This window comes from Ursus americanus, chromosome 21 (assembly GCF_024610735.1).
Source record: "Ursus americanus isolate L20-20 chromosome 21, mUrsAme1.1.p, whole genome shotgun sequence".
NCBI classification, from domain to species: domain Eukaryota; kingdom Metazoa; phylum Chordata; class Mammalia; order Carnivora; family Ursidae; genus Ursus; species Ursus americanus.
The window spans coordinates 18,886,677-18,958,765 of record NC_142147.1 but is presented as its reverse complement, the minus strand read 5'-3'; positions in this window follow the sequence as shown (position 1 = coordinate 18,958,765).

The window sequence follows — 72,089 nt, the reverse complement described above, 5'->3', positions numbered from 1 at the left end:
GGTGAAATACACATTTATATTGTTGGGCATAATTTTTGAGTTACCTTTACCGATGTTCCTTGTTTCTGTGTGTGTGTGTGTGTGTGTGTGAGAGAGAGAGAGAGAGAGAGAGAGAGGGAGAAAGAGAGAGAGTATTTGTTTTATTGTTTGGAGACACTTTCCAGCCTGAAAAATATTTTTAACGCAGATTTGTTAGAAAAGAAATCACTTTTCATGTTTATTTGGGAAAGTTTTTGTTTTGCCTTCAGCTTTGAAAGATAGTTTTGCTGGATATAAAATTTTGGTTGACAGCTTTTAACCTTTCAATGTTTTGAATATATCAACCTACTGTCTTCTGGCCTCCATTCTTTTTATTGAGATGTCAGCTGTTAAGTTTATTGGCATCCCTTTATATTAGCGAAACATTTTTCTCTTTCTCCTTTCAAATTTTTCTCATTGTCTTTGTATTTCAGCAGTTTTACCACGATCCTTTTGTGTGTGAAGCTCTTTGCATTTATCTACTTCAGAGCTTTCTGACTTTCTGAGGTGTGTAGATTAATGTTTTTCATCAATTTAAAAACTTTTAGCTATTATTTCTTCAAATATTTCCTCTACTTCTTTCTCTTCTCTCCTTCTTGTACTCCCATTATGTGTATGTTGGTATTCTTAATTGTATCTCACATATCTCTTTAGCTCTTTAATTTTTTGTCATTCATTTCCCTCTATTTTTCAGGTTCCATAAACTACATCAATCTAAGTTTTCCTATTCTTAACCAGTTAAAAACTAATCTTGAGCTCTTCTAGTGTATTTTTCTTTTCAGTTATTCTACTTTTCAACTCCATAATTTCCATTTATAGAAATCTTAAAAAAAAACGTTCTGTTATTCTCGAAGAAATATTGTTATTTTGTGTTTCTTTAGTTCTTTAAGCTTAAGTAATGGTTTCCTTAAGTAATTTGAACATATTTATAATGGCTGCTTTGATGTTTTCATTAAATTCAACAGCTGCATTCTCCCACAGGATAGTTTTTCCTTGTGTTTATAGGTCACGTTTTCCTGTTGTTTTGCATGTTGTAACACATCATGTTGAAAACTAAACATTTTAGGTAATTTGTCCAGCAAATCTGGATGATTTGAATCCCTCCTCCTCTAAGCCTTGTTGTTGCTTTTGCTTTTTGTTTTATTTAGTGAGTAGCTAGACCATTTTATATTTCCCTTGTGATGAGAAACTTCTGATGTTGCTCCTCTGATGGTGCTTCTTTGGGTATATGCATAATTGCTGGGATGATAGTGGTTTCAGCAAGCCTCTTTTTTACTAACTGTTTTCCTGATCCAACTTCCTGGCAGACCCCACTAATTACTGCTCATTACTTTTTAGTACTGAAGACTATTCCATTTTCTGGATGTACCACCTTTTATTTATTCTTTCACCTACTGAAGGACAATTTGGTTGTCTCCAAGGTTAGGCAATTATGAGTAAAGCTACTATAACATCAGTGAGCAGGGTTTTTGTTTTATTTTGTTTTGTTTAGTTTTGGGGGGGTGGGGCTGTTTTCAATACCTTTGGATAAATACTAAGGAGCATGATTTCTAGATCATATGGTATGGGTACATTTACTTTTGTAAGAAATCACCAAACTGTCTTGGAAACTGTCTGTACCATTTTACATTCCCACTAGCAATGTATGAGAGTTTCTGCTGTTTCCCACTGTGTCCAGTACGTAGTGTTATCATTGTTCTGGATTTAGGTCATTCTAGTAGGTATGTGGAGGTATTTCCTTGTTTTTATTTATTTGTTTGTTTGTTTATTTGTATTTCCCCACTGACATAGGATGTGAAGCTCTTCCCGTAAGCTTATTTGTCATCTGTGTATCTCCTCTGATAAGGTGTCAAAGTCTTTAGACCATTTTTTAATTGGATTTTTTGTTTTCTTGTTGTTTTAAGAGTTATTTGCATTTTTTACATAACAGTTTTTTTATCACAGGTGTCTTTGCAGATTTTTTTTCCCCAGTTTATGGCATGTATTCTAATTCTCTCTCCCTTTTTTTTAAAAATATTTTATTTATTTGAGAGAGAATAAGTGAGAGAGAGAGCAGAAGCTGGAGCAGGGGCTGAGGGAGAAGCAGACTCTCTGCTGAGCAGGGCGTCTGATGCAGGCCTCAATCCCAGGACCCTGGGATCATGACCTGAGCTGAAGGCAGCATTTTAACCCACTGAGCCACCTAAGTGCCCCACTAACTCTCTTGACATTGTTTTTTTGCAGAACGGAATTTTTTACTTTTAATGAAGTCTACCTTAACTATTATTTTATGCATCATGTCTTTGACATTTTATCCCAAAAGGCATTGCCATATGCAAGGTCAGGTAGGTTTTCCCCTTTTGTCTTCTAGGAGTTCTAAAGCTTTACATTTTGTTAGGTCTGTGATTCATTTTGAGCTATGTTTTGTTAAGGGACTAAGGTCTTTTCCTCAAGCTTTGTTTTATTTTGTTTTTTGCTTGTGGATATCGTTTGTTCCACCACCATCTGTTGAAGAGATGACCTTTGTTCCATTCTAGTGTCTTTGCTCCTCTATCAAAAATCAGTTGACTGTATTTATGAGGGTCTATTTGTGGGCTCTTTATTATGTCCCATTGATCTGTCTGTCTATTATTTGGCCAATACCACCCAGCCTTAGTTACTGTAGCTTTATAATGAGTTTTGAAGTCAGATAACATCAGACCTCCAACTTTGTTCTTCACATTCAATATTGTGTTGACTATTGTGGGTCTTTTGTCTCTACATATAAACTTTATAATTAGTTTGTCAATACCCATAAAACAAGTTTCTGGGATTCTGATTGGGATTTCATTCAATATTGATCAATGATGTTGGTTTCTCATTGATGTATTTTGGTAGGATGAAGAAGAACTGCTGTAGTTTCTAGTTTGCAGAGAAGTTTAATTATGAACGAGTGTTTTCATTGATCAGTATCCCTCCCCAAATTCTAATCTCTGCATTTTCTACTCATTAAGCTCATCAGACTCTGTTTGCACCCTCCCTTTCTCTGTGGCCTGAAAATTTCTTCCAGGCCATTAACGGAGGCAAACATAAGGCTTACCTAAGTTTTATTCCTTTTTTTAGGCTTGCAGTATTTCTGTGACCTTTGTCCAGTGTCTAAATATTTGCCTTCAATATATTTTGTTGACTTATCTAGTTACTCATGGCAGGAAGCAAACCTACAGCAAAATTTTTCTTGGATATAAGCAGATATGTCTTTCCTGTCTAAATCTACATTAGTAAAGAAAATTTTCATACTTGAAAATTATATATCTGTAAGTAAAAATTATACAGTGTAGCCACTTACTTAATTTCTTTGAGTTCAGTTTGCATTCTCTTTTGCCAAAAACTGTCTGTCCTTTATTTAAATTTTCATCTGTGCAAGCCTTAAAAAGTGCTTTGCAGTATATTCTCAATAAACATTTAGTGAGTGAAAACTAAATAATGATTATACCATCTTTCCTAGAGAATGGGGAAATCAGTTGTATATATTGCTTTTGATAATAGAAGTATCAGAACACTCTCCTGATGGAGAGATATTTTTTTTAATTTCCCTGAAATCTAAAATTTACTAGCTTCTTGAGATGGAGATGAGTGCTAAGTTGTGAACAAGTAAGACTCCTGCTTAGTGTGCTTCCCTCCCTTTTTTTTTTTTCTAATGATTTTTTATTATATTATGTTAGTCACCATACAGTACATCCCCGGTTTCCAATGTAAAGCTCGATGATTCATTAGTTGTGTATAACACCCAGTGCACCATGTAATACGTGCTCTCCTTACTACCCATCACCGGTCTATCCCATTCCCCCACGCCCCTCCCCTCTGAGGCCCTCAGTTTGTTTCTCATAGTCCATAGTCTCTCATGTTTCATTCCCCCTTCTGATTACCCCCCCCTTTCTTTATCCCTTTCTTCCCCTACTGATCATCCTAGTTCTTATGTTCCATAGATGAGAGAAATCATATGATAGTTGTCTTTCTCTGCTTGACTTATTTCACTTAGCATTATCTCCTCCAGTGCTGTCCATGTTGTAGCAAATGTTGAGAGTTCGTTCTTTCTGATAGCTGAGTAATATTCCATTGTATATATGGACCACAACTTCTTAATCCAGTCATCTGTTGAAGGGCATCTCAGTTCCTTCCACGATTTAGCTATTGTGGACATTGCTGCTATGAACATTGGGGTGCATATGGCCCTTCTCTTCACTACGTCTGTATCTTTGGGGTAAATACCCAGTAGTGCAGTGGCTGGATCATAGGGTAGCTCAATTTTTAACTTTTTAAGGGACCTCCACACTGTTTTCCAGAGTGGCTGTACCAACTTGCATTCCCACCAACAATGTAGGAGGGATCCCCTTTCTCCACATCCTCTCCAACAATTGTTGTTTCTTGCCTTGTCTATTTTTGCCATTCTAACTGGCGTAAGGTGGTATCTCAGTGTGGTTTTGATTTGAATTTCCCTGATGGCTAATGATGTTGAACATTTTTTCATGTGTCTGTTAGCCATTTGTATGTCTTCATTGGAAAAGTGTCTGTTCATATCTTCTGCCCATTTTTTGATTTGTTTATTTGTTTCTCGTGTATTGAGTTTGAGAAGTTCTTTGTAGATCTTGGATACCAGTCCTTTATCTGTAGTGTCATTTGCAAATATATTCTCCCATTCCGTGGGCTGCCTCTTAGTTTTTCTGACTGTTTCCTTGGCTGTGCAGAAGCTTTTTATCTTGATGAAGTCCCATAAGTTCATTTTATCTTTTGTTTCTCTAGCCTTTGGGGATGTTTCATGAAAAACATTGCTTTGGCCGATGTCGTAGAGGTTGCTGCCTATGTTCTCCTCTAGAAATTTGATGGATTCCTGTCTCACATCGAGGTCTTTCATCCATTTGGAGTTTATTTTTGTGTATGGTGTGAGAGAGCGGTCAAGTTTCATTCTTTTGCATGTAGCTGTCCAATTTTCCCAGCACCATTTATTGAAGAGACTGTCTTTTCCCCACCAGATGTTTTTTCCTGCTTTATCAAATATTAGTTGCCCAAAGAGCCGAAGGTCCATTTCTGGGTTCTCTATTCTGTTCCATTGGTCTATGTGTCTGTTTTTGTGCCAGTACCATGCTGTCTTTGTGATCACAGCTTTGTAGTACAGCTCAAAATCCGGCATTGTGATGCCCCCAGCTTTGTTTTTCCTTTTCAACAGCTCCTTGGAGATTCGGGGCCTTTTCTGTTTCCATACAAATTTAAGGACTATTTGTTCCAGTTCTTTGAAAAATGTCCTCGGTATTTTGATCGGGATAGCATTGAAAGTGTAGATTGCTCTGGGTAGCATGGACATTTTAACTATGTTAATTCTTCCGATCCATGAGCATGGAATATCTTTCCATCTTTTTATGTCATCCTCAATGTCTTTCAAGAGTGATTTATAGTTTCTAGAATATAGGTCCTTTACGTCTCTGGTTAAGTTAATTGCAAGGTAACGTATGGTTTTTGGTGCTATTGTAAATGGGATGGATTCCCTAATTTCTCTTTCTTCAGTCTTGTTATTCGTGTATAGAAATGCAACTGATTTCTGAGCATTGATTTTGTATCGCGCCACATTACTGAATTGCTCTATAACTTCTAATCGTTTGGGAGTGGATTCTTTTGGGTTTTCCATATAGAGTATCATGTCATCTGCGAAGAGAGACATTTTGACTTCTTCTCTGCCGATTTGGATACCTTTGATCCCTTTTTGTTGTCTGATTGCTGTTGCAAGGACTTCTAGTACTATGTTGAATAATAGTGGCGAGAGTGGGCATCCTTGCCGTGTTCCTGATCTTAAGGGAAAGGCTTCCAGCTTTTCCCCATTGAGAATAATATTTGCTGTAGGCTTTTCATAGATGGCTTTTATGAGATTGAGAAATGTACCCTCTATTCCTACACTCTGAAGGGTTTTAATCAGGAAAGGGGGCTGTATTTTGTCAAATGCTTTTTCTGCATCAATTGAGAGGATCATATGGTTCCTGAGTCTTTTCTTGTTGATATGATGTATCACGCTGATTGATTTGCGAATGTTGAACCACGCTTGCATCCCAGGTATGAATCCCACTTGGTCATGATGGATAATCCTAATGTACTGTTGGATTCTATTAGCAAGGATCTTGTTGAGGATTTTGGCGTCCATATTCATTAGGGAAATCGGTCTGTAATTCTCCTTTTTGATGGGGTCTTTGCCTGGTTTGGGGATCAAGGTAATATTTGCCTCATAGAATGAGTTTGGTAGCTTTCCTTCTGTTTCTATTTTTTGAAATAGCTTTAGGAGAATAGGTATTATTTCTTCTTTGAATGTTTGGTAGAATTCCCTAGGAAAACCATCCGGGCCTGGAGTTTTGTTATTTGGAAGGTTGTTTATCACTGACTCAATCTCTTCATAATTAATTGGCCTGTTTAAGAAATCAATTTCTTCCTGTTTCAGTCTTGGTATTTTATAGGTTTCCAGGAAGGCCTCCATCTCTTCCAGATTGCTTAGTTTTTTGGCATATAGCTATTGATAATAGTTTCTAATAATCCTTCCAATTTCGTTGGTGTTGGCTGTGACCTCTCCTTTTTCATTCATAATTTTAATAATTTGGGTCCTTTCTCTTTTCTCTTGGATAAATCTTGCCAGTGGTCTATCAATTTTATTGATTCTCTCAAAGAACCAGCTTCTAGTCCTGTTGATCTGCTCTACTGTACTTCTGGTTTCTAATTCATTGATTTCTGCTCTCATCTTTGTCAACTGCTTCCTTGTGAGTGGATTAGGCCTGTCCCTCTGTTGCTGTTCCAGTTTCTTGAGGTGAGAATATAAGAACTGCATTTTAGATTTTTCTATTCTTTTGAGTGAGGCTTGGATGGCTATGTATTTCCCCCTTAGGACTGCCTTTGTGGTATCCCATAAGTTTTGGACCGTTGTGTTTTCATTCTCGTTAGTCTCCGTAAATTGTTTAAATTGATTTTTGATTTCCTGGTTTATCGAGTCATTCCTGAGCAGGATGGTTCTTAGTCTCCAAGTGTTTGAGTTTCTTCCAAATTTTTCCTTGTGGTTGAGTTCCAATTTCAGAGCGTTGTGGTCTGAGAATATGCAGGGGATAATTTCAGTTTTTTGGTATCAGTTGAGACCTGTTTTGTGTCCCAGAACATGGTCTATTCTTGAGAATGTTCCATGGGCATTAGAATAGAATGAGTATTCTTTGGTTCTGGGGTGTAGTGTTCTATATATATCTATGAGGTCCAACTCGTCGAGTATGGCATTCAATGCCTTTGACTCTTTGCTTAGTTTTTGCCAGGGTGTTCTATTTCTGGTAGTGGAGTGTTGAGGTCCCCTACTATTAATGTATTTTTATCTATATGTCTCTTTATTGTGGTTAAGAGTTGGCTTGTGTATCTTGCTGCTCCCCTGTTGGAGGCATATATGTTTATAATTGTCATATCCACTTGTTGAATACTTCCTTTAAGAATAATATAGTGCCCTTCTGCATCTCTAACTATAGTCTCTAGTTTAAAATCCAATCTATCTGATATGAGAATTGCTACCCCAGCTTTCTTTTGAGGTCCATTTGCATGAAAGATGGTACTCCATCCCCTTACTCTCAGTCTGAATGCATCTTTGAGTTCGAAATGAGTCTCTTGTAGACAGCAAATGGATGGGTCATTTCTTTTTATCCAATCTGCAACCCTGTGGCGTTTATGGGAGCATTTAAACCATTTACACTGACACTAAGAACTGAGAGATAGAATTTTAATGATGCCATGTTGCCAGTAAAGTCTTTGTTTGTATCAGTTGTGACTTTCTGTTCTGTATCACTCTTGGGGCCTTTTTACCTTTATAGAACCCCCCCTTAATATCTCCTGCAGGGCTGGTTTCGTGGTTATGAAATTGGTTAATGACTGGCGATTCTGGAAGGTCTTTATTTCTCCATCAATTCTGAATGACAGCCGCTGGATAAAGGATCCTTGGCTGCATGTTTTTCTCTGAAAGAGCTTTAAAAATGCCCACCCCCCCAACCCTTTCTCTCATTCCAGGTCTGTGTAGACAGGTCTGATGTAATTCTGATGCCTTTGCCTTGGTACATGAGAAATTTCTTTGCCCTGCCCGCTTTCCATACTGTATCCTTGGATCTAATATTTGCGAAATGCACTATGACGTGACGTGGCGTAGGTTTTCGTGGTTGAGCTTGGGAGGGGTCCTCTCTGCCTCTTGGACATGAATGTTTGTTTCCCTCGCTAGATTAGGGAAGTTTTCAGCTACAATTTGTTCAAATATCTCTTCTAGACCTCTGTTTTTCTCCACCCCCTCAGGGATGCCGGTGATTCTGACATTGGATTGTTTCATTGAGTCAGTAATCTCCTGTAACCTACATTCGTGGGCGTGGATTTTTTTAAGACCAGCTTCTATTTTCGTTTTTTCCTCTATTAACCTATCCTCCACTTCACTAATACGTTCCTCTGCTTTGGTGACCCTGGCCGTCAGAGCCTCTAGTTTTGCCTGCATTTGGCTCATAGAATTTTTAATTTCTGTCAGATTCGCTCTCATTTCTGTCCTTAGGGATTCTATATTCTCAGTGACCTTTTCGTTAATACTTTTTTCAATTCTACTCATCATTTTGACCATTGTTACTCTGAATTCCATTTCTGATAATTTGGTTACATCCATATCCATTATTTCTGTGGCAGAAGCCACAGACTCACTGTCTTTTCTTTGCTGGGGGGGGGGGGGGGCTTTTCCTTCTTGTCATTCTGATGAGGAGAGTTTACAGGGTTGTCCAGAGCCCAAATTATTGACTGGGTCCCAGGCCGTGCCCCTTGTTTTATAGGGATCTTAGGGATGTGGGCTTCTTCTTTAAAGATTTTATTTATTTATTTATGTGGCAGAGAGCCAACCAGCGAGAGAGGTAACACAAGCAGGGGAGTGAGAGAGGAAGAAGCAGGCTCCCAGCGGAGGAGCCCGATGAGGGACTCCTTTCCGGAACGCCAGGATCATGCCCTAAGCCGGAGACAGGCGCTCAATGACTGCGCCACCCAGGCGCCCCGGGTTGTGGGCTTCTTGATTTTTCAGCCTGCCTTCTGTGTTCTGGGGGAGGGGCCTGTCGCGCCGATACTCAGGCAGCCCTGTTTGGGTAGAGTCTCGGTGTCCCCTGCGAGGGGAGATGGGGATGGGCACGCTGTGAGCTGGTATTTCCAGGCTTTTGTTCTCTGGCGGCTTTCCCTGGCGGTCTGCTGTGCCTCTTCTGAGAGTCAGAGCAGCAGCGGCCGAATTTCAGCCTCTGTCACAGAACAGAGGGATTGCGGCTTGTTCTCCTCTGATGTTCTGGCCACTTTAACTCTATTACTGTAGGTGCTGCTCAACCCTGCAGCGTCCCGGGATGTGCGCCCCACACCCAGCGTCCCAGCCCTCACTTCCAGGACCAGCGTGTCTCTGTCCTTTGTGTTTCTAACGCCACCAGCCGCCCCCGCGCGCTCCGGAAGCTCCAGGTCTCAGTCTGGATCCAGTGAGCGCACCAGGATTCCGGAGTTCCGCGAGATGCCTGGTGACTCGGGCTCCTGGCTCATGGTCTCAGTCTGCTGTTTTGCGTGTGCCTGTCCGCGAGCCCACCCGCTCCCCTGTGCAGGTGGCTACCGCTTCCCGGCGCCCGAACGTGGCGGCTCCCTCCCCCTTCCGTTTATCTTCCGATATCTGTGCGCGGTTTCACAGCTCTCCGCTTCGTACCTCAATACTCAGCACTGGAGATGTTCATTTGTAGAGATCCAGATGTATCTTCCTGTGTCTCAGGCTGATTCCGTGGTTGTTTAGGCTGGTCTGGTTCCTATCCAGCTCGACTCAGGGGACCGGCTGAAAAAGGGGTCCCCTACTCCTCCGCCATCTTAACTCCAACCTAGTAGTGTGACTTTGAGACAGGTCCTTTACTTCTTTGATTCTCCCTTTCTTCACTAAAGCAGCCGCTCCAGTCCTCCTTGGAAACCCTGAGGAGTCTTCTCTTTTCTTTCCTACCAGTCAAATAAAGAATTGTCTTTCTATTCCACACAGGCCCGGAATAAACTGCAAGAAAGGACAGCACATGTACAGCAGCCTGTCAGGCTTTGGCTTGGGGAGGGTGCTTCGTGTGCTGCTTGTTTCAAAAGTGAGATCTTCTTTCCCCTGTGCTTCCCTCCCTTAAATAAATGCCCCTTAAGTGATACCTGGCTGGCTCAGTCAGAAGAGTCATGTAACTCTTGATCTTGGGTTTGTGAGTTCCAGCCCCATGTTGTGTGTAGAGATTATATATGTATATATATATACATATATATATATATATATATATATATACACACACATACATATATATACATATATATATACATGTAGAGATTATATATATACATATATATACATACATATATATATACATACATATATATATACATGTAGAGATTATATATGTATATATATATATATACACATATATATATATGTATATATATATACATATTTTAATAGAGGAAATACCCATTAAGCACAGGGAAAGTATTAGACCACAAATTCTCCTAGCTTGACCATTTCCTAGGCACTAGTGTCTTGGTTATAGTGGGAAGTTTATCTGATGACTTGAATTATAATCTTAGTATCATCCTTAACTAACTAAACATACGATTTTGGAGAAGGCACTCCAGCTACTTGGGTCTAGGTTTACATCCATATAAAATGATGTAGTTGGACTAACTAAAGTACCTGCTCACTCTTGTCAAAAGTATTTGTCAAAAGTATGTAAGACCATGTTTCCTTTCTCATTCATCCATTCACTCATTCTCATTAAATACACTTGACAGAGAGGGTTGCCTGATACTGTTTTTTTCATATCCCATCTTAGAATATAAAATAAGAAATGACTCAAAGAGAGAAAATAACACAAATATCAATAATATAAGATGCAATATAATTTTATTGCATTTGCTATGACTTTTCAGAGCTAAGTTAAAGCTAGCAGAAAATTCTTTATCTGGTCATTAGTTCAGTGTTCCATAGAATAAAATACTTCTAGAGCTATAAAAGTGGGCTGTATCATTTGATTTGAGAGAACTGAATGTAAATTTACTAATATATGTTACTCAATACAAATTTTACATTTGTTTCTATAACTTGTATAATTAAGGATATGAAAATTACATTTAACCTTCTGTTTGTCTCATTTAATATGTTACTTTTAAAGTTTATCCCTTAAATTGTTTCCGGGGTTGTCTTTTTATTTTGAGAAGAGTTAATTTATAGTAGCACCGTAAGTAGGTTTGTGGTATATAATAGCAATGAGATATGCCATATTCATATAATTTATTTATTTATTTATTTATTTTTATTTATTTATTTATTTATTTATTTATTTATTTATTTATTTGACACAGAGACAGCCAGCGAGAGAGAGACAAGCTGGGGGAGTGGGAGAGTAAAAAGCAGGCGCCCAGCAGAGGAGCCTGATGTGGGGCTCGATCCCAGAATGCCGGGATCACACCCTGAGCTGAAAGCAGACGCTTAATGACTGAGCCACCCAGGTGCCCCTATTTATTTTTTAATTAACACTCTGGTAATTTGTATATTACATTTTATTGTAAGATAAGATAAAATTATGATGGAACTATAATTCTAGATATTTGGGTTTCACAACTATAGAATAAAAGTATTATCATTTCTAATACTATCGGGTTATTGCTGGTGAAAGAATGTGCTGAGGTATCTTTCTTAGCATTGTGTTTGCAAAAAAGGAGAAGATTTAGTTAAAACATAGCAGTTTTGTTTAAAAATTATTCAAACAGGGGTGCCTGGCTGGCTCAGTTGGTGGAGCTTGGGACTCTTGATCTTGGGGTAGTGGGTTTGATCCGCACGTTGAGTGTAGAGATTGCTTAAAAATAAAATCTTTAATGAAGCCTGGGTGGCTCAGTCGGTTAAGCGTCTGCCTTTGGCTCAGATCCTGATTTCATGGTCCTAGGATCAAGCCCTGCGTCAGGCTCCCTGCTCACTGGGGAGTCTGCTTTTCCATTTCCCTCTATCCCTTCCCCCGCTCTGTGTGCTTTCTAGCTCTCTCTCTCTCTCTCTCAAATAAAGTCTTTTAAAAAATAAAATAATTTAAAATAAATAAATAAATAAATAAAATAGTATTCAAATTAACCATTTATTTACTTATCCAAAAATAATAAGCATTAAGCAACGTTGAGGATCTGGATATGTAATAGCAAACAAGCTAGACACAGTATCATCCCTTACAGAACTTGCCCTCTCCTTGGGAAGATAGTCAGTAAACAAATAACATATAAATAAAAATACAAAATTGACAGCCATGTAAACCTCAAGAATTACCAGGGAAATACAAAGGGATGTATCTGGGCTGAAGGATGGAGCTAGTGTCTTAAGGGAACAGTCTTCTGTAGATTACCCACAAATCTTTTAATGCTGCATGTCTCCCAGCAGTGTACCCTCTTCACACTTCTCCAGTATATATTTCTGCCTACTATACGTCTCCATCTGGATATACTACAGAAACTTTAAATGCATCATGTATACAATCAAATCCAGTTTTTAATGCTTACATTTTCTAAGTTTAACCATTTTCCAACTTTTATGGCTTACTCCTACTGATTTACTACCAAAATATCTCTTAGGCAGATTCCCTTTCTCCAGTCCCTCTGTGGATACCCCAGTGATTCATTTACTTTGGGATACTTGGTGAATATCAGGTTTTATGCCATATGTTTTACAAGTTATACATAAATAATCTTTATCCCAAGATAGTTACTGTTAAATCTTTGGCCTTTGGACTCTAGAGCTTGCTTTTTATTTATTTATTTATTTTTTAAAGATTTTATTGGGGCACCTGGGTGGCGCAGTCATTAAGCGTCTGCCTTCGGCTCAGGGCGTGATCCCGGCGTTATGGGATCAAGCCCCACGTCAGACTCCTCTGCTGGGAGCCTGCTTCTTTCTCTCCCACTCCCCCTGCTTGTGTTCCCTCTCTCGCTGGCTGTCTCTATCTCTGTCAACTAAATAAATAAAATCTTAAAAAAAAAGATTTTATTTATTTGAGAGAGAGAGAGAGTGTGAGCGGGGTGGAAGGGCAGAGGGAGAGGGAGAAACAGACTCCCCGCTGATCAGGGAATCCCATGTGGGACTCGATCCCAGGACCCAGGGATCATGACTTGAGCAGACGGCTTAACTGACTGAGCCACTGAGGTGTCCTAGACCTTGCTTTTTAAAATCACTGTTCCCTTACATTCTCTATTTTGAACTGATTGACATCCCTGAAATGTGGTTCTGTCAGGCCCAGAACTGCTAGATCACCAGTTCTCCCGTCACACATAGAGAATCTTTGAGATTCTCTAGCATGGATATCAGCAGTGCAGAAACCTGGGTATTTGAAAAAAAAGTGTGTGTGTGATATACTTATAGTATAGTGTGCATGTTATAATATATTATAGTATATCACAGTATATTATGTTTATGGGACTTGTATATGTAAATGTATATGTATGTGTGTATATCATGTATATGTATAAATATGAATATATTTAATTAAATTTATATTTAATTATATTAAATGTATTATAATTATATATTATATATTATCTACAATGTAATTATATTAATTAAATAATTAATAATTATTAAATTGGCGATCTAGCTGAGTGTATGTGTGTGTGTGTGTATGAGTGAATTTGGCCTCACCCTGAATCTGCAGCATCATAAATTCTCAGACTGAAATCTACAAACCTGTATTTTTCAAAATGTACTAGGCAAGTCTGATGATCAGCCCACATTGGTGAGCTATGGTTTCCAGATTCTCTGAGCTTTTTACTGTGTCATTTCTACCCAAAATGCTGCCACAAACTCCACACCTCACCTTTCAACAAATATTCCAGTGCCATTGAAAAATATTCCTCAAACACACCATCTTCTCCTATGACTCCACGATACTTAAAAATCACACTTTTCTGGAACAACACCATCTTTTCATTAAGTTGCAAGTTCCTTTCCTAACTTTCAATCCAAGTGTATGTACGCTACTATGGGAAGATTTCTCTTTTTCTCTGTATCTGGTTCCAAAGTTCCTTTTCCTGTTCTGTCCTATGTGAAAGGATTTGTTTTAATAGTTATTGTAAGGCCTCTGTTCCCCACTGAGGGATATATGAGAAGGAAAATGACCTAGAACAGGAAATTATTGATTCTGGAGTGTACTCTAAGATCTGTCATTCATATATTTGTGATGATGGTGATGATGATGAGTAACTGGAGCCAGTATTTTGTACATTTGTTTTAACAAATTAAACATGCTTACCCCTGAAACAAGACTCAAATTGCAATAGAACTACAAATAAAATATAATCAGCTCCATCCAATCAAACATAATAAAAGGAGGTCGCAGGAGAGGGCTTGTGTGGTAAAACCAGGATTGATTTATCTGTTTATTTCCCTTTCTGCGTATGAGAAATTGTACATTATCCAGACCAATAGAAAGCTAACAGGATGTTGTAAGTCTGGGGGAATGTAAGTAGAAGGTACAGAAGAAAAAACAGATTGAAGGATAAAGCAATGTAATAGCATGAATTCAAATTCCTGATCCACACATGGTGATTTCAGTTCTCATTAATATTAATCATCAGAACTGCATAAGAGAGCAATTGTGTTCTCATTTTCAAGACAAGAGAACTGAGACCCCAAGAGATTGGTTAATTAATCCATGTTTATATCATTACTTCCTGGCATTGCCAGGGTTCAAGTCCATATTTAAATCACCATCATTTTTTTTTTGTTGTTCCATTCCATCATAATTTTTTCACTCTAAACACTCAGGTAAAAACTGAGTCCTAAGACATGAGTCAGACAATAAACAATGAACAAAATATATGGGTAACTATTACAGAATGTTAGAATGTCATATAACACATATTAGGAGCATCACCATTTTGAAAGTACAAAATACTTTCTGAAGAAAAGACATCATGGCACAGATAAGAGAAAATAGGTTTGAAGATGGAGAAACTTGGGTTGGAATTCTGGCTGTGTGTGTGTGTGTGTGTATGCATGCATGTGTGGATACATATATATATGATAGATAATAATACCTATTTCACAAATTAGTCATAAATCCTGTAGGAAACAGAAGGAAGATTCCCAGTCATGATTATCTATAGATAAAGAACTTTAAAAAAAAAAAAAAAAAAAATATATATATATATATATATATATATATATTTTTTTTTTTTTTTTTTTTCCTGTCTTCCATTCCATACTGGTGGAAACTGGTCATCGTAAATTAATAAAAGCAAAAATGCAGTGTTTATTTAGCTTCTCTTTGGGAATTGATCGGATAGTGGGATTATTCTGTTATTGTAAAGGTTGTTCACTCTGAGATCACTGTGGAGACAGGAAGAACATCTTAGGGTAAAAAAGTTCCCAGCCCAACCCAGTCTGATTATCTAGGGCACTTTCTATTGAAGCAGATGTAGTTGCTTCCATTCTGGTGGGAGGGAAGGAGAATACCCTAGTTTGGCAGTCTTCCATTTCTGCTTCCTACTTCGTCTTATAATGTCTTGTCAAGTACTATGTTTCATAGCATGTCTTAGAGATTACTGCAAAGGAAGATGTGACAAGAGAAAAATAATTATTCTACCCATGAAAATTATTTTATCCAGTTTATTGGAATCTCATTTAATGTGTTCTTAAAAATAAGCAAAAACATAAAGACAGAAACCAAAAAAAAAAAAAAAAAGAAAAGAAAAAAGAAACAAAAGCATAAAGAAACAAACAAAAAAAACCCTGTAAAGACAAAAAAAGTGGGCTCTAGTCCCATTGCTACCACTGTGTTGCATGTCTGCATAGATTTTCTTTAGAACACTTATCACATTCCTTAGTTCTTTCTTAGTAGTTAGGAATCAAGGAGATATAAAGTCGAAAACACCTTTCCTCTTAGAAGCTCTGCTTCTCCATTTTCAGAGAAATGTGATTTAAGAAGAAAAAATCAATAACTCAACTCCTTTCTGAGGGCTCTGTTTTGGCCCTTCAATTCTTTGTCTCCATGGCATGCTGTGATATTATCTGTCTCGCTGCAAGATACCAAGTAAGAGAGCTGTCAGTATGACATGTGCTGAAAAGGACTAGTTTATCCCTAAACCAGGGCTCCTCCTTGGTCTATTCAAAAATATTTTACTTTCAGTTACTATTTCTTTTGTTTGTTCAGATAAATAGAAAAGGGATGGGAAAGGGGGGAGCAGTAGGAGAAAAAGACAGTTAAAACCCAGGTATAAGTTCGCTGGATAAATAACAGACTGATGTTCTTAAAATTGGAATGCCTACATTTGTTAAGTCTCAGTACTTGTACTTCAACCTGGGCCTTTGGGATTCAGAAACTGGTTTTATTTATTTATTTTAAAATCTCATTTATTTAAGTTCTGCTTGATATGATACAACCCTTAATCAGACAAATGCAACTGTTATTCTAGAAATAAGATAGCATACTTTATGTTCTTAGGTGATTTACTGTCCTACTTCTAATAACAACCTGAGATGTTGGAATGCAGGACGAGTGTCTGATCTTCTCTTGTATTCCTCATCGGACCATTTCTTATTATACCCTAAATATTTGTAAGTCCGAATTGAACATGGATTTAAAAATAATAAGCACAAGAGCGACACATGGGTGGCTCAGTCGGTTGGGCGTCTGCCTTCCACTCAGGTTATGTTCTCAGGGTCCTGGGATCAAGTCCCGCATTGGGCTCCCTGCGCAGCTGGGAGTAAGCTTCTTCTTCTCCCCTACTCTGTGCGCTGTCTCACGCTCTCAAATAAATAAAATCTTAAAAAACAATAAGCACAGGCAAAGTCTTTAAAGAATGAATTATTAAATTGGCAACAATAGATAGCAGATATCTCTTCTTTAATTGGAGCTAGCTTTAGAAACAAAGGAATCTGATATAGAGTGTTTCGAAAGCAGTTAAAATCTAGTAAATTCTGACTTTGTCTCTTTTTTGAGTTCCAACAAAGACTTTATGCTACACAATGATTGTCTTACAAAGACAATTTGTTTCTAGGTTGGTTATAACTGGCGCCTTCATATTCTCCATATCAGAGCTTCTCAAAACTTGGTCCAAAGATCACTTGAAAGAGCATTACCTGAGTACTTAATTAAATATATAGATTACTGGACTCTGAATAATAATCTTGGGGAGGCAGTGTCTGAATCTCATACACAAGCATGAGAAACCTACTTTAACATTTAGATCTATCCTATAAAATCATAGGTAATGTTAGGTAAGCAATGGATTGGAAATTGGGTTTTTAACTGTCCTGAAGTTCATAGATGAGTCTTTACTATTTATAACAAAGTGATGGTGGCCTGGTTGACTTGGTTTGCTCTGTTGGAATCCATGTAGGCTTCTGGTCTGAGACAGGGTCCAAATACCATGCAAACATGCACCAAGAGGATTCATCTTCAAGGCTTGGTGGTGGGAAGGGTGGGCACATCAAAATTAGTTTTAATGTCTGGATTTGTCACAAATCGCCACACAAATTACTTTAACTCTGGTTCTCATTTTAACTATTGAACTCCTCTCACATTTTAGAGTACTTACCACAATATCTGATACCATGGAGATACACAAAAAGTAGTTTATTCTATCAGATGGATGCTTTAATACTAGGCTGCCAAAATCCTGAGAAACCTGCATTCTAAATAACTTGGCTCACACCTCCTATCCCCAAAAGAACACATTGTGTGTCAATCAGGAGTCAATCACAAAGTGTGGGAGATCTTGGGACTAGAATGACATCCTTACCCAGAGTTGACATTGAAGAGCACTTCTCCGCAAAATGTTTAGCTATATCAGGGTCGTAGAAGCAACTCAATTTTGGAGAATTGCCCATTTTATCCCTTTCTTGGAAACTGATAGTGCCTACTTAGCTAGAAAAAAAGGTTTTGAGAAATATAAATTAGATAAGATTTTAATTTCATTTAAGTGCACATTTTCCCAAATATGGTTGATTATAGAATCTTTTTATTTTCAAATTAACAGCACTTCAGAGGCTTAGTTTTCTGAGGAATACACTTTGGCAAATGCTAGTTTCTAAGTCCGTGGAGAAAAATCTGCCTACTTCACTTTTCCCAGCTACTCTCAGTCCTTTTCTTAAAAACAAATTAAAACAGTCATTTGAGCCATTTCTGAAAGTCAAACAGTAAAGAGATCACTTCCTTTTTTCTTTCCAGTGTCATGATCTTGGCACCAGTTTCTAGTGATAAAACCCCAAGAGAAAAACATCAGCCTTCAAATGAGCTCATCACATGTGATGATACCTGGTTATTGTTGAAATCTCAACAGATATATAGTTTTGTTTTTTTTCTAAACTCCTGCAAGAATGTGTAAGTCTCATTTCTAAAATGTAACCTGCACTCTTAAGTCGTGTTAATTGTTCCTTGCTTGACACAAAAGGTCTGAAGCAGAGGCACCCAGGGAAGAGAGCATTATGAGAACAGTCAGATTAGATTTGTGAAGACAATTAAGCACAATTCTTTATGGCTTCTTATTCTTAGCTTTGAAATATTTCTTGCTGTTGAATCATTTGGATTCCTGGTAGCATTGCTGGGGGAAAAAAAAGGATATTTATTAAACAAACAAACAAGAACAAAGTAATAAATCTAGTTCTGTTCATACTAAGCGAAAATAAATCCAGGGACTATAAAAGTTTGTGTTGTGTTAGGATTTTTACAGAAAATATCTTTAGCATTTTCTTTCCTGCAAATGTGTCTTTGCAGAGTGCTGTCAAATTTTAATTGTCCCCAGAAGACAGGTTACAGGTAATTAAATCAACTCTCTCCAGCAAAGAATACTTCAAAACATTTTTGAGAGCCCTCTAGTTTTTACACAACCTTTGAGAAAAGCACTTTGCTGTTGACATAGTTTGTGTTTTCGTTGGTTTGTCTTTGGCAAAGAGGAATTAGCATCTGCCTCCGTGAAGTTTGAGTTCAGATAAACTCAGATGCACTTAGCCTTTTGCATTGTCCTCATACTGAGTGCCTCTTCAATTGGGAATTTCATTGTATTATCTCTGAGTTTCATCACTGGAGCTATAGAATGAAAGTGCATAGTTTACCTTAGAGTCCTCAAGAATGACTTACATTCAGTTTGGAAACCAGGTAGAACAAATCCTTTTCTCAAAATGCAACAGCTGAGTTATAAAAAAAAAAAAAAAAATGGGACTAAAAAAAAGAGAGGAAGAGGGATAACATTGATGCTATTATAGAAACTATGACAATTTCTACTATAGGAGGACCTGAAAAGACTTGGGAAATGTGCAGGTTGACTCTTTTCCCAGGATTCTTCCCACTTCCCTTTCTTTATCCTTTCTGAAAGCACTGATTCTCTGGTCCCCCCCAAAATGAGAATACCTGTAATGGGAAATCTTGAAGTCTGGAGCACTATCTTGCCTGTATATACTGTCATATATAGGACTTTGCACATAGCAGAGTCTCAGAAAATGCTTAATTGTTTCAGGGAAACAGGTAGAACATTGGATTTGAATTTGAAACAATCTACTCCATCTTTTCCAAACTGTGTTTCTACAAAAGTGAATGAGTCTCCAATCTGCCTAGATTTCAGTTTTCTTTTCCATAAAAGAAAGTATTTTAATTAAAAGTTTGTTAAAATGCATTATAAATCTGTCCCTTTAAACAAAGAATATTGAAATATGCTTTTTTCTTAAAAATTGATAAATATTTGTTTGACCATCACACACTTGTCAGTTTTGTTTGAAGGACCATAAAAGGTAAATGAGAACATCCTTACTTTAAGAAGCTCACTGTGGGAATGTAATTCTATAATTAGACACTTTATTTTCTGAGCATTAGGCTTTACTACAAAGTGTTTCACATATTTTAAAGGTTTCTTGTGGCTGTAATTTCTCATGATGCTACCTGTAATATTTAAATTTGTGTATTGAAAAAAAAAAGTAGAGAAGTAGCACCTGCTGAAATTAAACACATGCACAATTGCATGAAAAACAAACAATAATACTCATGATCCCACTATTCAGAAAAAAATGAGCTGTTGAATTGCGAAAATTCCATACTGCCATTTGACTGTCTGTGCATGTACATATATGATGAATGTGTGTTTGCATAAGCATGAGTTAATATACTACCATATTAGGGTTCTATTTACATATAAGTATGTGTTCTCATATTTTTATGTTTTTTCCTATGATATTAAACATGTTAATAGCAGAATGTTACTGGTTACTATTTGACCATATCCTGAGCCACAGTTTATTTAACTCCATATTTACATATTTCTTTAACTTATACTATATTTTATGCACTGAGTAAACACATTTTTATAAAATGTTCATAAAATAATTTTTATAGTATATATAGACATTTAGAACACAAATTCCAACATCCTTTGCTTTTTTATAATATATACTATATTCAAGTATATGTAATATATAAATAATATAGTTTAATTAAAATTATTATTTTTTCTCTCTCTCTTTCTTAATGTAATGGTTCCCATATTTTAAGTCTCAGAAACATCTCTTCAGTGTACTTTCTCTCTTGAAACATTTGGACTAGGAAAAGTTGATCCAAAACATACTGCCAATAGATATGGCTTAGATTCCCCCTCTACATCCCCATTACTATTTGTAAAGATGCTATTAGAATATAGCCTACTAATCTCAAGCATTAGGCTAATAGGACCTTTTCTTATAGTATAGTATATTTCAGATGTCTCACAGTCATGATTGTGGAATGATTTTCTGAGGAGGTGGAAGCAAATATATTGCTGGATAATTTGGAAGTACTCTAAAATTTGTCCCTCGATAGAAGTACTGCAAAATAGAATAGAATGAAATATAGTCATGAGATGATTATAGAATTTGTGGTGTCTTCTCCTTCTCTGACCTTGTCTTTCTCTGTTCTTCCTATAGGCATTTTGACATGATGAAATGCAATGTGTAGCAATCTGTCCACTTTCGTTCCCTTCTTTGTCATTGTATTGTACTAAATTTTCACCTCTAATTGGTTATACTAAGATGGATGAGAAGTGGAGGTGGAGGTGTGGCACTGGCCAGGGGTCATGAAATGCTTCAGGCATCTTCAGAAATCAGCTAGCTCAAAGCAGTGATAGGATACCTCCATTTTTATTCCCTACCTTGTACCTAGTCAAAAATAGTCCATAATTGAGAAAGTGTCAGGCATGATGACAGGGATATATATATATCCTCCAAAGTCCCATAGATTTTAATTATTTTCCTTTTTTCTGCATAATGAAATTTTCTAGCTCTGATCTCTTTCACAGTTGAGTTAGTGGGAATTCATCCTGAGATTTTCAAGGAACAGATGCATTATAAACCAGTATTCCTCTTGGGTACATGTCAGCAGATTCTTATGCCCTCAGTAATACAGAAGTGAGTGTCATGCTTCTGCAGACCCATTTCTTCTCCCCAACTCACCTTATAAATCTCTATCAAGGTAACATATAGAATGACATTTTTAACATGTCACTCATTGGCACAGCCATCCATGAGGCTATTCATTTCTAACCCATACTATTCATTTTGGTGGGAGGGAAGGACAGAAGGGGCAAAGGGGAGACACAGTGTCTTGGATACTTGTTCCATACATTTAGTCCTGTACCAGATGAAAACATTCAATAACCTTCTTAACCATCCCACCGATCACGACTCCTATCATGACCTGGTTACAGTGTAAATCTATGGTATGTTGCTACACCAACTTGGATATCACACACATGTTTTTCATTGGATTAAATCAATTGGGATTCATCCTTCACACCTTTTAAGTTCTCATATGCATTACACAACAGAGTACCAACATGTATACAAATTTTATTTAGATAACAATACAGACAACAGAGTAATGGCAACAAAAACTATCAGTACTTAATGATGAAGACTGTGTCAGGCATTCTAGTGAATACTTTAAATGTCATTTTATATCATCTCCACACTAATACCTTATGATGGGGACTGTCTTACTCTTTTTTTCAAATGAGGAAACTAAGCCTAGAACAGCAATGTATTGTCCAAACTCAGCAGCAGATTTGTCATTCAAATCCAAGTCTTTGGAATTCTAAAGTATGATTTGCTCCTATATTCCCCCTATACATAGGAGAGAGTGAGGGTGTTTGTGTGTGTGTGTGTGTGTGTGTGTGTGTCTTCACAATTCTGTGACATCCTGCTGATTTCTTCATATGCACCTCATGTAGGTAGACATAATACCAATATTAAATATATCTACATGTTATTGATAAACATAAATGTATAGCAACTTTGCATTTTCTCTAAAGAGAAAAAATCAAACATATGAAATACCATAATCAGTTTCTTTTCTCTGACTAAAAGAATGACTTGCATGTTTATTCTTGCAAAAATGGTTTTTATCATCAGGTTCCTATAGCTCTAGCTGATGGTAGTAATCATTTCTACAGTCCCTTTCAGTGCTTCATCCAAGGAGTCCAAAGTCATGGGGATTCTGAGATAATAAAACAATTTTGTGCCTTGAATTACTCCTCATTCCCCCAGCATATAGTGAAAATTTCATATTGCTTCCTTCTAAACTATTTTGTTGACAAAATCTTCCAGTACCAATAATTGACTTGAAATTCATACATGAGATTTAGTTCAAGTATTAAAGAAAGATTTCTTGTACATCCTTTTATTAGATGTTTGTCAAGAATAGGCTTATTCATACATAATTTTCTGTTCTCCATCTAGCCTTCATTTTGAAAATGGAGAAGCAGAATCCTGATTCAGTGGTAAAAACTCACTTTCCTTAAAATCTATATTAGATTTGACTATGACTTAGTTTACTTGTAACATTGAATTCAAAAATAAATATTTGAGCAGCTGCATTATTCTTTAGGGTTAAATAATCAGTGTGCTTTCACAACTCAAATTTTAATGATATATCTGATTTTCCCAGATAAGAGATCAAGATAAGGATTTTGTGCAGAAATGATAGAAACTGTTATTAAAGGTGTTGAAAGTAGAAAAGTCAGATAAAAGTTAAAGACAAGTGTTATTTTTCTCATTTTTCTTTCGTAAAAGTCCTTGAGTTTTTTGAACAATTTTTTTTTCAAGAGGAAGAAATTCTCAAAATCATTCTATTTGCTCCCTTAGTTGTAAGAGCAACTGAATTGACTGAATTGACTAAAAACTAAATTGGCAGTAGTTCACCAGAAATAATTCAAATGATTTAGAATGCTTCTTCTTTTGGGGAGAGAGATATGTTCTATGCAGTATGAACAAAATTAAAGAAGTTATAATCAGTAGCACTGCAGTAAGCCTCAGTTTCCAATTTTCTCTGCCTGTCCCTAGCACCTTCAAATAAAGCATCCCAAGTACCATCCAACCCTGGAACTTTCAAGAAGCCAGGTTAGCGAGGGGTTGTGTGGCCACCCTTACTTTGGGTTAACAGTTGCCTACCCTCACAGCTGTTGTTATAATTCATCTTTCTAGAATGGGACTTTCTATAATTATAAACTCCTTATTCTAGAGCTGACAGCCAGATTCCATGTTCAGAGACCTCATCCTAGAATTCCAACTGCCTACTGGACATCACCAATTTTATGGCACACAAATATCTTGAAATATCCATAAATAAAATCATAATCTTCCCCTTCTTTGATCCCACAGTTCTCTTTGTCCTACCCTTTGGGCTTTCTCATTGCTTACTCTTTCTTTTGGAAAGATGTTGACTCTTTCTTATGTCTTTCAACATCTGCTAGTTTTACAAACTGGAAATGTGAAATTCACCATTAACCTCTCCCTGTCCATAACCACACCAGTGACGTGTGTACAATAAAGAACAATGTCCTCTCCTTAGGATGGACAAAACATTGTCCAACTTTCATAATGACACAAACTGCATCAGATAATAGTTCTTGCACATCTGTATAAGTGTTTACCCTGCATCCAAGCTGCATATGCTCCTTTTAGTATTGACACTTTCAATTGAAATCATCTTCATATTCTTGTCAAAATGGTCAACCTGCAATGGAAATAAAAAAATTCTCCTGCTTTAATCAGTTGAATGGCCCCTCCTTCCTTGGACTCAGCTCTTTTCATTTAGAATTCAGATAACATTTATCACTGGTCAGCTGCTCTTTAACAGTCCTGAGTACAGGATCCTGGACATTTTGACTCTTAGAGGCATGCATGTTTAGTGAACATGACAGTGACTTTCTCTCTGACAAGACTGGCACCAAAATTGCTTTCTCTTGATTTATCTATGGAATTACTTTCTAACCTTCATCTCATATTACCCACCATCTTCTGAGTCAACATTTTCTTGAACAAGCCTCAGGAGCTGTTAATTATGATTTTAAATGTAGCCATATGCTCAAAAATTTTTCCACCAGCTATTTAGTTTTTATAGTGTTCTCTTCCTGGTCTTGCCTGGTGACTGATCTAAACCAATTTTTTTAAATTTTTGCTTTGATATGATAGCAAGGAAAATAATATCTACAAGAAAAAAAAAATGATGTCAGAAATACCTTTGACTACCTCCTTGGACTTCATGTAGAATAATTCTAACTCCTCATACCTCTAAAAATAACAATTTTCTCTTTCTTTAAATATCTTTCCTCCCTCCCTTCCTCCTTCCCTCTCTCCTTCCCTCTGTTCCCTTCTTCCCTCTCTCCATTTAGTGTATTCCATAACCTTATCTGTCAAGCAAGTTTCAAATGTCATCTCTAAGGAAATGACTTTGCATCTTTGTTCTAGCGATCAAACTCTAGAATTCTAATCAGGAACATAGAATATCATTTCCCAGAATGCTGAAAATAATATTTTCTTCTCTCAGCTCTCTTAAATGTGTCTCTCATGTCGTTCATAATGGTCCATTTTACTCTGAGGTTCATATGCATTGTTGATGCAAGGAGTTTTCAGTTTCAGTTAAGATGGAGTATGCATGCCCAGCTCATCTTGCTGACCGATTATTATTAAACTCATGGAAAAAATAGAGCAGCCACCAGAGAACTCTGAGCAGTAAGAAGAGCAAGTAGGTAGAGTAGGGAAATCAGAACTCAAAAAAATTCCATATGGTGATAAATTCTCTTTGTGCTTTTATTCTTTGTTGTTGTTGTTTTGCTCTCTATTTTTGTTAGGTGTTTTTTGATCAGTTTTCTTCCTTCCTTCCTTCCTTCCTTCCTTCCTTCCTTCCTTCCTCTCTTTTTCTTTCTTTCTTTTCTTTCTTTCTTTCTTTCTTTCTTTCTTTCTTTCTTTCTTTCTTTCTTTCTTTTCTTTCTTTCTTTCTTTCTTTCTTTCTTTCTTTCTTTCTCTCTCTCTCTCTCTCTCTCTCTCTCTTCCTTTCCCTTTTCTTTTCTTTTCTTTTCTTTCTTTTCTCCTGTATCTCCTTAGACTCCTGTAGCTCCAAGAATTGCAAGTGTACATAGACAAAAATGTTCTAAGAAAAAACACTTTCTGTTGACAGGAGAATGAGATGGTCCTGTCTGGATGGTACTCTTCTGACTCTTTTATCATGATGCTAGGGAAACCCCAGTAAAAATTTGAATCCTTATGGTGGTGGCTAAAAAGGCAGCAAAGGTCGGAGATGGTGGTGGCAACAGAGACAGCTCCACCTTCTTTTCTCTTGCTGTGTTACAACAACTTTGACCGAGTCATGGGCTATGTGGAATAAAATGGGGTTACTAAATCCTCATGATTTTTACCAGAGCAGTAGGAAAGGGGCCACTCAAAATCAAGAGTATAGAAACAATTACAGAGAAGGGGGCAAAAGAATGTATATATGAGATTTGGGGCTCTTTTCTGAACTATCCATATATGCAATTGATCAGAATGAGCAACACAAAAATTTTGAAGACTCAGTAAATGTGTGGATCACTGCCAGGCATACCAGAATTCCACAGCAGGGCCTTTGAAAACTAAACAGTCATTGTAAATTCAACTGTCATTGAAGCCACAGTTCAAAAAAAGTGAGTCAGGATTTGTGGTTTGAATCAAATCAATTTGATTGATTGGTTTTTAAAAGTTTCCTAAGAGATTTTTATAGGACACAAAGTCCTACAACAGCATCTATCATAATCATGCACCATAAAGTAAACACAGTCCTTGAATTGAAATGTAGATTTGTCAATGAAATAGAATTTTTAAAATTTTAGAAGTGAAAAACACAATAATATAAAGTTTAAAACACCATCAAAAGGATGCAGATATAAAGTAGAGATGGCCTATAAAGGGCCAGTAGAATTAAATATAAATCAGTATAAATCATAGCTAAACAGCAGAGGGGAAAAAAATTAAACAAAATAAACGGAACTTCACAGACCTGTATAACAGTATCACAAGGTTTTGCATTTGTGTCATTGCAGACTCAGTAGGAAGAAGAAAGAGGTAGATATGAATTAAGAGTGGCCAAAAACTTCCCAGATTTGGTGAAGCCAATAAATTTATAGACATTGTAAAGTCAGCAAACTCCAGTCAGGATGAACTTAAAGTATACCATGACCAAAGACATTATCATAGAACTCCTGAAAACCAAAGATAAAGAAAAACTATTAAAAGCAGGCAGAGAGGGGCACCTGGGTGGCTCAGTCAGTTAAGCATCTGCCTTCAGCTCAGGTCATGAGGTCGGTGGGGAGTCTGCTTCTCCCTCTCCCTCTGCCCCTCTCACCCACTCGTGCTCATGCGCTCGTGCTCTCTCTCTCTCTCTCTCTCTCTCAAATAAATAAGTAAACTCTTAAAAAAAGCAGACAGAGAAAAACATCACATTCAACATAGAATAAAATGACTCATATAGCTCCAGATTTATAATCAGAATCTATGGAAGCCACAAGAGAGTAGAACTGCATTTCTCAAGGTACTGAGAGGAAACACAAATGTCAACCTAGAATTCTCTATTCAGCAAAACTTCTTTCAGGAATGAAAGTGAAATATATTCTCAGATGAAAGAAAATTAAGACAATTTGTCATCCATAGTCATGTTTTAAAAGTAGACAAAAGGAGCTTATTCAGGTGGAAGAAATGTTATAAAAGAGGGAAATCTGGAACCTTAGGGATGAATTAATAGCAACAAAAATGGCAAGTATCTGGGTAAATGGACTACATTTGCCTCTCACAATTTAAAAAATGTGTATGGCTATGGAAAACAAAATTATTACATTGTCTAGTTTTTTTTTTTTCAAAGTATGTAGATGTAATACATACAACTATAACAATGTAGGGATCCCTATGGTTGTAAAGTTTCTACATTTTACTTAGAGTGACTTTCAAGGAACCAGCTTTTAATTTCATTGCCTAGTTCAAAAATTATTCTTGGATGTGAAGACTGAATATAGTTGGGAAGATGCCAATTCTTCCCAAATTTATCTTTAGATTTAATGGACTTTCAGTCAAAACTCAGAAGGTATTTTGTAAATATAAACAACCTGATTCTAATATTTATTTGGAATAAGAAGTGAATTAGAAGAGCCAAAACAATACTGAGAAATAAGAACAAAGTTAAAAGACTCACATTTCTTGATTTTAAGATTTTAAAAAAAGCTTCCCTAATCATGTGTGTGTGGTATTGGTGAAAAGAAAAACACATAGAACATTGGGACAAATAGTGCAGAAATAGAAACAAGTATGGTCAACTACTTTTTTAAAAAGTTGCAAATGCAATCCAATAGAGAAAGCATAGTCTTTTCAACAGATATAGGTGGTGTAATTGAACATCCATATGCAAAAAAAAAAAAAAAGAACTTTGATTTAAACTTTACACTGTATATAAAAATTAATTAAACATAGACAAGCTTAAATGTGAAACATAAATCTATTAAAAGAACCTTTGAAAAGAACCCAGAAAATCTTGGTGACCTTGAGTTAGGCAAAGTGTTCTTATTTATGACAATAAAATAATGCTTAATAAAAAATGATAAATTGAACTTCATCAAAATTAAAAGCTTTTGCTCTGTATAAGACAGTTACAAGTATGAAAAGGTAAGCCGGAGACTTCAAAAAGTGTTTTAAATATTATACCAACAACAACAAAAAATTGTGTTGCAAAAAGAACTTTCCAGTCTCAACATTGAGACAACAAACCAAATAAATGGGCAATATCTGTGAACAGGTACTTCACTGAAGAAGATGTATTAATAATAACTGTACACATGAGAAGATGCTCAATATCAATTAGTCATTAGGCACACCTATTAGAATAGTTAAAATAGCTTATTTTTTAAAGATTTATTTTATAGGGAGAGTGTGCATGTGCGGGAGAGCAGAGTAGGGGCAGAGGGAAAGGAAGAGAAGCAGACTCACAGTGAACACAAAGCCCAAGGCTGGACTGGACTTCATGACCCTCAGATAATGACCTGAGCCGAAACCAAGAGTCAGAAGCTTAACTGACTGAACGACCCAGGTGCCCCTAAAATGAAATTTAAAAATAGAACAGTGATAGTACCAAGTGCTGCCAAGGATATGGAACCACTGGAATTCTCATCTGTTGATGGTAGGAATGCAAAATGTTGCAGGCACTTGGAAGACAGGATGGCATTTTCTAATTAAATAAGCTTCTACTGACCCATAGCAACCTGCAACCCCACTTCTAGGTATTTACCCTCTAGAAATGACTTTATATTTGGACAAAAATCTGTACATGAATAGTCTCAGCAGCGCTATCTATAGTCACCCAAATCTGGAAATGACCTAAATGTTTTTCAGCATTTGAATAAATAAACAAATTGTGATATGAAATGTGATTCCACAGCAAAAAAAAGAAAAAAAAAAGAAGGAACAAACTATTGATAAACAGCATCACTGAATCTCAGATGCGTTATGCTAAATGAAAGTTACCAGTTCAAAATCTTATAGGACATTTGATTCTACTAAATATATTACATTCTGGAAAAGACAAAATTGCAAGAATGGAGAATAGATACCTGATTGGTTTGGTTTAGGAGTTGTGGGCATGTTTGTCTACCATTGAGTAGCACAAGAGAAATTCTAGAAGTATGGAATTATTCTGTATCCTGTTTGCAGTGATGCTTAAACAAATTTATACATATGTTCAAATCCATAAAATTGTATTAAGAAGTTGATTCTTACCATATGTAAATTTAAATATGTATTATATCACTTTTCAAGAAAGACTATATGTAAATGAGCATACAGTTTTAAACATCTGTAGTGTAACTCGACATAATTTTCCCAATGATTCACTTATTAATTCATGCCCCCATTCAACAGATGTTTCCAAACTTTGTCACAGATAGAATTACTTTAAACCTTCTATTTTCTCCTTCCTCCTTTCACTTCCTTAAGGATGAGTGAGGATTGAAACAAATTCTACCCGTAAGTAATGAGAAGTTTTCCTTAAATTTAAGTATACTATTTTCTACTAATGAGTTAAAGGAGAAAAAGCAGAGGGACATTTGGTTATTTCATTTCTCATTCTCTCTCTCTATCTCTGCCCCTGTCTCTCTGTTGCTGTCTCTCCCGCCTCTTCACTCCTCCCACCCTTACTGGTCAGGTCCAAACGCTTCTTGACTTTGAGAAGAGCTGTACACAGGCATTATAACCACCAGCACTTGAAACAAATATTATTTTTTCATTGTCTTTTAAAAATATTTTCTTCTGATTTGTATCACTCATTTCTAAAATCAGTATGGTAAGATACTAAGATTTCATTTGGAGGTGGGAGAGACCCTTTTTTCTAAATTTGTTTACTGGACTGCGGCAGTAGATTCTGTAGCTAGTGGCATTTAAAATGAATAAGGAATACTCTGCTATTATTCCCTATACACGTATTATCCTAGAGTATTCTTCAAGGTGGCAAGGTGGAATAATTGAGATGTCTAAGAAAAATGAAAAATTCTTAGGTCTTCTGAATGAATACCATTTAAGCACATTTTCTTCCTATTTATGAATATTTATATTTTCCCAATATTGAATGTAGATCCAGACACAAAATATTCTGGGATACAAATTGCCCTTATAATTAAGGATTTAATTTATTTATTAGTAAGAGGGTGAGGACATAAAAAATATCATAAATTTAATAAATAATTTATGCTATTCTCAAGTTAGAGTACAGAGAAGATAGTCCTTTGGCAGAAGGGGGAAACTGCTCCATGAGTTTCTTCATGGAACCAGGATTTTTCTACCATATCTGGATTCTATTTCCAATATGAACTTGTAGTTTAAGATGGCTGATCTAAATCTAGACATCATGTTCACAGTCCAACCCGGAAGAAAGAAGAAAACAATAAGGGGCCATGGTGAGGAGTAACTGTATTTTAAGCCGAAGTTACAAAAATCTGAGACTGAACATTTTTGCTTGAATCTCCCTCATTGGAAGTTACTTATGTAGTAACATCTAGCTGAAAATGAGTCAGAGAAAAGTCACGTCCATTTTGGGCAGCTCTACTTCTTGTAAAAACAGGTTATATTACAATGGAAAGGGGAGACAAAATGTTGAGATGAATTGAGATTCTCTGCCATACTTGTCATATACTTTTTGTTGCCCATGGTTTCTCTTTCAAAATCAGTCATTTATTTTAGAGGTAGTAGGATTACTCTTCTTGGTTAACTATCTGGATAATCATTATGTATTTTGATATTTTAGTTATAATTGTTTGAAATTGATGGTATTCAATAACCACCAATTGTTTTGTGGGGAAAAGGGAATTTCCTAAAAATGGAGTATGGAAATATTTAATCATGTGCTTTTATTTTCTCTTTTATTCATACAAACACAAACACACATACACATGAATCATGAATCTTTTTAATGGAAATTTATGCCAATAATATATAATAATAAAATTTTCTTACAGATGCAAAGGTGTTGGAATCATAATGGTATCTTTGCTAGTTCCAAGAAAAAGGAATTTTACATTTTAGGAAAGCTTAGAAATATTCTTCTTCACTTTATATATTTGTCAAGAGGAAAATCTTTTATTTTCAACCTAACTTGCTCAGAAGATGAAAACATGCAAAATCAGTGAGGCAACTCAACTAAGAAGACTGAAAAGATCAGATTCCCAAGAATGGTCATGTGTCAGAATCACTATTTAGACTGAGAAAGACCCAGCTATTCATAGCTACATATTCCCAAATTCCCAATTCACATGGCAGTAATAAATACTTTCCAGGGAAAACTTTGTGTCAAAAATGACATTGTGCCTGGTATAATTGGATTAAAGTAAGAACTTTAAATATATTGGTTTCTCTTTAGCTACTGAATTATAAACTGATTAGGCAACAGGACTCTTTCTTCACCTCTTTAAACTTTGACTTTTCAATTGAAGATAATAAATATTCAGTTATTCGTAAATCCATTCTACAAATATTTATTGAGTACCAGTATGTGTTAGGAGGTGTGCTAGGCATTTTAAATTATTTTTCTTAAAAAGAATGGTGAGAAATCATGAGTATTCTCGTAAGAATGATAACACCTAGGTTTTAGTTTTGACTAGGTCATGTCTTAACTCTGTGATTTCAGAATACAGGCTTCACTTCCCTGTTTATCTTCCCTGCTACTGTAGTAGAAGGGCATCCAGGAGGACATAATTAGGTTCATTTCAATGCTAAAATTCTATTATTAGAGTAACATTTTATTATATAATTAAATGACCATGTATTTCTTGGGCCAATACTTTAATTTGTTCATTTCTTACTAAATTATGCAAATTTCACTTAGTGTTTCCTAGAGGTCATTATCCTTTCAGAAGCATACATTCATTTAAGTCACACAATGTATGTTTTTCACAAGAAATCAGAGCACATGTATCTTCCCTCCATAATTTCAAGTTGATTCAGTATGAGAGACTAATATCCTCCCAAACCTTCTGCTACCATGTCTTATGATAGCCAAATATTTGATACCAAAAAAGGAAGAATTTCCTCCTAAGGTTACATTATTTATGCTTTCACTCATTTATGTAGAAAGCAATAATCCTCACTGTGAATCTAAAGCTCTTGTCATCACTAGGGCTCTCCTGGTAATCACTTCAATGTACTTTAAAACTATGCAAAGTGCTCTGCTAATAAATTACATGGACGTCTATATTTTTCATTTTCTTTGGACAGTTAATTTATGTTGACTATAATTGTAAATCTTTCACAGATGTAACTACTTTTACTCCAAGGCTATATGGCGTATTTACTGCCCCAGTAAAGCTCTGTTTGTTTTTTTCTTCTGGCATGGGGGCTGAGCAGGCAGGGTAGTAGCCATGCTGGCTAGTCAGCATGTGGTTTGCATAAGATTCGTCAAGCACGAAGTCCGTTCCAGCATACTGGTGTTCTAGGAGAGACGAGAATCATGTCTCTTCTTGCGTGTCAACAGATTATGTCAAGGAAGACAAAAATGTTTCTAAAGGTCACCTGGAGGAGAGTGATGTCAAAATGTGAAAGATTCTCTACTATCTTAAGGTCAGACTGTAGTATGAGACATGCTGTGGTTTGGAACATAAACATGAGATAGCAGACATTAGAGAAAGATAATACTGAAAGGAAAATGAATATGATACAAGTTGATCATGGTGGTCCACAGTATATCTTGATAAACCAAAGCCATAAGTATGAGCTTGCAAGCATCAGAACTCAGAATTGATTTTTGGAGGAAAATGAATACCAACAGTCAAATCAGGTGGACGCCCACTTTTGGACACCCAGAACCCAAGGTAGGCATTGGTCATAGCTCTCAGAGATTTGCACAAATAAGAAAGCTACAGAATGACCAGAAGGTAAGACAAATCAGTCATTAAACTCATGATGAGGAGGAGTTGCCATAAGAACTGTTTTTCCATTATATTTTAAATGATTAAGGGCAAGATACCTAACATAGAAAGGATTCACAATACCTGATAATTTTTTTGATTGCCTTCCCAGACCTTATTTTACTAAGTCTTTACCTCTGCCACCTTCCATTCATATAGCTCAGTCACTGGGACACAGACTTCCAGAATTCCAATTCTGCATCCTCAGTGAATTGGACTAGAATTAGGAATATTATCCAAGCTGGCACAGTCACAATTCTTTCATCAGTTATTTGGCATTTGGAACTCGGTGAGATTTTTTGTCTCTCTCTTCAAGTGACTGGATATTTAATATGGAAGCTAGGGGACTGTGTGTGGCCATAAATTCTGCACTATAAAATGAAGCAAATAATTTCAGTCTGAACAGGAAAGACAAAAACAGTCATGCAGGAAGGAAGGAGTGATAGTAGACAGGGGTTCTTTATGACATTGGGATCCTTGATTCTGGCTTACTTTTTGACACAGAAGTCTGGATTCCCATGGAATATCCTGGGGTATAATATGTTAACTAAGAAAAATCTGTTGGTTGCAGAAAATGAGTCTTATGTGTTAAGAGAAAGAGAGAGGGAGAGAGAGAGAGATACTAAAAGACTAGATCCATCTTGATTCATCGATTTTGTCAGTTGGAGTTAAAGTTTGGCTTGCAATATAGCCAAGAAGATAACAGGGTGTATCTAAGATCTACATTTTAATTGCTGATAAAAAATACTGTCTCAAGACATATGTGTTCATGGACCACCTAATTCTGGATCAGGGACTTAATTAAAAAAAAAAAAAAAACAACAAACGAGTATCTAAGGATTTTTCTATCTTCAGAACCAAGAAACCAAGACTCCTTGTAAGGGCACGTTTCAACAAAGCAATGAGGGATGCTTATAAAACCATCTATTAAAAAGAATAGTATGCAGTTTGTATACATATCTGTAATTTTTTGAATCACTCCCTATATCAAGTTAGAGATAACTAACACGTGATGAATTTATGTATAGTTTGTTGAGTTCCTATAAATTACCAAAGATCTCATTCATTTAATAATGATATTATTTATTATCATCCTATTTATCCATATGAAATCAAGGCTCAAGATAGTGAATCATCTTTTCATGGTCAGAATATTCATGATTTGATATTCCTCTGTGACTACATATTCCATATATAACCTCTTCCCTACACCATTTACTAGCTGCTACTTTGCCATTTACTAGCTGCTGTTTATTGAGTGTCTTCCATATGTAGCAAATACTTTGTATATATCTAATCTTTGTAATCATCCTAAGTCCAAGGAGGTATGTGTTGAATGTGATACCCAGGTTTTAGATTCCAAAGTGGCTCTGAAGTCTACCACATTAGGTTACTTCGAGTTTTAAAAACTAAGCACATTTGCATATTTGACTCTTCCCTGGTTACTAGAAGGAGAAAACCTATTTTTAAGAAGCTTAACATATAGGAGACTAGATACTAGGGAACCAACTACAGTACAATTATAATATTTAAAATCAGGAGGTATAGAGTTTACTTTTCTTGTTGACTGTAAAATGGAGTGGAAGATTTGGATATTTTAGGGATTTTTATTGGTAGCTTTCTTTTGCAGTTATTCAGGAGGGGAGGTTCTGGGAAGGTATTAATTTGCTAGGACTTCTTTAGCAAAGAAAAACAAAAAATTATTTTCTCACAATTCTGGAGGCTAGGCAAGATCCAAGTGTTGTCAGGGCTCCTTCCTTCTGAGGGCTTTTGCCTAACTTCTGGTGATTTGCTGGTATCTTTGGCCTAGCAGCATCACGTGATTCTTTCTCTGCCTTGTTCTTGAGATGACCTTTTTCCCTCTGTGTTTGTCTCTGTGTACATCTTTACACGTTTTATAAGGACAATAGGCATTTTTTTTTTAAATTATAGTCCGTTCCAATGACCTCATCTTAGTGTAACTAGTTACATCTGCAATAACCCTATTTCCAAATAAAGTCACAGTCTGAGGTACTGGGAGTTAGGTGTCTGGGCTGAGACACATTCAATCTGTAATAGGGTGATTTTGTCTAACCCCAACTCTTTACTTGCAACTTACTTCATATTTGAAGTTGTTGTGTGGGCTTACAGAGACTATGAAGAGGATAGATCACCATCTATAGCCCTTCGCTTCTCTGTCCATCCCCCTTCTTCCCTCTATATTCTGTTTTATCTCTCCTTGCTTGCCTCCAAGTCTCTGCTGTCTCCTACCATGATATCTCTGTATTGAGTTAGCTTTTGCTGGTCTATTTATACGCAGGAAGTTTTGCTGACTACATCACTTCCATCTGTTCTGGATGATTAAATTTTTCTTATATTCTGACCAGGCCATAAATCCAGCATTATTTTCAAGCAATTGCAAAATTGTTCTGTTCACATCTTTTGTCAAAGAATAAACCAATCAGTAAATCAGTAAATTTTACTGGGAAGAGAGTCTGTCTCATAAATTTCTTTTACAAACATCATAAACAGTCATGCTAGGAAAGAGCCAATTTTAATTCATTATTTTTATTCTATGTCATTCTTTTTGAAAAAGATATTTAAAGCTCTGTTCTGGCTGACTTCCACGTTTAATATAGAAGTGTTTGGAATTGCTGACTCAACCCAGAGCCTATTAATATCTTCATTGTTTCTTTCCTTTACAAATATCATTAATCATGAAACATTTAGATTTGTTTTTCCCAAAAGCTGGAAGGCCTAAACCACTTGCTATATACATAAAACCAAACAGGTATTAGAAATTGGTAATAAGAGGGAGATCCAAGAAATTAATTTCAGTTTATGGACAAAGTAAAGCTCCCCTTTCTGTCACATTTCCCAGCCTCCCCTTGTCTATTTCCAGCCCCTGACTTCTTGATTTGCTTAACACTTTAGATTCTGTGCAATTCTCTGTGATTTAGAGATCAATAGCATTTATTTATCTTTCAACTTTTGACCATGTCATTGACTAAAGTCTTGTCCACTTTCCACTAGCACCTATAACTCTCCAATTAGCCCTCCCACACATCATACTTTTTTATTGATCGGCCAAGTGTTGCATAGGTCTTATAAAGAAGACAATTGCATACATTTAGAATTATAAAAAGGAAATTAAAAATGAAGGTTATTCAGAAATAATAGAAAATTCTCTTTCTAGATAATTAAGAATACATTAGTTCAGTAGCTCTATTATTGCTTAAATAGAGCAAATATATTTCATTTTTATAACTCCATAGAAATTTTAATGGGCATTTTATCTGTTAAGTTTCAGTTACTAGGAGGGAAATGTCCTTAATTTTCTCTACTATGTAACAAATGATATCTCAGTTTACTTCCATCATCTGAGAAGTAAAAATAATTTACCTCAAACTCCATTTATCACTTTTCAGTAAATGCTCAAAATTGAATCTATGAATATATTTCAAATCCCTTCACATTGTCATTGTTGATGTTCATTATTATTTGGGTCAGTATGTGGCAGGAGGATGGAAGAGAAGAAATACCCTATTTACTCAGAAATGGCTTCTGTGAGTTACTGAATCTGTTAGAAATTTTTCTAGATAATCAGGTTTCCTCTTGCCATATGTCTGAGTCAAACCTGAAATGCATTTTGGAAACAAAGAGTTGAGTTCGCTAAGTGTCATGACCCACAGACTGTATATCATTGGCATTATTGACAACATCTATGAATTTTAAAATACGTATTATTAACAGTGCAAATCATTGAGGCAAATTTGGGAAAATGTTTGATTTTTTAATACCAGAAATAATGTACTTTGAACTGAGGAAATCCTACATTATAAAATAGTATCATTTGTTTTAGGGGAAAGAAAAATGAGTAGTTGATAAGGATCAAAAGTCTTAGTTTTCACGCACTTCTGTGTTATACAAATGAGAAAGTGTAAATTTACAGAAAACAAACAAAAGTCTTAAGACCATAAATGAAATTGATAACAGGATAATTACCAAAAACCAAGGTTTCTGCACTCTAGTCAGTTTCTTATCCAACATGGCCATAGATATATTTGGTTACATTTCCAAAAAATAAATAAATAAACAAATAAAAATAAATAGGAAGTTCATTTAATGGGACAAAAACAACTTGTTAGGTCAAGGCAGCCCCTCAAATTGAATAGATTTGTATTATATTATGAGATTATACATTCCAAGTCTATGTTATGTAAATGAGGAAGCTGAAGTCTATAGAAGCATTCAGCCATGGTCACTGTAGGAAGATAATGACTCTAATGACTCATCTAGAGATAGAAACAAGTTATTCAGCTTTTGACCTGTTACCTCTCATAAGAAACTGGATGACATCCCTTTTATGAACAAAAGCAAAAGATATTATGGATATAAATGAATCAGTTTTAATCCACAAAATCCCTGCTGCTCTGGAAACTGGTCTCTGTTTTGTTTGTGTTTGTTTGTTTGGTTGGTTTTTTACTTTTTTTTTTATTTTTGCCATTAGCTTAGCTTATGCTTATTTAAAATTTTTATTATCCTATAAAACAAAAGAAAGGGATAAGGTTAGTAAATTAATACTTATTGAGTACCTTCCATATGATAGGAATTATACTGGGTATTTTCGTCTGTTGTTTCCATTGATTCCTCATAGAAACACTGAATTTAGTTGCATTAGTCCTGATTAAGAACAACTATTTTTTTCAAGATTTGTTTATTTATTTGAGAGAGATAAAGAGAGCACATAGGGGGAGGGGCAGATGGAGAAGGAGAGAGAGTCCCAAGCAGACTCTGGGCTGAGCATGGAGCCCCATGCAGGGCTTGATTCCACAACCCTGAGATCATGACTCAAGCTTGAAACCAAGAGTCAGATGCCTAACTGGTGGTACCATGTAGGCACCCCAAGAACAGCTGTTGAAGCTATGACCTATATAGGCCAACTCCAGAGAAGTTGTAATTCCAAAAGAATACATAGTCTGATGGTTGAAAAGTGATTTGGGAAAAAATCAAGAATCTTTACCTACACTTTGAAGAATTTGGGAAATCTTCCTTTATGTATTTATCCTGTAGACACTTTGATAAATCCATTTGTGATTCTATGGTTTGAATCTATTTAAACTTCAGAATAAGTTTTGAAGATTTCTTTTTTTTTTTTTTAATTTTATTTATTTATTCGACAGAGATAGAGACAGCCAGCAAGAGAGGGAACACAAGCAGGGGGAGTGGGAGAGGAAGAAGCAGGCTCATAGCAGAGGAGCCCGATGTGGGGCTCGATTCCAGAACGCCGGGACCACGCCCTGAGCTGAAGGCAGACGCTTAACCGCTGTGCCACCCAGGCGCCCCTGAAGATTTCTTATATTGCTAAATTGTGACAGGCTATAAATATTAAAATAACCAGTTCCAAATACAGTTGCACAAACAACAAATTTAACTAAGAAAAAAAAAACTATAAATATTTAAACTCGAAAGATGTCTTTTTCCTGATAACAGAACGTTATGTGAGGTTTTACCTACTCTATAGTTCAAGTTTATGTTGGCAGATGTCTTATAAAGCCTCTTAGGGAATAATCACCCTAATCATTTCATTTCTTAGTAAGGGGGCAAATGCTTGTGTGTAACTATAGTCATGTTCTCAAAAAATGTATCTTCTTTCTTTCTTTTTTTTTTTTTAAGATTTAATTATTTATTTGAGAGAGAGAGAGAGAGAGAGATACCCTGAGTGGGCAGAGGCACACAGGGAGAGGGAGAAGCAGACCCTGCTGAGCAGGGAGCCTGATGTGGGGCTCAAGCCCAGGACCCCAGGATCATGACCTGAACTGAAGGCAGATCCTTAACCAACTGAACCACCCAGGCACCCCCAAATGCATTTTATTTCTGTAAAAATACAGACAATAAATTGAAGGGACTAATCTTTCATGCTATATTGAGTATAATAACTGTACATATTGATCTTTCTTGATAAATGAATTGGAGATGATGAATTTATTCAGGCTTTTTACAAGTTTCATGAGTGTGGTGTATGCCCTACCCTATGATAAGTAATACTAATGAAAGGGTGAATGAAGCATAGATCCTTCCGTTAGAGAAGTTGCCAGTTATTGAGATTAGGCACACTCTGAAGATCTGATTTATGACACATTGAAGTAAGAGATAAGTAAAAACTATATAGTATCAGAGGAGGACATAATATTTGTAATAGAATGGTCATAGCAATACAATATATTGTAACATTTATTGAACTTATACTATATGTGGGTGTTTTAAATCCTTTACATGTCTTAATTCACTTATTCCCAATTAAATTCCTGTGTTGGGCACTTTACATAGTAATTATTTTAATCCTCAATTATTTACCACACTGTATAATAATTAACCACTTTTTACATATGAAGGCAACAAGAAGTAGATGGGATTTTGTTGTCTGAGTTCAAAGAGTATGTGTGCAGTGAAACTGGCTAATTTGAAGGGACTTTAATAAAGGAGCTATGTATAAATTTAGAAAAACATCAAAGGATATTGCTGTACTACTGAGTTACCTAGAGTAGGGGATAGGGAATTTTTACCACTTGTATAAAGGGGAATGGAAGGAATTAGTTAAACTAACCTGTTCAGGTAGCTGGATAGAGAGAAGTACCTGCTAGGAGCTCTGGCTTTTAGTTAAAGGATCACTGCTGAACCATAAAAGACAGCAGGAAAGAAGCCAGGGGCATAAATATCCCAACATCTCTTTTCCTTTGTCTAACGGATGTTGGTGCCTCCACTGTCTAAAACCACAGGAAGCCAGAGGTCAAAGGATAAGTATGTAGTCATAAGAAGGGTAGAAGCTGGTTGGGAGTGAATGTGAGGCAAGGTGGAGAAGAGCACACATTCAGAGGAAGGTGAGGTATTTGGTCTGACTGAGGGTGCAGCTAAACTGCAGAGATGGGTCTGATACAGAACTCTGTCTTCCATCACACTTTCACACTCCTTTCTAGCACCTTTCTATTCATCTTATATCTTAGCAATTTTTTTTTCCAAAGTAAGGTATGTGAATGTTATATCGAACAAATATGATGAAATGTGAGTACAGAAATTTGATTCAGGGGAAGATTGGGGCATTTTTGTCTGATAAGCACACCACTTTCACTTATTTATTGACATATTGAGTATTCATTGGGTGTCTGGCATTGTTCTAGGCACTAACAAACAAAAGACAGTTTGTTGCTTCAAAGAGCTCTGAGTTCAGATGTAAAGGACAAGTAAATCAATGATTATAATACATACAAAAAATGTGTTTTAAAAGTATGAGAATCTATAGGAAGAAGATAAGGACTTAATATTTTATAAATATTATTCTATTTAATCCTCATGACTGTGCTGAGAAAGTGCTATTTTTATTGACACTGACAAATGAGTTAAATGAAACATAGAGAAGTTATGTAACTTACCCAAATTCTGACAACAAGTAAGTGTCCCAATCTTATCTGAATCTATGTTCAATTTTCTGTTATAAAAATATCTTCCTTTCTGTTAGGCAACAAAGGCAGGTAATCTCTTAATACTCAGAAAGCTAAGATAAACTATAGTTTTGGATAGAGACAACATCATGATTTTTAAACATAATCTTTTCCTCATGATGTAGTTGACTATGTTCTAATCCTGTGGTCACTTACTGACATTTTCTGAAAATGAAGAAAAAAAAAAAGTATGATATTCAATCAGTTCAGGTTTTACTAAAGATATATGTGCAAATGCTCCATTCTGCTCATATAGTTTCATAGCCCACTGCCTTTCTGCTACACTCAGTCCTCATATTAGGAGTTATTTATGTTCCTGACACATCATATATTATAAACTATGACCATATAAATGTGAATAATCCTCCCCTCTTGGCTCTGTAAACTTTGATCTTTCATCCACTATCCTTCTCTTCTATTAAACAAAATAGAGTAGTAAATGTAGTTCTTCTTAAGGATAATTTTCCACCATGACATATGAGTAAGTATTCCACAGCTAGTGTTATGGGAAATATTAAGCCCACATTATGAAATAGAATAAATAGTGCTTGAAAATTTGTCAGTCCTTGGTGTGTCTCTTCCCTTCATCATGAGATCATACTCATGTCATTTAGTCTTTGAAACATTTAAAAATATAACAATAGGAAGCTGCTATCATGTGATTAAGAAAGACTCTGATAGGATACATTTGTTTTAATGCTACTTGACTTCCGTTTTAATCTTTAAAAAGTATAAGTAACTGCAGTAGAAAAATTTTAGACTTTGGAAGAATTGAAGAAATAAAGTAGACTGAAGAGAGGAAAATGGTGGCTGTGTAGGATGACCCTAGACTCATTTCATCCCATATACACAAGTAGGTAACTATCAGGTCATCCTAAATGCCAGAAATCAACCTGAAGACTGACAGAACAAACTTCACAACTAAGAGGAGAGAAGAGGCCACAATGAAGAAGGTAGGAAGTGTGGAGATGTGGTTTGGGGAAGAAAAAGATCATGGATGCTATGGAGAGAAAGAAGCCATGGTGGCAGAGAAGGGAGAGAGGGAGAGAGACAGAGAGAGGAGTACACAAGCGAATGCACAAGGAGAACATTTCTCCGAAGACATTGGTTTGCAAAAGGAAAGGGACTGAATTTCATGAGTTTTTGCAACCAGCTGGCTTTAAAGACCGGAATTTTAAAGGACAGTGGGCTTGGCTGGGATAGAGCTCAGAGGTCACTGCCCTACTCCTGGAGAGAAGGCAGGCAAGTAACTTGGGAGCAGACAGCATGGAAACAGTGACCTGAAGAACACCTGGGACACACAGTGGGGAGATTATTCACTCTTCTCAGAGTGGCTTTCCTGAGGGAACAAAGGAGATGACTGGCACCATTTCCCCCCACCTTCATCCCTTGGCATAAACACAGAGCTACCTGGGGGAAGCATCTCAGGATGGACACTGGCTGCCTAGCCTGCTTACACCATGCCCCAGCCCCTGTCCTCTGGAGGAACTGACCTCTCAGTCAAGGTTGCCTCAGTCCCAGTGCAGTGGTCCCCTCTCCCAGAAGACCAGCACTAGCCCCTGCCCATACCACATCTCCTGATCAGAGAGTTTTGCAGTTCTGGTGGAGTGAGTCTCAGGTCTCATTTCACAAACAGGCTGGAACACACTCCATTAAAACTTGCCACATTCAACTACCCACAGCAGGTAAGGAGAGCCTCTGCAGGCAACAGGCCTGAAGGATAGAGCAGCCAAAACACAGCAGCAGAGAACATGTAGCACACACTGGAGACACTCCCTGAAATGCCAGGCCATGGGCACTACATGACTTCTTCTGCATAAGGCCATTACTCGCAGGAGCTGTGGACATAACTAGCTTTTCTAACACAGAGAAGAAGGCAGAGACTTATACAAAATTCCAAGATGCAGGACTTTATTCCAAATGAAAGAACAAAATAAGGTCACAGGCAGAGATCTAGGTGAAACATGTATAAGTAATATGCCTGATTTAGAATTTAGAGCAACAACCATAAGGATACTCACTGGGCTTGAGAAAAGAATAGAATATATCCGGGAGACCTTTGCCACAGAGATAAAAGAGTTTTAAAAAAATCATTCAGAGATAAAGAATGCAATAAATGAGATTGGAAACAGGTTTGATGCAATGAACAACAGGCTGGAAGAAATAGAGGAATGAATTAGTGATCTAGAAGATAAAATAATGGAAAAAATTAAGCTGAACAAAAGAAAGAAAGAAAGAAGAATTATGCAATACAAGAATAGACTTAGGGAAACTCAATGTCTCTATCAAAGGTAATAACATTCATATTATAGGAGTCCCAGAAAAAGAAGAGAGAGAAAGATGGGCAGAAAATTTATTTCAAGATATAATAGGAGAAAACTTCCCTAATCTGAGGAAGAAAACAGACATCTACATCCAAGAGGCACAGAGACACCCCCCCCATCAAAGTCAACAAAAGCAGGCCAACACCAAGACTTGTTATAATTAAATTTGCAAAATATACTTATAACAAAAAAAATCTTAAAAGCAACAAGACTAAAGAAGTCCTTAATTTGCAAAGGAAAATCCCTAATTCCAGCTGGAGATTGATCAACAGAAACTTGGCAAGCCAGAAGAAAGTGGCATGATATGTTCAAAATGCTGAATGCGAAAAATCTGCAGCCAAGGATCCTCTACCCAGCAAGGCTATTATTCAGAATAGGAGAGATAAAGAGTTTCCCAGACAAACAAAAACTACATCAGCCCTGCAAGAAATACTGAAGAGGACTCTGAGTGCAAAGGAGAGACCAAAAATTACAAAGACTAGAAGGGATCAGAGAAAGTCTCCAGAAACAATAACAAAAGAAGTAATAAAATGGGAATAAATATATACCTACAATAATTATTCTGAGTGTAAATGGACTAAACACTCTAATAAAAAATCACAGGGTGCCAGAATGGATAAAACAAACAAACAAACAAAAAAAACCCATCCCTATGGTGCCTACAAGACACTCATTTTAGACCTAAAAACACATACAGATTGAAAGTGAGGAATTGGAGAAACATTATCAAGCAAATTGATGTCAAAAGAAAGCCAGAGTAGCAGTAGCTGTATCAGACAAAGTAGACTTTTCTGTTCTTGTATTGTTTTTATCCTGCTTTGGTAGCAGGGTAGTACTGGCCTGCTAAAATGATTTTGGTTGTGTTCCCTCTATATTGTTATTTGTAAGATTTTGATAAATATTGTCAATTTTTTTTAATTGTTTGTTAGAATTCACCAATGAAACCATGCAGTCTTAGGCTTTTCTGTGCCGGGAGATTTTTGATTCCTAATACAACTTTTGTTCTTGTTATTGGTCTAAGAAGATTTCCTATTTCTTCAATTCAAGATTCATGATTCAGTCTTGGTAACTTGAGCAATTTTAGGAATATCTGTTTGTTTTCTAATTTATCTGATTTGTCAGTATATAATTGCTTATAGTACTCTTTTATTATACTATGTATTTGTGTGATTATCTACTATATTGTTTTCTCTTCCATTCTCATTTTGGTTTTGGAGTCTTCAGTCTTCTTTTTCTTAGTTAATGTAGTTAAAGCCTTGCCAATGTTGTTTATTTATTTATTTAAAAAAATGGTGATCACTTTCTATGTTATATTATTGTTTCTGGTCTCTATTTTATTTCTGATTTTTCTTTATTTCCTTCCTCTACTAAATTTCAGCTAAGTTTCTTCTTTTTCTGGCTCCTTGCTGTGTAATGTTAAGTTGTTTATTTGAACTTCTTTTCCTTAATACAAGCATTTATAATACAAATTTCACTCTGACATCTGCTTTTACTGCATCCATAGATTTTGGAATATTATGTTCTCTTTTTCTTCTGTTCTGAGATGTGTTTTGATTTGCCATTTGATTTCTTATTTGGCCCATTGATTGTGCAGTAGTGTGTATTTAATATTTACATATCAAATGGTTAATATTTACATTGTACAAAAAAATAAATAAAATTTTATTCAGGACCTACTATGTACCAGACAGTACAGTCAGAGCAGCATAAATTAGAAATGATTCAGATTAAAGAAATGCCCTTACTGTTTGTTGTTTTCTTCTGCATTTCCTAAATAATTAATCCCAGTTTCCTTTTCACCATGCCAGATACATAAGCCCTTAGAAAGATAGAGTTGATTTTAAAGAAACTATAAAGTTTCTTTTCTTGGAATATGCATCTCCTTTTAGCGTAGAATTTATCATATCTCATAGCTTTGCTGTTATTTATATATTTGATACTTCCACAAGGCCATAGGATTCTGATTGCATTCTTTTCTATACTAGATATTCTGTGTGAGGTTCCTTCACCAAATATTACTGATAGTTTTTAGAAATATTACCATTTTGATCTCAATCCCAGCACTTTCACTGATTGGCTTTTTTCTTTGGTTTGATATTTCATTAAATGGGATCTTTATTCCTTATTGGATTTGAGCTCTGTGCTTCTGAATTTACCCACCAATGATGGTAATAAAAAGACTGAATAACTCTACAATGTTGGTAACTATTTCCACCTCGTTTTTTAATATTAACTTCCATATAGGATATTTATCACCTTAACTTGGTGATTTCATTACCATTGCCATTAATCAAAGTTCTGTTAAGAGTGATGAGTTATTTCAGAGCTCAGTTGTACAGTATAATATAGGTGGAAGTATGGCTTAACAAAATCATAGAAAGCTTTGTAGAGAAATGTTACTGGAAAGAAACCAAAGCAAGAAAGAAGACATTCAAGAAGCACTTATTGCACAACTGCCATTTGTGAGTTATTGTACAGATACTGTAAAACTTGATCAAATCATTAGAATTTAATTCAAATTCTAAGTGAGTGAATTAATGACTTTTCCAATCAATGGTTCCTTTTCTATAACCACTTATGTTTTGGGAAAGGGATGGAAAATAGAAGAATTCCCTGGGAAAGAGTCAAGAATCTGAACTAAGAAATTACATTATTTTAACGTAGAAAAAAATCAGAAACAAAGTAATGTAAAATTAATTACAACAACAACAAAAATAAAGACCTAAGGCTGTTACATGCATATATTTATTGAGAGGTCCCTATAATAGCTAGTTTTTAATCGCAGTTTCACTGACCCCAGTATTCTACTAGAGATCCAAAATAATTGTAACTCCTAGGTCAAGCCCTCAAATAAGTATTTTTTACTTGGAAGTCAAAGCTTAAACAAAAGCTAAGTGAATTAAAGATCTACAAGATAATATGATCACCATCAAATGTCATGGAGTTCAAAGTAGCAAGACTATTGTGAAATGACATGTTCATAGAGAAATCTCCAGGGGAATTGGTGCTCTAAGGATGTGAAGAATTTATTAACAACTCTAACAATGAACACAGATATTTAATGTGCATTGCTTTATGTGCTAGACATGATTTATTATGCCCATTTTATAGATGAGGACATTGAGACATAGAAAAGTAAAGTACCTGGCTCACAAAGAATGAGATAAGAATTATTTTCCTTGGGGCATAAACAATGAAGAAAGTAGTGTGTAGGGGATGTTATTAGTGTGTGTCTTGTTTGCATGGTTACTTTCCACCATCTAGAATATGTTGAGAATAGTGGAACCCAAGGTAGAGATGCAGAGATGAAGACCTTGAAAGAGACAGGAATTAAGATTTAATTTGGAATTAATAATTTAGAATAATTATTACAGGCACATGAGTTGCAAGAGTTTGAGTTTCCTTTAGAAAGTGGATTCTGTTAAGTATCTACTTTTAAATTGTGACATTGAGGACTGAGAGGAAGCACAGTCATGACAGGAAAGCAACTTACAAGAAATGTACTAAGTGAAAATGCAAATAGAAGAATAAAAAATATATGCAGGATAATGACTTCCAGACAAGAATGGGGTTAGGAACATTGGCCGAGCATCTATAGTGAGCCAAGAATTGTAATTATTAATTAAATCATAACTTCCGTAGTTTACCCTTCTCACGAAGAGGCTCCATGAAAACTATTAGTATTGCCAATCAATACATCAAAATAATATGGCTCAGAGAATAACTTGCATAAGTTTGCACAGCTCAGGTGTGGGAGAGTTGGGTTTCACTGAGCTTAATTCTCTCTTCCTCAAAAGTTCTTTCCATTTCCCCAGGAATTCCTCCTGAGGAAATGCAAAATATTGGATAAGTAAAATCTAAGGAATATGCACAAACTGTCATGACTAAGGAAACAAAATGGTTTTTTTGATATACCCTCGGCTAAACAGAAAGTTTACTTTGTAAGAGAACAGAATTTCCTCCACGTTCTCCACTACTTAAATTTCATCACATAAGCTTCAATTACAATGTAACGTGTTATCATTGATTAATTTTCATTTTATATACTTTTTGCCCTTACTCCATCTTATTCTTATTTCTATAATGCTGTTTGAATACTTTCCAGATTAGACCTGAAACCATTCTATGTAAGAAGTTATTGCTAGAACATCCATCTTAACATTTCTTCCCCTTATGGAAATGCAGATTCTCTCTTGTGCAGAAAACTAATTAAAGTCCCTTCCCAACACAATATACAAACAGCACATAAATATTTAACGGCCTGGTTTAGCATTTTTATTAGATTCTATGATACATCAAAGTATACACTGTTTAAAAGCAGAATCTAAATGATATAGTGCTTTCTAAAACCCCATCATGCATGATGTATTTTACCAATAAAATTTAAAGAAAACATTTAGGCTGTACTGAGAATAAACTATTATTCTTTACTAATTCTATGACTTGAACTTGAGCATTCACCAATAACTCATTATGCTTTTATTAGTAGTAAGTAGTACTGGATGAGCTATATAGGATGTAAAATTACCTGAGGATTTTCCTTTATAATGTGGCCAACCCTGCCCCTTAAGGATTCCTGTAGGCAAGCCTAGAAAAGTGTTCAATATTTTTGACACTACCTCTTTAGAAGTTCCATCTTGTAATTTGAATTAGCTCTCCCTATTGGCCTTCCCATTGTCCATTATCCCTTATTCTCCAGTTGTGCCTACATCTAATTCTGTGCCTTTGAGGCTTCAGGTCTTTCAGGTTTGTTTTCAGTCTTTTCAAATATCCTTTGTTATCACAGACTATGATGAACCAGTAACATCACAGCAGGATCTCACTACCACTCTAAGCACCTAGTCTATGCCATCGCCTTGGGTCCACCATACTACTGTCCCTGATCTTTCAGACAAACCTTATTTGGGAATATCAGCTCTGTGAGCAGTCCTCAAATTGCCTGTGTGGTTGAAATGAAATTATATGTTATAATTCATGTGGAATGTTTAACAGGTTGAACCAAAATAAGTTAATGGGGTACATTTCCCATCAGTTTCATCTTTAACCTTCTGGGAGCTCAATCTGGGGCCCTACCTCTAAACCTAACATAGCTGAGTTGATAACCAGTTATTAAAATGATAAGTGATTCTAGTAGCTTATGCTATTGAAGGTATCAGTATTCTCAAGATTATTTCCTTTTGACAAATTTGACATTATACAACATCCTAATAATGGGTGGAGAAAAATTTAAAAGGTACTAAAAGGGCACTGATCCCCACAGTATTTTCCAAAGAAGATGAAAAATAAATACCTAGTTCTAACATTAATGCTCCAAATGTTACTGTTCTAATTACATCTATGTTACTGGTTGGAAAGACATCAGAGTAGAACCATGAGAAGAGGTGTTTTCAGCTATCTTAAGTGTTGCACAAGGAAATCTTTGATAATCTAAATGCCAAAATCAGTGGAAATCAGGGAAATTGATTTTGTGATGTTAGGAGAATTGTTGGTTTTTGATTATGAAAAGGAGATGTTTGTTCCACTCACTCCAACAAGACATTAAATGGGAGTGATGCAAAATATAAACATCATATTTATATAATTAAACCCTTTGGGCAATTTTTTTAATTTATAGCTTATGTTCTAAAGCTAAGTACTTGCTTCTATATCATAATCAACTATTAATGAGTTTCCCTCATAGAATTCCTTTGGAACTAGAAAAAAGATAAATTAAAAAATTATAACTGCTAATCTTCACATCCTTTGCAAACACCATAAGCATAAACATAGCCAAGTACAGTGTTAAGAATATGTCAGTCATATTTGAGTCACTGTGATCTCCAAATATACCATTAGGATTAATTTTATGCAAGGCTCAGATTTCAAATGTGAACAGTTTAACATATGATCTGAATTAACTCCCCTAATATTAAAATATCTACAAATTTAAATAGGAAACAAATCTCTTTAAAGTTATATTTTCTTAAACTCACAATGAATAATTTAATGACTAAATAATGGCATATTGTTTCTTATTTATCAGGAGGCAAAATTAAACCACTGACAAATGAGATTCATTATGAAAAAAAAATCCTTGTTAAAAGATAGATTTGGTGTCATTAAAGAATGTCTAAGCGCTATCAAAAGAATTTAAAGCACACATGCTACCTCAGTATTCACAATAATTAGAACATATCCCAAATCTGTAAGCTTCCTGAAAATCATGGTTATTTCACAGTTATGTTGCAATGAGAAAAGTTCTTACATCAATGTTGCACCTTGTGAGTGAACAATTATTTCCATTTCCTAACTACAAACACCCATACCATCAGGACAATTATATTATTATATAAAAACCACAAAACCTTGGTATAGTATGATTCTATTTATCCTTTCTAGTTATTATTTAGCATAATATGCTTTAATGGTTTGTAGACAGACATCTTCTAGTACCAAGCACTATCTCCATCATTTCCTAGTGATATCCCTTTGGCATGTTTCAGCTTTTTCATGGGCAAAATGAGATTAACTATACCTATTGCTTAACGTTGCTTTGAGGATGGATTGCAGTAGTGCATTTTATAAAATACTTAGCACTGATTATTCAGGTAAACATGACAGCATGAAGGTATTTTTAATTTTCTCTCCTTTATAATGCACCCCAACCAAGAACAATAATAGCCTTATCCTCAGAATATGCAGAAAACATAGCAAAAGAGAATAAAAATAATGCTTTATAATCAGTGAAATTAGGGAAGGAGGAATGCATAGCTACCAGCTATAAATAAAAATGGTTTTTGAAAAACAGAAATTTGGATCTCAGGAAGGATGAAGGGAGCTTGAGAGTTGATCTAGAATTCCTTGGCTCAGAAGCAAGGTGTAGTTTCTCTGAAATGTGTCAAGCAATAAACACAGAGGATTTCCCCACATTAACATCAGGTGCCAAACCAAAGATCCAGAAGGCTCAGAGAGCTTAACAATACATGAAGAAAAGCTGGCAGAACTAAATGGTTCAGTAGATAAATTCATAATCAGATGTGGTGATGTTAACATCCCTTTCTCAGTAATTGATTGGACAACTACCCCCCAATCAGTAAAAATGAACAATATCAGCCATGTTTACCTAACTGACATTTGACCCATGTAATGCAGAATGTACATTCTTTTTAAATGCGGTGGAATGATAATCATATAGTTTTGATGGCAGGCCATATTGATGTCTCAGTAAATTTCAAGATATTGTAAGCTTACAGAGTATGCTCTCTGACAAAAATTGAAATAAAGTATAAATCTATAATAATGAAATAAACAGAAAAGCCCAAAACATTTGGAAAGTGAAAAACATCCTACTCAATAAATTATGGTACAAAGAAGAAATAATATGACCAGTTAGGAACTATTTTGAGGACGATAATGATGAAATTAGAATGTATTTACAACTTGTGGAATGAGGTTAAGTAGTGAGTGCTTAGAGAGAAATTTAGAGCTTTAAGTGCTCACAGTAGAAAAGAAGAAATGTTTAAAATCAATGATCTAAGTTTCTACTTTATGAAGCTATAAAAATGAGCAAATTAAATCTAAAGTAAGTAGAAGGAAGAAAATTAATGACAAGAACTGAAATTAATAGACAACAAATGATAGGGAAAATTAACAAAGCTAAAAGTTGGATGATGAAATGGTAAAATTGATTAAACCAGTAGGAATAGTGATAATAAAGTAAAAATAAAAACAATAAAGCCAAAATGTAAGGAACTTGGATGTTGTCACTCCATCCTAACAAGTAAAAAGTTGAATTAACTGAAAAGAAATAAAAAACTCTTTTTAGATCTGTCAGAGAGGTAAGGTCATAGAGCACACTGCTGTACCCGAAATTGGAAAGATGGACAGGAGGATGCAGAGAATCACAATTTACCAGAGTAGAAACTTCCACAGGAATCAGTACTAGGTCTGTTGTACCTGGATTTCCACAAAAACAAAAACAAAAAACACAAGAAACTTATAAGGCATTTTAAAAAACAAAGGAACAAAACACATCTTGCAGCATGAAGCATTAACAAGCATCAAAACCAGAGTCAGATATGTCAATTATGTTGGGATTATTAAACCAAGATTTTTTTAAACTATATTGATATGCTAACAACTCCAATGGAAAAAGCAGACTACAGCAAGAATAGATGGGTAATGTAAGCAGAGAGATAGAAATTATAAACAGAATCAGAATAAAATACCAGAAAAAAAAAAAAACAACAGTGTAGCAGAAATGAAGAATGCCTTTGTTGGGCTTATTTGTAGTTTAGACATGGCAGAGGAAAAGATCTCTGAGCTTGACGATATACACGGCAGTAGAAATTCCTAAAACTGAAAAAGCACAGAGACACGAAGATAATCACAAGATATACAAGGACTGCGGGACTACTGCAAAACATGTAACGTGTAATGGGAATAACAGAAGAAGAGAGAAAGGAGTAGAAGCAATATTTCAAACCATAATGAAGAGAATTCCCCACAATTAATATCAGACACCAAACCAAAGATCCAGATAATGCCCATAAAACTACATGTAGGTATGCCATATCCAAACTTCAGAAAATCAAACATAAAGAAAATGTCTTGAAGAAGGCAGGGGAAGGTGAAACAACATTTTTATAGAGAAAAAAAAAATAAGAATTACCTCTGATTTCTCCTCAGAAACCATTAAAGGAAAGAGAGAGTAGAAATATTAAAAGTGTTGAAAGAGAACAAACAAACAGACAAAACACCACACTAGAATTCTTTGTCCTGGCAAATTATCTTCCAAAAGTCGAGGAAACGTGAAGACGTCCTCAGGCAAATGAAAATTAAGGGAATTTGTTGCCAGTAAACCTGCCTTGACAGAAATGTTAAAATTTCTTTAGAGAGAAGAAAAATAATATATGTCAGAAGCTCATAACTACATATAAAAAAAAAAAAGCTTCAAAGAAGGAATAAGTGAGGGCAAAGTAAAAACTTTTTCTTATTAATCTAACAAGTAACAGTTTGTTCAAAAATAATAATAGCAGAAAATAATAGCAAGAGTGTATTCAGTTATGTTTGCTTGCTTGTATATATCCTATACATATGCTTATGTGTAAGTGAAAGGAATGCCAGGATGAAGGGAGAAAGGAGGAAGGAAGTAGGATTGTTTTGTTCTTAATAAGGTATTCACACTCTCCTTGAAGTGATACCATGTTATTTGCAAGTGGACTTGGGTTAGTTGTCATTAGCTGTGAATGTATATTGCAAACTCTAAGGCCATCAATAATAAAAAAAAAAAAAAGTTAAAACAAAGAAGAGGTAAGACCATAACTAATATGCTAACAAAAGAGAGAAAATGTAATCATATAAAACACTCAATTAAAATTTTAAAAAGGCAGAAACAAGTGGAAGACAAAAATCGGAACAAGGGCAATAAACAGAGAATGGTGATGAATATGATAGATATTAATCCAACTATATCAATAATCACTTTGAATGTCAGTGGTCTGTATGCACCAATTAAAAGACAGAAGTTGTCAGAGTATATTAACAAAACACAATCCTAGTATATATTGCCATGAAACTGACTTTAAATATTAAGTGATATATAGATTAGAAGTAACTGCCCAAAGAAAAATCTACCATGCTAACAGTAATCAAAAGAAAGCCAGAGTTAGCTATATTAATTTCAGACACAGCAGACTTGAAAGAATGTAATAATTTTCTTTACATTTCAGGCAACTTTTCATTTCCTATAAAATCTTATATGTGCAAAGATGCTCTTTAATTATCATGTACTATTAAGTGATAAAACTTTATCTTGTACAACTTTTCTGAAAGATTCTGGTATTCATCACTCGTATGCATTCTTGTGACCTGAGATTTGGTTTCAATCCCCTGATCCATGTTTTCAGTAGTTGTCCTATACTAGCAGTCACTTTGATCATTCATATATTGAGAATACAAAGCATGAAGTGCACAAATACATACACACACGCATACACACACACACACACGCAAACACACACACACGCACACACACACACACACACACACACACACAAAGAGGCAACAACTGAGAGAAAAAATGGTATCTCCAAAGGTCCTATGTAGTTCCATTTTGAAGGGAGGAAGCCAGTTGCTAGTTATACGTTAAATAAAGAGAAAGAGGCTATCATTTATTTGATCAAAAACTTGTCAGTTATTTTGTTATGCCTTCTGCCTCAAAAGAACATGTGTTCTCTGTTTTGGGTCTTCAGGTCAGTGAATTCTGAAGCACTGGCCTAAAGGGGTGAAATGATCCAGTGCTCTCTGCTCTCTCCTTTTCTCATTTCAATTCACAGTTTGCTTTCTCATTTCATTGGTGACTAGGTCACAGAAAATCCTGGTGGCTGATCTTCAGCATCTTACCTCAACCTCAGGGGCTACCTCCATGCCATTCTGTGTTATTGATCTATTTCATACCATGGTGTCTAGATACCACTAGATTTCATCTTTGTAAGCGATTCTAGATCTGACACTTTTCAGGGTAATGTACTTCTGACGTCTGACGTTCAGAATTCTAGATTAACTTTCAAGTTCCCTCCATCCTTCTTTTTGTCCATATTTCTCTGTCTTTCTGTATATAACTTCCCATTTCTATAATTTGTCATAGTAAAAGTGTATAAGAGAAAATACGTAGTATGCAACTTTTTGAAGTTGGCTTTTTCTAGTCCACACAGGGTCCTTAAGATCCATCCAATTTGCTGCATATTAAAAGTTTGATCTTTTTTATTGCTAACTAATACTTCACTATATGGATACACAAGAGCTTGTTTAAACATGTACCTATTAAAGGTACCTATTAAAGAAATTATAAGCCAGACTTCCAGAGTGGTTATTCCATTTTACAATCACCCCAGCAATGCATTCTCGCTACCATTTAGTATTAGTAGTTGTATTTTTATTCTTATATTTGAATAGATCTATAGTGATATCTCATTGTATGTGTGTGTGTGTGTGTGTGTGTGTGTGTCTGTGTGTGTGTGTGTGTGTGTGTGTGTGTGTGTCTGTGTAGCAGTGGGGCCGGGGGGGGGGAGCAGAAAGAGAGGTAGAGAGAGAATCTTAAGCAGGCTCCAATCTTAGCAGCGTGGAGCCTGATCTAACCCTGAGATCATGACCTGAGCTGAAATCAAGAGTTGGATGCTTAACTGACTGAGCCACCCAGGCACCCCTCATTATGGCTTTAATGTGAATTTGCCTAATGGCTAAAAATATTAAGCATATTTTTCAAGTATCTATTTGCCATTTTCATAGTTCTGTGGTGAGATACCTAACAAGTCATTAGCCCATTTCTAAATTATTTTCTTTGGTATTTTGTTTGCTTTCTCACTGTTGACTGTAAAGAGTTTTTTATGTAGTCTGAAAATAAGTCTTTTGTTGGTAACTTGATTTAAAAATAGTTGTTTCATGGTCAGCAGCTTGATTCTACATCTAAAGCCTTTCAGATGGTGAAGATTCTTAATTATTATGAAGTTCAACTTCTCAAATTTTTTATGGGGCATGCTTTTAGTGTTAGGTCTAAGTCTTAGCATAGGCCAAGGTCATTAATATTTTCTTTTACAATTTCTTCTAAAAATTCTATAGATTTTACTTTTACATTGAGATCTATTTTTAATAAAAGTGTATATAAGATATAAGATTTAGATTGAATTTTATTTTGGGGTATTGATGTTTATTTTTTCCTCCACTATTTATTGAAAAGATTGTCTCCTAAAATTTTAGTATCTTTATCTTGGTTTTCATCATTTTGATGATGATGTGGCTAAATTTTGTTTTTCTTGTATTGATCCTATTTAGTGTTTCCTGACTTTATTTTTTTATGTATATTTTTTCATCAAGTTTTAGAAATTTAGGGTCTCTATTTCTTTTAATATCTTTGCCTCATTATTTCTTCTCTCTCCTGTGAATTCAGTTACAAATATTATAAATTATTTGATATTGCCCTACCAATATAGGAGGCTTTATTAATTTTTCTTCATTTACTTGTCTATTTTTTTTTCTTTTGTATTTGAATAATTTCCATTGTATATCTCCAATTGAACTTATACTTGCTTGTGTTTTATCTGTTCTGCTGCCTTGGAGAACATGCAGTATTTTTTTAAATTTTTTATTTATTTTTTAGTTTTCTGTACAATATTGTAGGTTTCAGTACAATAAACTCTATGTTATTCTTCTTTTGGCTTATTTTTTTCTTGCTGATATTTATCTCCCACTTATTTCACTGCCACTCTGCTTTTCTTTATGTATTGGAATCTATTTATGTTAACTCTTTTAAGGATTTTTTTCTGCAAATTCCGACATCTAGATCATCTTGGTGTCATTTTTATTGACTGTTTTATTCTCTTCATTAAGGAGAAAATTTTCCTACTTCTTCAGGTGCATAGTAACTTGAATTATACAGTGAACATTATAGATAGAATGTTTTAGAGAATTTGGATTCTCTCACCTTCTGTCAGATACTGTTGATTTTTGTTCTAATTAGTCAGTTAATTTGGCTGTACTCAAAACTCCAATATCTGTCTTTTTCTGCTGTGAGTAGCAGCTGAAATCTCTCTTCACCGCTTTCATTTTTTAGCTGTTGTTTTTATTGGTTCTTTGGCATTTCCCCAGTGCAAGCACAATTCAGGTGTTATGCAAAAATTTGAGAAATATTTATACTTGGATTTTGTACTTCTACATCTGTGGAATATTACTTTCCAGGATATTCCCCTAACTTTCCAGTTGGTCTGGCAGCTCCAAACTTTACTCTTAGTCCTCGATCCAGTAATGTGATTTCTCTGTTTGAGTTCTACACATTCATAACAATGTGGACTTCCCTTAGGTAAAAAGCAGATAATCAAATTATCAGCCAGTATATATCCTTTTTTTCTAGGTTTGACAAACTTTCTATCTTTTCCTTCTTTTTTTTTTTTTTTTTCATTCTCCTGTACCTTCAAATAATTCTTTTCTATGTACGTGTGGGTGGGTATATAATTCAGATTTGGTGCAGAGTTTGTAAATATTATCTGAAAGATTATTAATTTCCTACAAGCTATTCTGACATTTCTTGAAGCAGGATTTCAAGGATTTTGGATTGTAATGCAAGGAAGATAGGAAATCTTTGGAGGATTTTAAGGAGGAATATGATGTTATTGAAATTAACATTTATGAACTGCAATCTGTGTGTTAATGTGTGGGTTTTTTTAATTATAAGATTAGTTAGAGAAGGTCAGTTACAGAAATTAGGGGATGGTAGTGACTTGGATATATCTTAGAGTGGTGGATATGGGTAAAAATAAATTCTATCGTTTGCTGTATCACTTTGGGTATGCTATTTTATCAATGAACTGTAGAATGAGGTAATGATACATAAGGACACTAGTTTTTGGTCAGCATTAAATAAAATAATGTATGCAATATGTTAGACATTACCCGATATAATAATGCTCTACAGCATTTAGTAATTTGCTATGTGTGTATTACATGCCAACTACTGCATGTTGTGTGCAGAATTATCCCTCTATTTCTCACTCTAATCATGTAGATGCACATTGATCAGATATCAAATAAATATATAAAAATTATAATGAAATAATTGATAGTTCTTTATGATGATGTAGGATTGTATAAGATGACTTGACCGAGTGGTGAGAATAATATATAAAAATATAAAATTGATCCTATTTTGCCTATAATAATTCAAGAGTGTGCAACTGGCGGACCTCCAGCTCATGTTAATGTTAATAAGAACAGTGGTATTTCTGCAAAAATGAGAAGTGAAATGAGATCTAAATAAAAATAGGAGACGTTGCTAAGGTGAGCCATGTAGGTAAGATTGCTTCAGAAAGAGGAAACAGCATGTGAAATGGCCCAGAGCAGGAGAGGAAATGGAAGAAAACCACTGTGGTTAGAGTATAAAGATCATCATGTTGCACATGGTACTGACAATAGGCAGGAGTCAGGCTATACGCGGGCCTTGCATGCCACGGAATCGTTTGGTTATCATTTTTAAATGAAAAAAAGCCCAACAAAACAAAACAGCTCTTTATGAGTTTTAGGTAAAAAGCTCAAACAGACTTCAGTGCGGAGAGGATATTGGAGAGAGACAAAATTGGATGAACCAAGTCTCAGTGTCAAATGATGACGTTGATGTAGATAAAATGATGATGGTGGTGGTGGTGCTGCTGCCTGTGGTTGTGTTTCCTTGTGACAGATTTGGAGAGAAGGAAAAATGGTAAGGAGAGGATTGTCTAATTTTTGGGGGGTGGGGGGAGGCACAACTTCTGTACATCTGATACTCTATGGCGAAAAAAAAAACCTGACAAGATAAAATTAGTCTATTTCATACTTCATTAACACCAACAGGAGAAGGAGTTGCTGGGTCTTCCTGAGCATTTACTGATCCTTTCAGGTAAACAAGAGTTGCTTGGAGCTAATTATTAGGGTTTCAGTGGTGTTTGAAATGTCTCAAATACTTAAAAGGTACCTGGAATCTAATTTTATTTTAACGTAACATTATCTCAGAGATGGCTTTATCATAACATAAAGCAGATTAGATAGAATTTTTCTCTTCCCTCAGTCAGTTTGAAGTTCTGTGTATCATTAAAGAGACAGAGCAATTGTACAGAGATAATCATCATACCAGTCCCCAGATGCATCTGAAAAACTATTAAGAACCAAAGAGGAAGCTAATGAAAAGATCCCCTGTGGTTACAGAAATTACATGCTTTGGTCTTTTCCTCCAGATATTTTCTTTGTTAAATTCTTCTGCAAAACCTGGCAAAAGCATATTTCTTAAACTGCCTCTATTTCCCTAATTTGCTTTATCTCTGGGAAACCAAAAATAGAATGGTTCAAGGAAACACATAATTGTATTGTTTCCTTACAGGTGTTCACATGAAAAAAAGGATTACTTGACTAGCGTTCTAGTCCCTTCTATCTTCACACACACACACACACACACACACACACACACACACACACTGTACTCATAAATAATATTATGTCCAGATCTTGTGAAAGCAACAATTTCTATAATCTGTATGCTTCTATGTATATATAAAGTGTTTCATTTATCATATCAATATTGCTTTTCTTGGATCATTTATATGGAAGTTGATCAATGCTTCCTGACCTATGCCAACTCTATCTAAATGGAAAAAGTGGCATTGTCCTCTAGAAGACTACTTAGCACAACTAGAGTAATCCATAGAGCACTACCTTGTCTCTATACAAAAGTGTTGATCAGTTCCAACTATATAGAAGTCCATTAATGCTGTCCCATTGAAAATGTCAAAAGGACTGATGTGAACCAAAGAAAACCCAATTAACAGTGCTGGGTATGAGGATTTATATTCTCAATCCCGAAGAGTAGTCTTGGGGAAACCAATGGTCAAAATGGGTATCTTGGGTAGAGAAGCAATCTGCTTTTGTCACTGGTAACCTCAACTGATAAATATGTGAAACATGTATGTGTGAACATGTTGAATTTAGATCACTGACAAAACATTCACATAAATGTCTTACTGTAAAAGAAAAGTTAAAGCACATATAATGTTCGTGCTTCTGATGTCTAAACTAGTCCTGATGCCTCAATATTTATAATGATTTTTTCTTTTTGAAACAATTAGAATTTTAGCTGTTTAGAACCATGATGAGAAATATAAGTGTTTTATGTATTATTAAATGAAAAACAATGATGAGCAGTATGTGTTTTCTACATTTTAAACAAATTATTTTGGGCCCGTGTGTATTGTGTGTATATGTATGTCTAAGTCAGATCTGATTCTTGCTTGATTGCATATTACCTAAGCCATCTAAGAGGCTAAGAAGGCTCTTTCTGAAGGTGACTTCATATGGCCTAGTCCAAGGATGCTGATTCCTGAAAGTAAGAAGACTGTCTTTGAGTATCAGCAACATTTATGATCCCTAAGAAAGAATATTGGCCTCCCAAGCACCATGACCATGCTAAAAAAGAACTCCAAAAGAGACTAAATGACCCCTCTGACTCTGCCAGCTAGAATACTTTGAATATTTTCTATCTTAATGTAGATAAAGTGTATCTGGATTTTATTCATAGTTAAATTAAATTAGAAGGGTAGGCATAAGCATGGGGCAGTAAGATAGAAGATTGCATAATAAATGGTAAGGTAGAAGACTCCATAATAAATGGTAAGGTAGAAGACTCCATAATAAATGGTTAATTAGCCTCCTAAATAATGGTCTTATGTAAGTAGCAATTGTTAAAGAGAGGAAGATAAGATAATACTGAGGTAGTTAGAAAAGACAGACAACGAAGTTGGATAAAAGCCAGGAAGATCTTCTAGGGAGGAAGTGTCGTGGATGAGATCTAGTTTCTTGGAATATGAATGGTAAGTCAGTGGTCAGGGTATGATATTTGAGGTAGCAATGAGGTCATAAGTTTAGAAAAGTGCGTCAAAACCTGTAAACATCTGTGGAATGGCTTTCTCCTTCAGAATATCCTTATGAAGCTTGTTGTAGAGACTCTCATTCAGAGTTCACAAGGGAACGGGAGTAGGACTGATAGCTGATAATTTTGAGTTCAAATTCCATCTCTTCTACATCTGAGTGGTGTGATGTGAGATGCATTACTTAACTTTTATGAACTTCAGTACCACTAATATAGAATAGAGATAATATTGCTCACCGAAGAGACATTACAGCTTGGGGTTAAAAGCATACTCAGAAGTAAAATTCTGGTTTTATCATTTACAAAGGGTCTATATGCTTGGTAAAACTTTTATACTCGACGACTCTTCCTCATCTTTAAATTCGTTGTAACATGTCAAGCATAGTGTGTAGGACATAGTAAAAATGCAACAATGGTATTTCATCTCGCTCCTGTTTTCCCACTAAGAAATGTCAAGGTAGACTCTTCAATGTGTCATTTCCAGCAGGAAATCTCATTTTCTGCCTATTACTCTTCTCAATAGTCACACTACACCTAGGAAATCTTTCTACCAACAGTCATAACTACCTTTCTCTAAGTGCCAAGAATGAACTTCCTTACCCCTTAATTAATCTAACTATTCTAGCCCTATAGAGTGGAGATAAAAACTCAATTTCCATGAGGGGACTATTCCTAGAAGAAACCTATTGACACACTGTGTCACATTAAGCCATTGATCTCAAGTATGGACTCATCTTACCTAACACAGTTAAATATATTTCATAAACACATTCGTGGAAATTTATATTTCCTGTCTTTTCTTTTATTTGTATAGAAAATTGTGCTCTTTTCTGTCCACAAAAGAGAGAATATATATAGCCCTCTTCTCACTTATACACACTTTTTTTTTATTGGAAAGTTTCTCCAAATTTCCTTTAAATCCTATCCATGTATGAGTAAATAGAAGCTCAAACAGGTAAACTTGCTTAACAGCTACTAACACACAAGATGCTAATTTACAGAAAACAACTTTCTTCTCTAAAATGTATTACTTTATATCTGGTATTAAGTAATTAAAAGAAAACATAGACAGTGTGCCTGAAATAGCAAGCCACATTAACAATCTACTGAAATTAGCATATTTCTTAATCTTGTTTAAAATCTAAAAATGCTGCAGCAACCCCATAAACAATGACTATTTTAAAAATAAATGTCACTGGATTACCAGAAATTGTCTCAACTGAGGCACTCTCTTGCCATCTGCTCCTGAGAAGCCATGTAGACTTTAGATTTGGGAAATAGTTCATCATGCCAGTAGCTTCAGGGACATAAGTAAAAATTTCTGTAGATAATAGATTATCTGTCAGAAAATTCCATGTGTTAACTATTTTTCTCTGTCACATTTTCATAACTAATTAAATATTTAAGCTAATCAGATGTTGAGAATTTTTTGATGTGATATGTGAAAAATATATTACAACATTAACTTAGGGATTTCACAATGTCGTATTGTTCACTGTCTGAAGATGAAGTCTGTGTTTCCAAAGGATGTTATTAAAAATAGTTGAAAAGTGCATATGGCAGATCATTAATTTGAGCCATTTTGCACTTTTTTTTTTTCATTTTTGCAGCATCTGGAAAAGTTAATGGGAACTGAAAATGACAAGGCAGGAATAAATGAAAGCCACTAGAGGAGTGCAGTGGTTTTCCTCTTTGGAAGCAATTTAGGTATAGCCCCTTAATAATTGTACAGAAACAGAGATCCATGACCCAGACATAGGGGATTGCCATAGGTTTGAGTTTCCCATCACTAGACCAAATGTTCTGCGTTGGATATCAGTAATGTTCCATGAAGCTGGAGTAGAGAGCATTCAAAGATCTGGGAGAGAAAAAAATCAGAAGTCAACTTGCTATGTGACCTTGGCAATGTCACTTTTCCTTTCAGACAGTTTTATCCTCAGTAGAAAAAGAAACCTTGAATATATCTCATTTTCAGTGTTAATTTATCAGCAACCTTCCTAATCAAAGCCTTTCACATGCTCATCACAACATATTTATACTTGAATGCTGAAATTCTGGTGCTGAAAGCTTTCCTGCTTCTCTATCAAATAAGGTACCATAGTGGAATTCAAGGAAATGAAAATGACAACAGTGCACTTTAATTATCTACTTTAATTAATGCAAAACTGTATCATGCAAAATCATGTTACACACAACACTTCGTCAGCTGATTATAAGCAACTAATTTGTCATGACGACACTGTTGAGAATTAGAGCTGGTTAATCTCCCAGGTAGTTGTAATGATGTTAAAAATTCTCCCGTCTCTGTCTCTGTCTCTGTCTCTGTCTCTGTCTCTCTCTCTCTCTCTCTCTCACACACACACACACACACACACACACACACACACACACACACACACACACCCTTTCACGTTAGTTTAAACACCATTAGTTGCTACAGTTTCTCTTTAATCATTTCTAAGAACTTGTAAGCTACCTAGAGTCTGAATGACCATTTTGTGGTTAGTTCATTCATCCCTGTTAGATGTAAATTTTGAACATCTGGATGGAGTAGGTTACGCAAGAGAACAGCAGGATATAGTCCAACAATGGTCAGAACTAGTGTCACTAAGGTAGGACCAGGTACTGATGGAAATGAACAAAATGGAAAACGGGGTATTGCAGAGGTATTCTCATAAGTGTAGAAAGCCCAGGATTGTTTTGTCAACAAGGAGGATCCAATCTGATGAAGTTACTGAGATCTTAAGGGAAAAAAAAAAAAATGAGGAAGTTAAAAGATCGGATGGGACTTAGTTCTGAAAGGAACTCATAATAAGTCTATAGTCCAGATACTAAGAGGCATGCCATGCCAAAGACACCAGTGACACAGGAGAATTTCATGCTAAGTTTCTAAGGATTGGGCTAGATCTACTTAAAACCCTGCTAAATAAGTTCACAAGTGGGAGAAGAGCTAAAGCTCTTGAAGGGGTAAAAGGGCTTAATGTAAATGTTTCTTCTCCCTCTCTTTTATTGAAATTGACTTGCCTCATTCCCCATAGGCTCTTGGTCTCTTCTTATCTGCCTTTCAAAAGAGATAACTAACTTGTAAAATGATCAGTAGGTATTTGCTGAAGAAATGTATTATTCACTCCTCATTTTTATATATGCATACTTGCTTTTAAAATATTTTATATTCACTTTTATGGCAAAAAAAATAATGACTATGAGAACAAATTTTTAAAATACAAAAAAGAGATAAAAGTAGAAATAAACAACCAAATCATTTGTTCTCATCTAGTAATTCAGGCATGTTTATATAGTTGTGAACATTTGGTGTATAAAATTTTATTTCCTGATTTCTCTCTAAAATTCTATCAAGTATTTTCATGTTTCTTCATATAATTCATATATAATATGATTAGATTATATTCCATTCAGTTAATGGTGCATCATTTGTTCAACCATTAACTTATTGTCAAATAATTTATTGTTTTCAAACCTTTTACTTTTAAAAATGAACATGTTTAAGCATTGAGGTGTTTACTTTTTCTAATACATTTCCTTTAGATAAGTCAAAGAAATTAAACCAAGAGGTAAAAAATGTTCTTTAGATGTATTCTTTTTTTAGACATATTCTGATTTGTACTATTTTTATTACAAACATATAAAATCTTTCTAAATTTATTTTATTGACAGAAAATTTATAAACTCCCAATTTATTCCCAGAGAATTTGGATAAATCTTAGATGATATTTTAGGCCATAAACTGTTGCCAAGTAGAAATAATTTCTTTAAAAAATTATCTTAAAAAATTAAACAATAAAGTGAGATCGTAAAAGGAATGTAAAGACAATTTCTACAACTTTCACCGTCTAGAAATAACACAGTATTGAAAAGACCTAACCAAATATTTTTCTGTGTGGATGTAAAAATGGGAGAATGGATAGAAGGATGGATTGATAGTTTTTATACAGATTCATATATGCATATGTGTTTAAAATGATTTTGTTAGGTACACCATGTCATCTAAAGTAATTGTATTTGATTTTAGTAAAATGAGACAAAAAAAAAAAAAGGATACAAAGAACTATTGATGTACTGGGAAGCATATTTTCATCATATCAGGTAATCATCCTGTAAAATAGGTTTCTAAAATAAAACCAAAAATAACACAAGCAAAAATATTACAGAAGTAAGTTAATATAGTTATAATTTATTATTTTGAGTCTCAGCTATTAAAAGTAAGAAATTTAGCTTATGCTATAACTCCTCTTACCAGCCTTCTTCTCCATCTCTTGATTATTAGTTTGCCAATGTTTACATCCCTTATACTTTGTTCTGTAGTTCTCTTGATCCCCTCTCCTAGAGAAGCTGAGTAGAATAGAACATTTTTCATGACAGAATTAGCAGAAAGAACATAGAAGAATACTTTCAGGTGGATGAGCATGCCCATCTATCTGTAAATACAGAGTTTCTAGCTGCATCAAATCTGATATTAACTATCAGTAAGACAAGATGGACATGGAAACACTTGATTTATATGTGAGTTGCAATATTTCTGTGGGAGGAAAAAAAAAAAAAAAAGCTATGCATCTTGCTCAAAAGTTAATTGATTCCAGGGCTCCATGTTTAAGTTGTTCACAGTTCATGTCATTGGGACATTAGCTGGTACACAAACACCTCACTACATCCACCCCAGTTCCTCTCTTGAGGAGAACCTTTCTTGAGTCCATTTACTTTTATCCATGGTTACTTGGTTAACTATGATATATTTAAATTTTCATCTCCTTACTGAGACCTTGTTCATTTTTTTTTCCCTCTCACTGTTTCCTTTGGATAGTTTCCTTTATTATGTCTATTAAATCTATTAACTTTTGTTCTGCATTATCTAATCTGCTATTAATCTCATACAGTGTATTTTTAATTTCAGATCATGTACTTTCCATTTCTAGAAGTTCCATTTAGATTGTTGTCATGCTTTTCTTTATCTATTTTCACATATGGGAAATATTTATCATAAGTATTTAATATGCTAGTCTGCAGCTTTCTTTGTCTTTGTCATTTTGGATCTGTTTCTATTGACTGTCATTTCTCCCAGTTATGAGTTATATTTTCTTGCTTCTTAGAGTTGTCTTCTGGATTTTGTTATATATCTTTAAATATTGCTGTTATTTGTTTATGAATTTGCTTAATATTATTTGGATTCACTGTAATCCTTTTAAATCTGACCTTTTAATGTAGTTAGGATAGCCCAAAGCAGCTATAACTTCACCACTAGAATAATACCCTTCTGAGGACTATGCACATCGCTCCCTGCAATCAGATGTCTTTCTACTCTGGCTAGTTGAAACATGAACTGTTGGCCGTGTATAAGCCATGTGAATCTGTTTATTCATTTGTGGTGTTTCCTTCTTGAGTCTTGAGTACCTCAAATGCATGTGCAGAAAAATTCCCAGTTTAGAATTCAAGGGGCCAGTGCGCACATCTCTGGAACAATCTGGGAAGTTCCTCTGTAGCACTTTCTACTCAACTTGGAGCTATCTTGCTCTCTAAATTCTACACTCTGTCTCTTCTACTCAGCAAGGCTACTGGGATGATTGGGTTCTCTTCCTTGTGCTGAAGCCTAGAAACTCATTTTAGTCCATGAACTGAGGCTATTATAGTTCTCACTTTTCTTTTCATCACTGCTCCTAGTGATCATAACCATGGGCTGCCTATTGACCAATATCTGAATAATTTTGTTCCATGTAGTTCATAGATTTATGTTGAAGTTTATCATTCTTCCCTTATCTTAATATAAGCAGACCTCTTATGAAGAGAGGATTAAGAGTAATATTACATATGTGTTCTTGTTTTACGGCCCACTCACATCTCTAGTTCTCATATATTTAATTGAAATATTGTTAAATGGATATTTCAAGATGCTTTTCGGGAAATACATGCCTAAGCAAGGTCTTGGGATCTCTGCTTTTCATTTGTCTTTAGTCCCACCATCGCTTCAATCTTCGTACTTTTTTTGTTATAATCTGTACATTTAGGAGAATTTGTTAAAATAATTTTTATTGTTGTTTTACAATTGTAGCCGTTTATCTGTTTCTCAGGTGGTAGATTTACTTATACATATTTTCTAACTTAACTTCAAAGAAGAAGAGGAAAATGTCAGCGTATTTTAAATGCAGTGGAACAAGTACATAGAATTTTGTCTATAAAGGAAATGTTTTTTGGATAAATATATCCATTTCTAAATGTCCGCACTGTTTTTAATGAGTATGTGTATGTTACATTATTAGTGTACATTCACAGATATTCTCCTGTTTATAGATTTCTTACTGTATATGTTTTTCTCAAGTTGTTGGGGGCCCTATTTAATTTCTCAAAATACTTTTTTTTGTATTTTCTATTTACTAGAGCAAATTTGCAATACAAAGCCACCAACCTTCTTTCAAAGAGAATAGGTATCAGCTGAAAAATTGGAAACTGATATATTATTTCTGTTCTGAAGTGTCTGCCTCATATATGATAGATAGCTACCAGCAAATATACTATAGACAGGAAAGTGTACTTGGAAAGTTTATGAGAATTATTTTCTTCAAAAGAACATCAGGCTTAAGACAGAAAAAGTAAAACTCTATTAACACCAACCAAACCATTGAGAGTGGAACTCTACCAGGAAAATGCATAGCCTCAGAGTTCACGACGAAAAGGTAGCACACATTATTTCTAAATGGATTTTTTTAAATCCATTCTCTGGTTTAGTGTTTGTATTACTCTGTATAATTAAAAGGTTTCCTCATGTAGATTCTCAATTTCATTACTTGTGGGCTTAATATATAGGCAGGTTTGGAAAGGGAATATATGCTTCATAATGTTTCAGAATGATCTATTGCAGACAGTTTTATAGAAAACAGATACCTCCAGTGTAATATGCAATTCTAATTATCTTAGAATCATGTGATATATACAGCCCAGCACATTTCAACTTTTAAGATACTTTTTTTTTTCTATTCTCATTCCATTTAGCCCACTGTTGTAATCCGTTTTATGACTGTGTTTTAATTTTGTTTATGTGCCTTCTCACAATGTACTTAATATCTCAGAGTGTTTTGCCATAAGCTGTAAGAAAGGCATCCTTTCATTACCACAAATGAATTACTTTTCATAAAAATTTCATTCCCCATATATTTCATTAAGTCCCTCTTTAGGTCAGAGCTGCATCACACACACACACACACACACACACACACACACACAGACACCCTGAGAAAAGATAGACATGCAAAAGAGTGGCTTGGGTGTATCAGTGAGGAATACCCTACAGATATAAATTAATAATGTATGCATGGAACTGCCTTGGCTGTGGATAGACTCCATGATTGGATGGTAGATACACTCAACAATGTGAATTAATCTCAAAATTATTATGCCAGATGAAATATAGGAAAAAAAATAGACATGCATTCTATATGATGCTAAGTTGGTAAAAATCCATGGAATATAACCTATAGTGACTAAAAAAAAAAAAAAGTGACTACCAATGGACATGCAGAAACTTTTGGGAGTTATAGATAAGTTTGTTATCTTGATTGTGATGATTTCATAGGTGTATACATGTGTTAAAGTGTTCAAATTGTACCTTGAAATTTGTACTTTTTAATGTATATCATTTATATTTCAATAAAGTTGTTAAAATAATCATCTGTTAAAATACAAAGATAAAATCAAGTGAAATAACAGGAATAGTAGAAATAGCTTGGACGTAATAGTTAGATGACTCCAAAACCCTTAATTCACATCTAAGTAGTTCTATAAACCTGAGCAAGTCACTTGTCTATGTGACTATTATGGTTTCTTAAGATTTTTCAAGTATATTGTCCTGTAGAGTGCTTTATCTTGCAAATGAGGAAAGTAGAGCTTAGGAGGGAGGTAATAGCTGAAATTATTTTTCATAATTTCAGTGTACTTTCCAAGTACACTTTCCTGTCTATAGTATATTTGCTGGTAGCTATCTATCATATATGAGTCCTAGACCCCAGGACTTGGCAATATCTTTTACTCTTTCTCTCTTTCTTCTTTCTTTCTTCCTTCCTTCCTTCCTTCCTTCCTTCCTTCCTTCCTTCCTTCCTTCCTTCCTTCCTTTCTTTCTTTCTTTCTTTCTTTCTTTCTTTCTTTCTTTCTTTCTTTCTTTCTTTCTTTCTTTCTTTCTTCTTGTTCAAGTTGGTGACCTTAGAGCAGGCACTGGTTTCTACATTCCACTTTCAATTTTCACCTTTCCTCAGTACAGTTTTTTCTTTGGACCATGTTTGCCTTTCAGTATGTTTCTGTAGTTAATGTAGTGATATTTTTCTTTAATTTCCTCCTTTTACTTCTTACACTTACCTTCCCAATGTAGTGTCTCCCCATAAATAAGCTCTTTTCTAGGGTAAACCCTTTGGCAATTGGTTTTTAATGTTAGAGCACAAGAAATCAATTCATTTTGCTTTGGACTTTTCAGATTTTATCTGTATTCAATGATGCTACGTCAAACTTTGCATGTGAAATAAATGTGCTATCTGGATGTTTTACCATCTCATTCTTTATGGTAACTCAGTATGATATTTAAGTGTCTGTATTCTGTTGGTTGTCTTTGCTATCAGCCTTTCCTTTGATCTTATTTTAACTCTTGAGTAATATAACAGATTGATGGTGAGTAATATAACAGATTTAATGTGAAAGATAAAACAGATTTAGTAGTTCAAAGGTTGGTATCTTTTTTGATTTCCTTTTTTGCTTTAGTAAAGAAAATAAGATTGTGGGGTTTTTTTGTTTGTTTGTTTGAAACAAAGCACAAGTAAACCCCCTCCCTGCCTAGTCTTTCCCTTTTCTGCCTGGTGTTGGGACTGCTGGTTAGGGGCAGGAGAGGCTAGACTTTCCTGAGCCTTGAGAAGAAAGTAGGGCGTTCACTGTCTGTAGGAGTTTCCTTAGAGCCAGAGACAGAGGGCATGGGGAGTGGACCTTGGCTTTGTTACGTACAAAATTAAAATGAAAAAACTCAACACACATGCTTACTATACAAATGGCGGCCCGGAAACACCCATTGCTCCAAATACCTCCGAGTTGGAACCATCTCTGGCATTTAGACTCAGGGTTCTGATGCAGCCCCTGGCCCTCCCAATTCCCTGAGTTCTGAAATGGGAACAGGGAAGCAAATAAGAACTCTCAGGCAATCTCCTGCACAGTGATTAAAAAAAAAAAAAAAATCCTAAAAGCTTAAAACTTTGCTAAAGATTCTGTTTAAATAGCTTATCAATTTCTAATTGGATACTGTGGGTTTTTTTTTTTTTTAATTACTGAGTTTTGGAAGTTACTTATGTATTTTGGACAGAACTCCTGTATTGTATAAATGTTATATATATAAATTATTTCTCACATTTTGTGGCTTTTAATTCTTCTCACAGTGCTTTGAACAGTCCTTAAGTATTTTGAAACAGAGATGAAGTTTTTAATTTTTGTTAAATTCCAATTTATCAAATTGCTGCTTTATGTATGGTACTTTTCTTGTTACATCTAAGAAATCTTATATTACACAAGTTCCACAATATTTGTTCCAGTATTTTCTTTTATTGTTTTTATAATTTTAGGTTTTGCCTGTATGTCCCAGTGATCCATTTTGAATTTTTATATATGATGTGACTTGAGTGAAATATATTCATACTGTTGTCAGAAGTCAGCTGACCGTATAACCATTGATCTATTTCTGGATTCTGTTTTTGCATTAATCCCTTTGTCTATCTTTTAATACCAGTACCGTGATGTCTTAATTACTATTGCTTTATAGCATACCTTGAAATCAATTAGAGTTACTCAACTTTGTTCTTTTTCAAGTTTGTTTCCATATTCTACTGTTCACATTTACATTTGAATATTAGATCAACTCATTAGATTTTACCAAAAAAAAAAAAAATTGCCTGAGTACATTTTGATTGTGATTGCATTGAATCCATAGACCAATATGGAGAAATCAACCTAATTAATTCTCATTCATCCACTTAAATATTGATTGATCATCTATTCTATGTGGGGGTCCTGGTAGGGGAAGTTAATACAAGGGTGAAAAGATATGTACTTACATGGCCTGCGGAGGTAATAGCCTAGTTGGGGAAATGGACATTTAAAAAGGCAATCACAGTATAATTTTGTAAATGCTATAAAAAAGGAATACAGGATGCTATAGAAATATTTATCATGGACATCTAACCCAATTTTGGTGGGCAAAAAAGAATCTCTGGAGGATATTCTGAGTAAACAGTATGAAATGCAATTTGAATTAGCTGTAGGGTTTCTCAGCTTTAGCACTATTGCCATCTGGACCATATTGTTTGGGGGTGGGATAGGGGTCTATCCTATGTATTGTAGTGTGTTTAACAGAATCCCTGACTTCTTCATACCAGATGCCAGTAGTATTGCTGGGTATAAGAATCAAAAATTTCTCCAGACATTGTCCAATGTTCTGGGGAGGGCAAAATGCCTGCGGTTGAGAGACGAAAAGACATAAGGATCAAGAATGCTAGTGAGGGGTGTCTGGGTGGCTCAGTTGGTTAAGTATCTGCCTTTGGCTCAGGTCGTGATCCCTGGGTCCTGGGATCAAGCCCACATTGGGCTCCCTGCTCAACAGAGAGCCTGTTTCTCCTGTCTGCCTCTCCCTCCCCCTGCTTGTGCTCTCTCTCTGTCTCTGACAAATAAATAAATAAAATCTTAAAAAAAAAAAAATGCTAGAGAACGTAGTCTGAACAATGTCCACTAAAGATACCACGTTCCGATCCCTGGAGCCTGTGTGAATGTTACCTTATTTGGTAAAGCTTGCAAGATGGGATTAAATCAAAGATATTGAGATGAAATTACCCTAGATTATTTGGGTGGGTCTTAAATACTGTGTCCTTATAAGAGAGAGGCAGGGGGAGGTAACACATAAACAGAAGAGGAAAAGGCCATGTGAAGGTGGAGGCAGAGATTGGTGCAATGCAGCCACAAGCAAAGTAACACCAGCGGTCACCAAAAGGTACAAGAGACAAAGAAGAAATTCTCCCCTATGTAAATTCTCCCAGTGTAGCCTGTTGACACCTTGACTACAGCCCAGTGGAACTGATAAAATTCTGGTCTGTAGAACTAGAGTAGAGTAAATTTCTATTGTTTCAGTCAATAAGTGTGTGGTAATTTGCTCCAGCAACCACACATGACAAATACAGACAATATAGGCAGATAAAATAGGATATAAAATGAGAAAAATATATCATAATAGAGGTTATTAAATCTGTATAATAAAATGTGTGTGTGCGTGTGTGTGTGTGTGTATACATGGCAGACCAGGAGAATGTGTGTAAAGGAATGATGATAGTTTTAGCTATGGGAGTAAGCAAAAACCAGATAATGCCAACTAAACAGATTTCTTTCTATGGATGCCATAGCAAATTGATACAAACCGGGTGCCTTAAAATAACAAATTTCTTCTATCAGTACTGGAGGCTAGAAGCATGAAATAAAGGTGTAAGGAGGGTCATGCTCACTTGGAAAGGTGGAGGAAAGAATCCTTTGTTGCCTTTTCATAGTTTCAGATGCTTATCAACAATCATTGGTGTCCCTGGTTTGTAGGTGTATCATACAAGTTTCTTTATCTGTCCACACATGACTATATTCCCTCTGTGTGTCTCTGTTTCTGTGTCTCTAAACCTCCCTTTCTTTATAAAAATACCTGTCATTGGATTTAGGGCCCAAATGGCTTAGACCAAAGAATATTTGAGACAGGGGTATCCATTTGTGGCTTTTGAGATAATTCTGGAAAGGAGTATTGGAGGTGTAACCAACTGAAATGGCCATGAATTTTGAGATAACTAGATAGATTCAAAAATATTTGGAAGCTCAACTCCACATAATTGGAATTCCTTTAATATAGGATGAAGATAAGGGCAAGCCAGCTAAGTCTTTGGCTTGGGGAATTATGAGGATGTTGGCTGTATTTACTAAGGTGGATTTGAGGAGAAACAGCAGTTTTGGAGTAGATGATGAGTGAGTTCTGCTTTGAACTTAGTTTTTGTGACCCCCATTTGTGCGATGGCTACATAGACAAATTAGGTATTCTGTATTTGCAGGGAATGTGGAAGTGGTGCATTTATTTGGGAGATATTCATCATAGAGAAGGCAACTGAAGGGAAAGGAAAATATAATCATGGGTAGAATATTGAGATGGTGGAACATCAAAACATAAGGAACTTCAGTATTCAAATCCTCCACTTGCAATTAAGGACAGAGATGCCCTAGTCAAGAAGTTCCTCTTTTCATTTGGATGGAATAGGAAAGCTTTACCAAAGACAAAGGTTATGGGGGTGAGAGTAGGGATACTAAAGCTGAATGGATATGTGCACATGATGGTTCTGAAAAAACAGAGAGGTCTAAGCAGCAGACACTGATTCCAGGATCTCGCCAGGCTTCATTTGCCATAATATGTTTCAAGTGTGGATACTGTGCCAAGAGTCTGGATTCAGAGAAAATAAGGGAATAAGAAGCAAATGAGACAGATATGTCAGAATGAGGAGGAACAAAGTTGTTGGGGACATCTGAACTTTTACTTAGAGCTCTATTCACTGCAATTTGATATATTGCAGTTATACGCCAGCTAGAGTCAAATGTGTTAGTAGGACAGCTCAGATTGAACAATCACAAGCAGAGGAATAACCATTTTGACGTCGTTCACTCTCAACAGTCTTTGTAATGAAGAGTCTGTCTCCATTTGTCTTTTCTTATAAGTTGGGTGTTAGATTGCTGGCAACTATTAAGCCTTTTTACCCCATGTCCTATATCTGGATAGGCTAATTAGAAATCCTGGGTGCTCCTTTGGCAAAAACAGGAGAATCAAACCATGCGAGTCCCAGCTTACACCAAAGAGCCCTCAGTCCAGCCCCATCATCTAACTACAGTAAAAACTCATGCCAGTCCCTTTTTTTTTTTACCTGTTGGAGAGACAGGCCTGCTTACTCCTCCCAGGGACCTCAATTGTATAAGTAATAAGCTCATACCCTCTTTTGGTGTGTCTGTGGCATCATCAGTATCTCTGAACCAAGTTTTGAGTAAGGGATTCATCTGCCTCTGTAA